Raw genomic sequence first — 72,089 nt, forward strand, 5'->3', positions numbered from 1 at the left:
TGGGACAAAACATGACACACTATTGTGACTCTGAGAAAGACAAACAACACCAACAAAAACCTGAAGTTTGCTTTTTTGAACCTGTGAGAGAAGATTCAAGATGCAAGGTGTTCAAGGTGCTGAGTAAATGCAGTATGTGGAACTGCTTGTGTTCTGTTATAGGTCTAACATCGTGCTATTAAAAAAAAGAAAAAGAAACAGGAAGAAAATATTGGGGGCATTACAGACCCCAAGCAAGAAAAAGAAGAAGAAGAAAAAAAACAATGTAGGAGTAATATCTAAAATCTACCAAAATAGAGATGGAAACAAATGGACAGAGCATGCCACTGGGACTTTTCCTCTTCTGTTTTCATGTAGTGAAAGCTCACCACTGATTTCATAGTCATAAAAAGCAAAAATGACCTTTATTCTTAGTTGGGTGTTGTTTTTTTTTTTTTCAGTAATGAAAGCTGGCGGTCTACTCTGATCATAGAGTTGAAAAGCATAACCATTACTTAGTATGAGAGAAAAAAAAAAAGAAAAAAAAAGAAAAAAAAAGAGAAAAAAAAGCAAAAACCCAAACTTTACAAACAAGCCTTCATGGCTTTGACCCAGCCTCTTTACTAACATCCTTACCCTATTTCTCTCCCCCTGTAGTGGATCTCTCCTGACTTTCTGATTTTCTGTTAGTTGTCCCTGGCTATTTCTTCAGACCACGCATTATTGCACATCTACCCGGAACTTAACACTACTTGTGCACACATTCAATTACTTAAAACGTTTTCAGTTTCTTTACTTTTGTGCAAAGTCCTTGTACTGTCTCTGTGTTGAGCAGATGTTGCAGTATGTACATTGGTTTTACTTCATTACTTGCAACTGTGGAAGACCGAACCATCTCTTCTCTGTCTGAAACAAAATAGGAGGTTTCATTTCAGTAAGGGATAACAGAGTTTACTTTGTGCTTCATACTCTGAGTGAAAGACTTAATCACAGAATCATTAAGGTTACAAAAGACCTTTAAGATCACCAAGTCTAACCCCACCATGTCCGCAAACCATGGTTCTTGAACACCTTCAGGGACAGTGACTCCACCATCTCCCCGGGCAGCCTGTGCCAATGCATTGCTTCACCCAACTCTCCTTTTCTTGAAATCAAAATAGTTTCTAGAAATAGCAAAACGCAGTTCTGCTCAGACAAAGAATTAAATCAAAGTCAGTGGCTTAGTTCTGTGTTCAGATTATCACTTATTTAGCCATTTGGAGGATCGGGCACATTTTTTTTAAATAACCAGTCAAAGCAACTATATTTCTTGGCATAAAACATCACAAGCTGGCTTCTCATAGAAATAGACCATCTGGGTGCCAAGTTTCCAATTAAACAACTGTGGAGCTTTGTAACTTAGCTGTGCTGTGCCTCTTTGAAGTTACTGGCAATGTCCATCATTTTGGAGTGACTTGCCATATCCATCACTGCAGCTCTGCAAGCAATAGTGATGCACGCATCTGCTGGCTATGCTGACGTAGTTGACCTCTACATCTTCTCATGTGCAAAGGCAAGGATTAGCAGTGTTAATCCCTGCATAACAAGAGTGTTCATTTGTCCAGCCTTTAAATAACTCTGGCAATAATTAAATCTCTTACCTTAAAAAGCACAGAATTGTATGGGGATAGGAGCCAAAATCAATAAAAGTAATGACCCAAACAAAAACCCAATTCAACCCTCTCAGAGCAATATTTAGAAAATATTTCATTTTTGGTTGAGGATAAGCAAAGCTGTACTCATTGCTGCCACTAAATGTATGTACTTTCAAGTCAGCTTTGCTTCTTTTTCCAAAGACAATTACAAGTTTATTTCTAAGGAGCCCAGGCACACATCACTGTGAGGATGTGCCGTTCTCCTCAGTACTCTGTTCCTTTCATCTGCAGTCGAAGTACCTTTATCTTCTAAAGAAAACTGTGGATTAGATTCTCTGTGTGCTGCTGAAAAATTGATCTCCAATTACAAAGAGGACGGAAACAACTGAAGAAAGGGACTACAGTGGGAATAAGTATGTCCGTGCTTTCAAGGTATGACATGTTGTCACTTCAACAGAGAAATACTGTCATTTGGTATTAACTTGGAGTACAGCCATATGATTAAGCCAAAACTAATTTGATTCTTGAGAGGGGAAGACTTTATCCCTCTCTGGGGATAAAAAGGAGGTTGTAGTAATATGGGAACCAGCCTCTTCTCCCAGGTAATAGCAGTAGGATGGGAGGTGATGGCAGGGAAGTTCAGCTTGGATATTTAGGAACAATTTCATCTCTTTAGAAAGAGCAGTGATGCAGTGGCACAGGCTGCCCAGGAAAGTGGTGGAGTCACTGCCCCTGGGGTAGTTCAAGAACTGCCGAGATGTGGCACTGGGGGATGTGGTCAGTGAGCATGATGGGGATGAATTCATGGTTGGACTTGGGGATCTTAAAGGTCTTTTGTAATGTATGACAAACATTTCTTGCAATGACTCATGTGACTATTCTGGGAGGAGCAGAGACACTTTCAGCATGAAGACCATGTCAGATTGACATCAGGTTTTACTCTAAACTTGAATTTGAAATTTGAGACAAACTATTGGGAAACGGGTACTTCCCCAATGCTGTTTTTAGGGAACTGTAACAAACACCACTGATGGTGGCTGTGCTTCCTAAGGGCCAGAAGCTTTTTTTCTATAAAAACTTTTCTCAAAACTCCACTTGTGTTGGGGAAACCCCAGTTTTGCTCCCTCAATGTCTACGGAGCAGATGTCCAGCGATGCTGGACAAGTTTCACAGAGAGAAATCCACAGCTGATGTTTTTTCTTCTACATCCATATTTTTACCACACCTTTTTAGTCTGTGAACTGCACCTCGCTGCTTGGGACACTCGTGGAGATCCACTGCTAGGAATTCACTCTCGTCCTCACACCCTTTTTTTTAATTATTATTATTTTTTTTTACAGTTATTCCTCCTACGGGAAGCACAACGCAGCTCTCAACGAGGCGCTGGGCGGGCGGGCGGGCGGACACGGCACACGTGAACGAACCTGCCCAGCGCTCCACGCGCCTCCCGAGGCTCAAAACGTCACTTCCGGCCGCGTGCCCGCCTGCGAGAGGCGGGCTTGCGCCTGCGCGATGCGCTGCAGCGCCCCCCCGCTCCCTCCCCTCGAGGCACTCCCTCCCCTCGCGGCGCGGTGCGGGGCTGTGCTTCTCGGCTCCCCCGGCTCGGGCGCGCCGCCCCCTTCCTCCCTTCCCTCCTCCTTCTCCTCCTCCCCGCGGCGGGCAGAGGCGGCGGGGAGCGGCCGAGGAGCGGAGGCATGTGAAGCGGGCAGCTCCCCATCTCCGGCCGCCACGGGGCTCCGCTCGCCATGAAGAAGTTCTCCCGCATGCCCAAGGCCGAGGGGAGCGGCGGCGGAGCGGGCGGCGGAGCCGGAGGAGCGGGCGGCGCGGCCGCCCTGGGCCGGGTGTTCGCAGTCGGGCGGCACCAGGTCACCGCCGAGGAGCTGCTGGCGGAGGGTAACGCTGGGGCCGGGGACGGGCTGGGCTGGGCTGAGGGGCATCTGGGTGCCCGGAAAGCTGCGGTGGGCCCCGCTGCGGGCCCTGCCGTCCCGCGGTACCGCTGCAGGGCGGTGGAAATGCTCCTCGCTTTGCACGGGAGCCCAACGCGCGCAGCTGAAGGGTTGCACGCAGCTTTGTTCGGTTCAGCGTCTTCTTGAAAGTTTTCTCGGGGCAGATTGTTCTGTAGCCTGCAGTTGAAACAGTTGAGAGTTGTGCAAATGTGCTTCCTTCTTTTGGGGACGGAAGTAGCAGGAGTTGAACGGCTTTCGTGTGGCCCCTTCAAGGCGGGTGACAAGAGCTGGTAGGAGTCAGGGCAGCGCCGATCTGTTGAAGGTCTTCAAAGCCTGACGTATTCAACCCGAATGGGCTTCAGAACAGAAGAAAAACACAGGTGGCTGTTGTAATTTCACGGGTAAGGTCGTGGTGAAGAAGCCACAGAGGAGCAGTGCTCCTGTTGGTGAGCTGTTGGGACAGAAGTGTGTGCTGGGGGCTGATGGGACGCTCGCTGTGAGATTTCTGTTCAGCCCTGCTATTCCTGACACATTGCAGCAGTTCATGAATGAAAAGTTTCCTTTTACCTGGGAGTGACTTCCTGACAGTCGTGTTTTCCTACGGTGAGGTTGCAATTAATAGTAATTGTTGGGGGGTGATGTATTGGTAATATTAAGGTCCAGTATTAATACTTACTATAAATCCTGATTAATAATCCCCTCTCCTTTGGCACAGGAACAACTGCATTTTTTTTCTCTAATCCCTCTGCATGTTTCTGGTTTTATTCTATGGAAACCCAGTTCTGCTGAGCTGCTTGAGCTTGTCAGGCAGGTCCAGTTATTCAGTGCTGGTGAAATACAATTTATGAGTTTAAGGGATTTATAGTAGAGCTTTAGGTCATGTAACAAGAAGCATTGTTAGTACATTAATGACTGTAACCAACTTAACAAGCCTTTTTCAATACAGATGCATAGCAACATTCTATGGAGAGGTTCTTTTACTAGCTGTTAGGATTAATAGCATGATATGTCTGTTGGATTCCAAGTGTTGACCCCCACACTGTCCTTATTTTGCTTCTGAATTGGAAAATTGAGACCTGATGTTTTTAAGTGATGAAGGCTTTCTGTAACTAGAACAAGTAGCACAAGTGATGCCAAAGGGCTAAAGTCGTAACTACGTTCACTGTTCTGATGTCATAGACTGTACTAATTTTAACCTTTGCTGTGTTTCCTTTGTTGGTACAGGTGTTGCTCACAAAACACTTCTGTAGTTTTTAACAGCATTGTTTTATTGCAGTGTTTTAAAGGCAAAGCCGTGTTGCATTATGCATAGTTCTCTTGCACGAGTCATTTATATAGTGCTGTCTAAAGCACTGCAAGTTTACATAGTGAAGTAGGAACAAAGGTTCAAGAGCTGTGTTCAGTAGTATCTTGTTTCTTTTGTGTTAAACTTATCTCTTTTCTGAATGCTTCTTACCTTCAGTAACCCTGGGCTCAGTGTGTTGTAAGATGGAGTTTGTTTTTGATGTTTGTTATTCAGAGATAGGGAAAAACAGTCAATTTGGATTAAGTTTTGATGGAGGAAGCGAGTTGCTCATTGTCTCAAAGTATGAGGCAGAAACAGGGAGAGATAGTGGAGCGATGCAGGCAGAGTGAAGGCCTGCTGCTTGGATCTTTTTGTTGCACAAGAGTGCACACAATGAGGCAGAACTTTGGGAAATTAAATCTGATGCAAATATGGAGAAGTCTGTCTTTTTGAAGGATTGGGTGATGTGCTGGCAACACTAAAGTTAGTTACGGGGTAGCTCCAGTACTGAAAAAGGCTTTCTAGCACAGCAGCTGCAGCAGACTGAATGTGGAAACTATGGAACATCATTTCAAATCAATCTCAAATGTCAAATGCAGAACAGTAAATATTGTGAACAGTGAAAAGGAAAGTAAAACCAAGCAACTTGCCATAATATTTCTGATTTATATAAGAAGGAGGTAGAAGGTTATGGCTTTGCAGTAGGGTGTGATACTACTTCATTTTTTGCCTTAACTTACGATTCAGAAATATATTTAAGGAAAACAGTGAAGCTTATCTTCCTGGAGACTGAAGGATAGGCACTGAAAGGTATTTTGAAATTAGAATTCAGTTCTATTATTCGGTTCTATTATTATCTGAGAGGTCTTGGAATTAACTGTGTGTTAAACTGAGGAAATAAAGCTTTTTCCAGATTAGAGACTGTCCGTGCCTTCAGATTTAGCAGGCAAAGATGGGCATAGTAAGCACTGTGTGCAAAGTTAGTGTGTTGCCGTCTTTTCACTGAGTACAGATAAAGCAGGGAGAGGCACTTTAGCATGTTGAAAAAATAAATTAGGAGGAAAGAGATGATGTGCAGTAGTCTCTAACAGGCTTAGTTTGAAAGCACAGAAAGATGCTCACTGTACTGCTTCCATTGCAATTCCTATTTAGAATTGATCAGTGCTGTCATGAGGTATAGGTGATCATCTTTAAAAAATAAAGCTGCTGTGTAGGTTTGTTTTTTTTTGTTTTCCTTTTTGGCTTGGTTTTGGATTTGTGTCTTTGGTTTTTCTTCTGTGGTACAGTTAATAATCTGTCATTCAGTACCTCACATTCCTTGAACTGGCATTTCAAGTACCACTGTTTCAACGTCTCCTTCAGGCTGGTAGTTCTGCTGTTGCCTGGGACAGTAAGTGTTGAATCTGGCCACTCTGTGATTTCTTAATTAAGCTGTATTTATGTAGTTCAACAGCGAAATGGATTAACTTCATGTCAGATGGTAGCCCCTTCTTTTAGGCTACAAAGTGTTTGTTTCTTTGGAGTTGCTGCACAAACGAGGCAGGAACCCATGCCTGTGCTTGTTTTTTAAGCAGAAGCTCCAAGCCAGTGAGCTGGGACCCTGCTGAAAGAATGGAAAGGATTGGTGCAGCTTAGACCATCTGGATTTTATACTTTTTCAAAGCAGTTAGAGGGTTGGAACTTGCATTTGGAAAATACTCTGTATTTTGTGAAAAAATAATAGCACTGCTGCTAAGTGGTTGTAAGCTTCCATAGTGGGCTCGTACTGGTGGGCCTGGAGCAATCTTCAGCGAAGAGCCTTAAGTTGTAAGAAATGGTGTTCTAGAAACAACAATCAGTCATTATGATCACAAAGTGGGAATGCTAATCTGGCTGTGGGTAAGCTGCTGTGAAGTGGATTTCTCAGGATCATCCAGTAGGTGCTGTTTGCCTGTGACCCTGGTTAGAGATGAAGAATGTGTTTGTGTACTTGAATAAGGTGCAAGAAGGGGGTGACTGTTACCGAAAACCATGGTTCTGGCAAAGGAGTCTGCTGATGGTTTTTGCAGGGAGCAAGAGTCTCTTGTCATGAGGTTTGAATGCTTTTTTTTCCCCCTCTGACCATCCTACCAGAAAGCTTGTGGAGGTGGAATATTTGTGACTTGCTTTAGAGAAACTAGTTAATACCTTGTGCAGCTGGTTTCCAGAAGTTTTCAGAGTGCTGCTCTTCTGCGAATGACTTCATATCTAGGAGCAAAGGACCTGGGGGCAAAAAAGCATCTGAGATCGTTATTGCTTTTGAGTTACTAAGTTTTTGTATTACACACAATGTTTGCTTCATTTTTTTTAAATACGATGGTTAAATCATTAGTTTCTATGAGCATAGAGGACAAACGAATAGTTGAAGCTTCCCTCTGTAAAATTGGAAGCTCATCCTTTCTTGTATAATCCTTTCTTATGCTCCAACTTCCTGGAGTCAGTGCTGGCAAACTCTTGAAGCAATGAGCATGCAAGCTGGATTGTTCTGCTTCAACTGAGCATGCACGTACTTGATGATCTGCATTATTTAGTTGGTCTTTCATTTTTATACTGTCCAAACTGAGTCCTAAAGCTGCCTTAGTGAGGAGTATGCTCCTGCTCCTTGAGGTCATGTGCTCTGCTCTTGTAGGTTGTCATGCTGTTGGAGATTTGCAATTGAGGAAGCTGCTGCAGATTCTTAAGTGTGCCTGTGTACATCGTTCACTGCTTTCTCTCATGTGTAAGTTTGACTTTGTTGTTTGATCTGCAGGGAGAAGTGCCCTTGTAATGGATCTGTTAACTTGAGTACTTGAAGATTGATTAAATGCGGTATGGGGTACCAACCCACTTAACTTAGAGGTCCTGATTCTGCACTGTGCAAGATGCAGCTTAATCTCCAATGTGATGAATGTAGCTGGTGCAGTGTCATTTCTGTCATGACTCTGTGGCATGGTGATCTCTTATGCAGCAAGATGAAACTTTTAATTACTGGGATTCTTCATTGGTTTTGTGTTTATGTAGCATTGCTGCTTTTTGCTGTAACTGCTATTTAGTTTTCAGTAGGAATCCAGGTCAGTTGCTTGGATAGATCAGAAGCTGGAAGGTTGTCTGGAAATATTACTTATGGACTTCGAGTTGTGATTGGTCATGTCTAATTTTCAGCATATAACATTACTGAATCTGTGCTTACGCATGATCTTAAAGGTTGTGCCTGTTTCTCATTCTGTCTCAGACACAGCTTTGCTTTGCTAATATTTGAGTAGCAGATACATCTTGTTTAAGTCCGGGAGGTACGCGGAGAGAAGAAAGCAGCATGAGGACTTCCTGACTTTGATTTTGACTGAATGCATAGGAAAGCTGTGTGCAGCTATAACACCAGTCACAAGTGATGTTCCCCAGGGGGGTGGTGCTGGGGCCTGTCCTCTTCAGTATCTTTATTGATGAGTTGAATGAAGGCATTGAGTGCATCCTAAATAAGTTTGCGGATGACACCATGTTGGCTGGAAGTGTTGATCTGCCTGGGGTAGCGAGGCCCTGCAGAGGAATCTGGACAGGCTGATTCACTGGGCTGAAGCCAATGCGATGAGGTTCAACAAGGCCGAGTGCTGGGTCCTGCACTTCGGTCACAGCGACCTTACAGGCATAGGGCAAAGTGACTGGAAGACTGTGTAGGGGAAACAGACCTGGGGGTATTGATTGGTGCTCAGCTGAACATGAGCCACCAGTGCCCAGGTGGCCAAGAAGGCCAATGGCATCCTGGCTTGTACCAGAAAAAGTGTTGCCAGTAGGAGCAGGTAAGTGATTATCCCACGGTATTCAGCACTGATGAGGCCACATCTCAAGTACTCTGTTCAATTTTGGGCCCCTCTCTACAAGAAAGACATGGAGGCGCTGGAGCATGTCCAGAGAAGGGCAATGAAGCTGCTGAGGGGTCTGGAGCACAAACAGGGAGCAGATGAGGGAGCTGGGTTTGTTTAGTCTGGAGAAGCGGAGACTCAGGGAGGCCTTCTTGCATTCTACAACTGCCTGAAAGGAGGTTGTGGTGGAGTGGGGGTTGACCTCTTCGCTCGCATAAGTACAGATAGGACAAGAGGGAATGGCCTCAAATTGCACTGGGGAGATTGAGACTGGCTGTTAGAAAGTACTTCTCCAAAAGAATGGTCAGGCCCTGGGACAAGCTGCCCAAAGAGATGGTGGAGTTGCCAGCCCTGGAGGTCTTCAAGAAACATTTAGATGTTGTACTGAAAGACATGGTTTAGTGGGAAATATTGGTGGTAAGTGGACAGTTGGACTTTTGTTTTCCAACCTTGGTGATTCTATGACAGTCCCAAAAGTAAGCATGGCTGCCTTATTTCAAATGTGTTTTCAGAATGGCAAGGGGTGAGATGCTGAAAAAAGTTTTGATCCATAAGTAAAGAAAATAGGGAGCTTATGCTTTAATGCTTGGGATTTATCTTCAGTGTTTTCAAGCCTAATGCAGGCAGATAAACTGCAAGTAGATTGTTGTTCTGCCTTTTTAGAGGCTGTAGCTATATTTCGTGTAATAAGGGAGCCCAAACTAGGAGTGAGTTTGGATATTAGCACATGGTCCTTGTCTTATGTGAATGTGCAAGTGAAAATACTGTTTCTTGTAATATAGTGAACGAAGTGCTGTTAACCTGATTTGCAGTGCTGTGTACGCAGGAAGCTTGCATGCTTAGTGCATTACCTACCTTGGTGCATTCAAGGAGAAGTACCATTCTCGCAGTACCAAACAGCTTTTGTACAACAGTAGGACTTCACTGTTGCTCACCCACTCTCTACAGCTGTTTCATGTAAATGGAGGTTAAGGACCATGTAATTTGACAATGTTGTGTATTGTACAGCCAGTGCTTGTTTAGCTCCTAGGCACTTGGCCTAGTACTCTTCTTATTGTCACCTTGGACTTTGCATCCCCTAAGAACACTCATTCCTGCACTTAACTGTACATGAACATGTAGTGCTGTGCCTCTTTGGACTGCAAATAGTCGTTCCTTTTTCAAGGAAATTATCAGTTTAACTTCTGGGGGCCCAGAAGTAGTTAAACACTGAGCAAGTGGTTTGGAATCTGATAGTTCTGAGCTAAGTTGTTGGGAGAGTGGCCAAGAGTGCGATTGTCATACAGCAAAGCAACTTGATTGGAGCGGTATCACGTTAATACGGTGCAGTCTGAAGCCATCTTTCTTTCGCCAGATGTTGGCAGGCAGATCAAACAGATGAGTGTGCCATCTACTTGCTTTTTTTCTTGTGTATGTGTTTTGTAAAACATGCTAATGTTACAGTGATCGAAATGGGGGTGTACGTGTGCAGGTTGTTTTTTTTTTTTTTTTTTTTTTTTTTCTCCTATCTCCTGGATAGCCTTGAGTGGTAAAGCAGCATGAAATGCTAAGGAATATGATAGTTTTATCTGTTAAAAGCCTTGGTAGTTCTTTGAAAGAGAAAATGTGGACTTATTTTGAGCGTGCGTTTTTCATCTGAAGGCTTTTTGTTTAGATGTCAGTATTTTACATGTCGATATAGAAAAGCAAAACTTTGTTAGCTGATGCAGGCAGGATTAACTTTTAGGTGGGTGTTCTGTAGAAACTAGTGACTCTGGAGAGGACATGCTTATTTGTTTGGGTTTTCAGAGTTGTAAGTCATTAACTAGTACATTACCCCTATGGAAGTACTTGTACAGCTTTCCTGTGTGTGGAAAAGTAAACACCAGAGACTGTGTCCCGATCCAGCTGCTTAATTAGTCTCCCTGTCCTGTGTCTGGGAGCAACATGAGCATGCTTTAACAAAGGCAGATGTTAACTGTGTGGACTTGGGTATCTTCCTAGCTGTAGGTGTGTGTTTATTTTAGCTGTAGATGTGTGAACACAGTGTCAGGTAAGCATCTCACTTTTAGATAAATAAATTGCAGTGTAGGTGAGAGGGAAAATATTTTGTGTAATCGTCTAGGTTGTATTTCTTGTCTGTGGTTTTACAGCATTGTTTTTAAGCCTTCATTCTTGAAACTGTTAGTTTCTTAACCTTGGGCCATATTGATTTTATTGTAGCTATTTTCTGCCTCCGTAATACTTGAGATAAGTAGGTTACCGTAAGTCAAAGGAGTTGCAGCTGTCAGCAGTGCTGTGTTAACTGACACTATGAATGCTCTGTGCCTGCCAAAGTGTGCAGTGGTGTGTCAGATTACAAGTGGCTCTAGTAAACATTTTATTTTGCATTTGGGGCTAATTAGCGACATAGACGCAGCCAGTCACCTCATTGATTGCTTAGGATGTTGTTGTTATCCTAAGAAATTGCTGGGTTTCCTGACATCTGTTTTGGAAAGTTTCTCCTCAAGTGTTTTTATAGGTTTAGCTTAGAAGTTGTTAATATCCCAGATGAGCAGCTGCTTCCTGAAATGTTTGAAGTATGCTTGCCTACTTCTAATACCTTAAGCTGAAAGCCTGAGTCTGGTTTCCAGATCACAGTGATACCAAGCAGCAACACTTCACTGCCACAGCTGATGTCATCCCCGGTTGTCTTTCTGCTGCAGTAGAGATGTCATTGTCCTGTATTTTCCTCTCCAGCATGGTGCAGGTTCTGTCTTTTTTTTCCCTCCTCGTTATTGTCTAGCTACTTACATGGAAGGAAAATGAATTCCTCTTTTCCCATTTTTCTGGTAGTCTTGAGAATGGATTTTGTTTGTTGGTAACGAAGATGGGAACCTTTCCCTTCCTCTCATCTGATTTATGCTTTCCCTGCTCATGGTTGTCCAGGTTGGTTAGGTTTGTATTAGTGGCAGTGGGACATCTTAGATGTACTTGAGAACCTAGCTCTCAAACAAGAAGCAAGTTGAAGGAGAAAGCTCAGAAAAGTACAAGTTACAAATGGGAATGAAAGGAAATAAATGAGATCCTAGGGATTTGTTTTAATGATGTGGGAAATATTTCTTGTGTTTTGAATAGCAAATGACATTTTGCATTTACTGCTGCTTTGTTCCAGAGCAGCATCAACACAGATGTTACAAAACACCAAGGCTACATTGAGGAATTGAAAGCTGGTTAACTTTGTGTTCTCCCTGTAAAGCCTTTTTTTGGGCTTAATTCATAATAATGTCGTATTTGCCTCACCACTCCTGTTGCAATTGATAAAAATACTGAATAGGTGATTATGTAGGATCATATGAGAGCAGACGGTTCTGTCTTTCTTTGTCTTGTTCTTGAGGTGTCACAGTTGGTACTGATCAGAAGAACATCGAGTCCCCTTAGGGGAAATCTTTATCCTGTAGGTGGAGGAACAAAGAAAGGTGAGGGGGGTTGGTCCACAGTCACACAAGTCTGAACAAGAAATAAGGGCTGAGTTAAGAACTTCCTGTCTCTAAGATGGTTTCTTCCTAATTGCTGCTATAATATACTGGTAATATACCTTTAGTGCCACAAACAAAACATGAGGGGAATTCTCATATGCTAGGACTTCAGGAGGTTTTATTCTAAATAATATACATATTAATCCTCCTTATAAACTTGCACATTACTTTATTAGGTTTGTTTCTGTACTGCTGGAAAGCTTTCTTGCACAAGTCTTGAAGAGATACATACTTATACAGGACTGGTGTGATGCTTGGATTAATTATTGTACTGACTACTTCTGCTCTCAGTTTTTTACTTGTTTAGACTGTGATTTCCATACATGCGTATCGTTTACTGAATTGTTATTCTTGCAGTATTTTGCTGCTTTCCGTGTAAAAGAAATCATTCTAAAAAATCAATATTAATATGACATGTTCTTACATCTTTGCAGTAGGATGAAAAACTGTATGGGCTGTTACTTAAAAAGTCTGTTGCTAAACCACGCTTTTAGGTTTTGATTAATTGCTAAGGGACTTGCATAATTAAAGCAGTACTTCTTTGGAAAGACAAGCTGTGGACAAACAACTTAGGAGCTGATAGATCTGCTAAATGTGCATAGTCTTGGCCTGAGCTGTTTAAAAATAAGAGCCAAGTACTTGTTTGGATTGCAGTGATGTAAACAGAGATAATGATTTCTCTTAGTGTTTTGGCTTTGGTTTTGATTTCTAGGATACAGAACAAATAGGTCATTAAAGAATATAAGGCACTTAGTTACCTTACAAATGTAGAAGGATCTGACTTGAGTGTGGTGTGTGGTTTGTGTAACAAAAAACAGGAAGCTTAAATGAAGTTTGTCATGAGATTTGTGCTAGACATTGGGTCAGTTCTGTGCATAAAATGTAGGAAAACAAACTTTCTTTTTTCAAAAAAGAGAATAATTAAAGTAGTGATTGCATCCTTCACATGTAGTCCTGTGGTCTACATTGAGCTTAGGAGGTTGGTCAGTAGTGAAACGTTCACCTTCAGTTTAGATCAGTTATTGCTTACGTAGAGTTTCTTGGCTTCATAAGAATTCATGAAACATCAGGGAGATCATTTGTTATTCTCTGAATGAGAGATCCAGAGGTCCCTTAAGACTCTGAAGACAGATTTTTATTTTTTTTATTGTTAAGGCAGTTGTATAAACAGTGTAACCATGCAAACGCTCGTCAAAACAAAATGCTGCATGCCGCATCTAATTTGGTCAAGTTCTTCAAATCTGCATTTGAATTCAAAGTATTACCTTGCCAGCTTTGTGCTTTCTTGAGATATGCCATTTAATTATCTTCATCAGGCAGACTGTTTTACTTCATTGTTTTGGCTTGCTGTGTTATTAAACTGACACTGGATTACATAGCTGCATCCGTAAGAGGAGATTCGTGTTGAAGGGTATATTTGGGTGTAGGCAGTAGATTGGTCATAGCATTCTCATTTTTAGGGACTAACCCAAAATCTGCATGCTTCCAGATTGCTCCATGAATAACTGTCTTGTTTGGAGTTACTGCTGTTGAATGCCTTTCTCTTGAAACACAATAGATAGATGAGGGACATTAAATGCCTTTGATAATTCTAACTCTGATAGTTAGACTTCTGTTGCCATGGCTGTTTAGATAGTTTAAAACGTTCCAGCTGCTCACACTACTTGGAAGTTTGAGCCCTTCTTTCTAAATTATCACGTGTCACAGCTGAAGGTCTGAAAGTGCTGTTGGATAACGAATCCCAAGCACAAGGTAAGAGAATTGAGGTAACGGTCTTAATAATAAAGATGTTTGTGTGCCTATGAGGGTGTTCTCAAGAATAAAGCATGTGCCAGATAGAGCTTTAAGGTGCCAAGGAAAACCATTACTTAAAAGACATCAGAGTCCCATTTACTGGTGTTAGCAAGGAGCAACTCAAATGTGTTGCTGTTTATTGGTCCCCTCTCCTTCGTGATCCAGGTATTTCTGTATCTGCTGCTGAGAGCTGAAATGCACACTGATATTTGTAGACACCTGTAGAAGAGAGAACAAGGAATCCTTATACTGATACCTTTAAGTATTCATATTTAAATATCTAAATATTAAACAATTTCATTGAGTTAGTCTAGTCAGATCATGCTTACGTATGAAAAATGATCAGTGAGCTCACTGGCTGTTACAGTGAGATGTAAAAATGGTGCAAGACTCAGTGTAGGCTCATCCAGCAACGAAGAGGTCTGAATTTCATTGTGCTGGCCTGGTGTGCTTATGATGCCATAAAAAACAAAAAAACAACACACTGTAAACAAGAGAATCTTCATGTGACACCTGTCCTGGTCTGAAGTGCTTTTAGTGCTGTGAGTTGCTTGCTTTCTACATGGCCTGGTGGCTCTTTGGTTTCTGATGCAGCAAAAGGTGGTACTTGTCCAAAATGCCACAAAATGACATTTTTCTGAAGCTGGCAACCTTATGCCCTGCCTTGTTTCTGTGTCATTTGTGTAAATTTGTGGTATTCAGTGGGTGAATTATTCAACTGCGCAGTAATGGATCCGTTGGCTGACTTAGTCTGCTTTGGATTCTTCTGTTTACATGTTTATATCAGAGTTAAAATAGTGATTTTAAGGAAAATGGAAGGCAAATTATAGAGCAAATGAGAGAGGAGCTTTCTGTATATTAACCATTCAGTATGAAAGTGGAGTTTGGTTCCAGAACAGTTGTGGTGGCTGTGCACTGTATGTTCAATGCATCTATATCCACTAATTCAACCATTTGGTATCTGTACTTTATTCATCTGCTCGTTTACTATATTGGAATTCAAAACAAATTGAAAAGAAAATCAGTGAAGAAAAGCACTGGTCAGGAGAGATGAAGAAAAAGCTTTTTTATTTGTAGGAGAGATGAGTGCTGTTGAAAGTAATGTTTCTCATGCTACCAGATGTTGGCTATAAGTTTTTTTTTTATCAATGTCTCTGAGATTTTCAGTAGCTTTGTTGTGAAAAGTTGAACAGGAAACACATCCTGCCTGAAAGCATCACCTCACTTGCATCTTGAGTAACAGGATACATCTACCCTCGTAAGGTTTGAGAGTCACGAGGTTCAGTGGCGCCGTGAAAGGGAATTGAATTAATTCTTCTGTCTTGGGTTACACAGTTGGCATAATCGTGTATAGAAATGTTTAGTCAACAGTCTTGACCTTGAACAAATGAAATACAGCTCGGGTTGTTTAATAGGGTTCTGCTGTGTGAGTTTGTATTTGTGCTTTAAGCTTACTGTTTGGAAAGGGAAGCGCTGATGTGAGGTTTTTTGTCTCTTGGAAAGAAATCTTCTTTTGCTCTTGCAAACAGTTGTCACTGGTAACAAGTGTTTCTTGGCTTCAGAAATGTTGGTGATATTGCTTGAACTTGTATGGTTTTTACTCCAGAGCTGTTTTACATCAGCTAGGGAGATTCTAAAAGTGAACAGCTAGTAAAGGAAGCAATTGTGAATAATGCACTGCACTGTGAATGAGAAATTCAGCAACAGTACTTGACAGAACGTGCTAGGTTTGTGTATACTTGCTTTAAAAATGCTAACCTGCTGTGTAAAGGGAAAACATGCTTATTTGAGTATCCTGGCATATACAAAAAGTCCATGCGTGAAGCAGGAAAGACTTTGGGGAGAGAACACAGAGTGATTGGATTACTGTACATCTCAGAAGTAAAAATGACCCGAAGGTCTGTGCATCACTTGAAAATAGCATTGTTCCCTGGCTGGAAGGAGGTTCTGTGAAGACTGAGCCAACTGTTGTACAGTCTTTATACACAAAACCACCTAAACTTACTCTATGTTGAGGATCTTTCCATTCCCCAGCAGTGCTGGGAGCGGGCTGGATTAGTTTCTTGATTAAAAACATGGATTGTTTCTGTGAGAGTAAAGCTCTTGATCTTTGCAGTAAGATGGAAGGAAAAGGAAGAACAAACCTCTTCAGTACTCTGACCTCTGTATCTAGCTCGTGTTAGCTTTTGTTTAAAAAATGATGCTTCAAGTGTCTGCATGATGGTGTAGCTCTAGAGCTTTAAGAGCTGACTTTTGCAATGAATGAAGCTCAATGGATTGTGACTTGTTGCCAGTTCTTACCCTAGTATTTCCTGCTTTCAGTTTCTGTTAGTATAGATAATGGACCCATTGAGTACTGTCAGTGTGATTTCAGAATCTGTAGCTGAAAATAAGTTCAAAGTGTTCTGATCTTCACATTCAATTAACTGCACTGTTGGTGGTCTACTAGTCATGTTCTCATCCTTAATAAGGGAACAAGTGTTAGTTGACTTAAATACTAGGATCTGTTAAATGCAGTCTAAATGTATTAGGTTTTCCTTTCAGTGAATAGAAGAGGAGGTGATAAGATAGTACTATAAAGCAACAGAATAGTTGTGACTAATTCTCAGACAGCTGGGTTCTCAGACAGTATTGAGATGTAAAGAGGCTTTCCTTTTAATTTCTTTTCTTTTAATGAAAGAGACGGGCTTTTACCCTAAGACATTGTTTTGTCTTGGGTGAACAAGATGTTGTGTGAAATACCAAGTACTTACCGTGTTTTTATTTTTTTAAATGTTTTTCTGAACTTAAGTTTAGTGAGCTATTTCATATAGTTTCAACTTCCTCAAGCTTGACAGCATATCACAGAAAATGCAAGTGCTTCTCTTCTGGGAGCTGTGTTCAATTAAAATAATTTACAAAATCATCTGCGTTAGAAGACTCTTTTTTCTTTTCTTTGTTTCTATGGAAAAGTAGCAGAGGCAGTCAGAAGTCAGCACAAAATCCATGCCCTCATTAAAGGAATTGGCGGTGGCTGGCAAGTCACCTGGATGCTCTGAGAAGCATTGCAGTGGAACAGCATGATCATCTTTAATGCAAACGCCGAGCTTTGTTCCTTTGCTGTAGGCTAGATCAAAGCTGGAAGTATCTCAGTCAGCTGTCAGATGAAATGTGCTAAAATCTAGAACTTCGGCGTTACGCTGAAATTTGGAAGTTGTCTGTAGTGATGTAGTTGACGAGCCAGCAGAGAGCTGCGGGACTGCAGCTAACTAGAGCAGGTTTGCTCCATATAGAGAAAAATATTCTTAAGTCTGTATCGCCTCATTAAACTGGAAGAGTTTTAATGCTGGGTTGGCAGAGAAAATATCTGGAGAAAGTCTTTTTGTGTATGGGAAATGTGTATGCTCTCACAAAGCAGTCACACTGCCAGCTGTAGCAAGAAAAATGACATCCACTGTGCTCTGTGGAGGCTGCCTATTAGCAGACCAATTAATAGCTGCTTGCTCACACACAAACACATGCTTGCCTCTGACTCATTTTGCTCAGAGGATTTTTCCTTGAGAGAAGGGTGCCTGATGGAAGAGGGAGAGGAGGTTTTGCAGAGGAGAGGGTTTTCAAATATTAACAAACAGTTGCAGTAGTCCGTCTTGAGACTAACGCAGTCTTCCAAACCAGGAGTGAGGGCAGCGTTAGCAGAGGTGGTGGCTGAACACTCCTGTCAGGGCTTTTTTGATGAAACTGCAATTTCTCTCGTGGGAAGAAATTGTCTGGCTTTAGGAATACTTCTTTGGATTTAAAAGAAGAAAGATTCCAGTCCGGGACTGCTGTTTTTATGTTCCTCTGCCTTCTACCCCTCTACCTTCTTACCTGCTTCCTGTTGTGCTGAGGGGGGTTGGTTTTATTATTTCTGAGCAGTTTGCTGCTGCTGTGTAGCACTTAGGTTTATTCGGAATTACTTTTTTTGCGTGACAGCAAGCCTTTGCTACTTGCTCTAAAGAGAGAGTGGAAATGGCGTAGTGAAATCTGAGCGTGAGAACTTCACTGAAGATAAGGATTTGTTGCTGCTTGATGACTGGGAGAAAAGCACCTCTTAGAGTCACTGGTTGTGTGGGTTTCATGTTATGACTGCAAGCTATCAGTTCTGCACTTTGTTTCAGATGGGTAAAAGGTGAAATTCTTTGTGCGTGTGGCACATGACTTTGTTACATATCTGTTTCTCTTTTTCCGGGAAGAACACCAGATTCTTTTATTCTGGTTTAGCACCTGTGTGTGTTATTTTAATGCTGGACTGCAGTTGGTGCTGAGAGAAATTACATCCTAGAATACCTGCTCATAGGTAGAGGTATCAGTGCCATTACTGTATTGGGGTGCTCATGGCAGATCTGCTGTGACTGGGGTATGGTAACGTCCTGCGGCTCAGTGTGTAATTCATGCCTGCTATTTTTATACTGCTGCTTTAAGAACAGATGGTGGTTTGGAGAAAGGAGTGCTTCTGGTCTGAACTACCCATGGCGTTCAGAGGGTGTTACAGTGGGAATTCGTGTGGGCAGGGCAGAAAGCAGCTATAATGGGTCCCTTTGAATGTGTTGTCTGCATGCACTGGAGAAATGCTGAACTCAGTGTGTGTGTGTGTGTGTAGAAGATTATTTTAAGGGTGTGGAGCTACTTTTGCTCTTGGTTCTAGGAATGCTGAGCTTTTGGGCTTGCAGATGACCTCTGTCAACTTCCCTTCCAGTTGGAGCTATGTCCCAGAGCCTTGTGCTGAGACTTGTGGAATGTATTTTACTAGGAATATATGCAATATATTATGTGTACTTGTGTATGTATATAAATATACATTTAAATTTATATGTAAAAATGCTGTCATCTAATGCTTTGAAACAGGCTGCCCAGAGAGGCTGTGCATGCCCCGTCCCTAGAGGTGTTGTTCAAGGCCAGGTTGGATGAGGCCCTGGGCAGCCTGGTCTAGTATTAAATGGGGAGGTTGGTGACCCTGCATGTGGCAGGGGATGGAGATTCGTGATCCTTGAGGTCCCCTCCAACCCTGGCCATTCTGTGATTCCTTATGCACCAGGAAGGGTGCTTTACAGCGCTCCCCAGCAAATGAGCGTGCAGCCCCTGAGGTCAGTGTGTGGCACCTTCCCAGCAGCTGGGCAGCTGCTGCTGGGCTCCGGGCAGAGGTGCTCAGTGAGTAAGGTGGACCAGGTCAAGGAAAGCTGGATGACCTCTGATCTTTTTTCCACAAGTACCACATGCAGTGTGAGGTATATCCCAGCTGTTGCAGGATTGCTTCTGTCAGTGGCAAACAGAAAGCTTGCGTGATAATATGTCCCATTATTCCCTCATGCAGAGATTACTGAGGAATTACAGTCAGTGGCTTCCTGGTCCTGTGGAGGTTGTGATCAAAAAGTGTGCTGTAGCAAAAATTCTTCATAAGGCCTGAAAGTTTTGTGGTAGATTTCTGTTAGCATGCAGCTTCTCAACATCACACAGTGTTTGGAAAACTGAATCTGAAAAAAAAACCAAAAAAAACATTCCGGAGTTCAAGCTCTAAACTGTTCTAAGTGTTTCAGCCACAAACAGCTGTTAATTTTATTATCTTAAAGAACTAAATAGTGTTCTCTACATGAACAGAAGTACTGTTTTGTTTGCTTTCAGTCTACTACTCCCGCAAGAATACCTGCACGACTATACTGACTATTCAAAGGGAGTAATCCTGCAGAACTTCCCTCACTGCAGGAATGAAGCAGTTCCTGATACTGACAGGATATTGATACTGTAGTTATCCCAACAGGATGCCAGTGAATGCACGTTGCCACAGAGCACAGGGAGAGCAGAAATTCAGCAGGATGGAGAAGAGGCCTTTGGGTGTCACGATCACAGAAGTACTCTCTGAACTCCTAGAATGTGCTGCGCTTGTCTTGAACACTGTGAGAAGATGTAATCAAAACTGAGCACCAAGGAAAGACTTGATATTGGATCATTTATGGCAAGATAGGGTTTCTTCAGTTTTTGGTAAAATAATACGTCTAGATGCTGCTTAATGCTTACTGAAAAAGGACCTTCCCACTGCTCTATATGTGCACGTACGCAGTGAGATGTGCACGTGGGCAATGAGAGCTGGCTTCTCATGATGTCATGGTTCTTTGTGGAGAAGCAATTATGTTTTCTTCGTGTTTTGTGTCCTTTTTTTTTTTTTTTTTTTTTTTTGGAGGCTGTCTTTGCTGCAGCTCAGGAGGTTATAGAGGTCAGGGTTGTTGTTAGTTTTAGTTGTAGTTTTTCCAGTGAAGGATGTTTTTTGCTAACACAGCAAGTGCTCAGTGCATTTAGTGAGTCCTTATTGCTGCTGTTTGTTATGGGCTTGCAGGGAAGTTTCTTGCTTAGAGCCTACCTGAAGGGCATTCATACTGCCCCCTGGGAGGGGGGCTGCACTTATCCCATATTTTGAGCAGGTTCGTAGCCCCTGAAATGTTTCTTTCTTGTACGTATGGCTTCCAAATTACAGTGCTGAGAAGGCTATGCAGTACTAGAAGGTGCGTAAGTGGGGAAAGAGGGCATCTCTAGCTGCTGGTCAGCCTGATTTCGGTAGGGACTGGTGACATCTAGGTGACTAGGGGCTCCTGAATTAGAGAGCGCACATGTAGACAAAGTGATTGGGTGAGATGGTGAAAATAGTGCTTAAGGTAGAAGTTGTTAATTCACAATACAAATGAGTGCACCTAAATCATTAAATTACTTTTGTGTTGTATGTTAGATTATCTGAAATTCAGAAAAAAACTGTGTGGGTATTTTTAAGCATATTGACCTGTGTCTGGTTTGCCATTTTGCTACGGAGAAAAGAGCTTACATGTGTTTGGGGATGGGTCACGGGAAAATCACTTGCACTTCAGCCTGTTGATCCAGCCTTGTAGATAGAAGGGCACGTAGCCATCTTGTAGGCCAGTGTCATGCAAGGCTGAGAGTGGATCTTGCTTCAGGATAGAAATGAACTATCCTTCAGTTCTTTCAGCTTCTTTGGGAGCAACTTCATGTCTGAACTAGACAGCTGGCTCTGGAGCTGTGTCTGGTTCTACCATTCATGGTTCAACATTCACAGGTGTTAGGTGTGATTACTGCCCATTACAATGTATATGCTCTCCTTCTGCTGGTGATCTTCTGTTCCAATTGCCTGAGATTTGAAGTATGTTGTCTGATAGTGAACCAGCTGCAGGTACAACGCTTGGTGGTCGGATATGTTTTAACAGAATAGTAAGAAAAAAATGTCTTTTTTCAGTCTTGTTGTCTGTATATCTAAAACGAACAAAGATTTGTTTGGAATGTTTTTCTTGTTATTCTTTTAGTTTGTCGTCTTGGAACTGTTAGCAGTCTGAAAGATTATAATTATATATTATAATAATATACAACATAATTGTGGAAGATTCTTCAACTTTACTATATCAAAGCAAGCAAAGGAAGATACTTTGATTTTGACAGTTTCCTACAGCTACAGTTTCCTCGTTGAAGTATCAAGAATGTGACAAGGTGAAACATAAGTAGAAAATTGAGACCAATGAAGCTTAAAATATGCATGGAAAAAAAAAGAGAAACTCTCAACCAAAAAATGTTAGCTGAGAATTGGTTTTTTTTTTGTTTTTTTTTTAGTTGGTTTCAAAGTTTGATAATTTTCTTAATAAGATCACCAGAAATAGATAATGCTATCTGAGATGATTTACTGATAAGTAAACCAAATGGCTTGCCACAGTAAAATACTGTAAAGGCTAAGAGTGGTGATGTGTGTATAATTGTATTACCAAACTTGGAGACAGTTTGAGCACATACTCAGTTTGCTAGGTTGTTGTATTTGGTCATTGCGTTATTTTGGTCAATATTTAAACAGAGATACTGGAAACTTTGCTGCTCTTGAAAAAATCAGAAGACTCAAAATTGTCTCCTTTTGATGCAAAGGCCAAGCTGTTGCTGGTTGCCTAGTTGGTGAAGAATTTGTGCTAGTCAACTAGTTCCTGCACACCTGCCTTGAGACCAGTCGTGACACGTGGTGGTACTTCTCATCTGTGAGGAGAATGGGAGGAATCCATGGGGGGCTTGGGACTTGACTGGTCTTACAGTGGGTAAACAACTGAATTTAGTTTTGTGATTTATTTTTTTGATATGTTGTGTTATGAGAAACTGAGTTCATTCTCTGTCTTCACTGACATTGAACAGTACCTTCTTTTTGCAGCTTCTAAAAATGCTGATGAAATGCCAGCTGCTGAGCTGACCTACACATGGAAATGTAGCTCTGCTCAGCCTCCGTTTGTGGGCCTTGGGGCAAAGCAACTGCTCATCATTTTGGTTGTTTCCATACAATTTTTGACAAGGGTGCCTATCTGGCTTCTCCAAATAACGTAGTTTAATGACAGTTTATTTGAAGTTTTTATAGCACTGCCGTTTGCTTTCAGTGACAAGTTTAACAAGAAACTACTGAAAAGATTGAAAGCTTAATGCTTCAGGGTTGGGTTTGGTAAAGGTTGCTACAATGTTGATGACAAATATCCTATAAATATTTATAAACCTATTCAAGCTTTGTTCAGGGTTGATCTGTTTATCAAAGAGCCCAGTGGCATTTTATAGTGGAGATAGCATTTACTTAATGGAAAACCTTTCAAGGTCACACCTTACTCCTTTGCAGAATGGGGAATAGTTCTGCTTTTGTGGCTGCTTCAGAGTTTAAGTATTAGTTAATATTGCCACCTAATGGCAAGAAGAACCCTTGTATGAGACTTTTTCACTACTCTTTTTACCCAGTTGTGACTGATCTGGTTGCATGAAAGCAGGTGCCGAAGAAATTTGAAATTCAGCATTTTGGCCTTGTCCTGCTGCTAGACACAGAATATTAAGACTACAAAACTGATTTTAAAAGACTGTAAAGCTGGTTAAAAAGACAAGAAGTGATTGTCTTCCAATAGTTAGAATGTTCTGCTTTATGTAGGAGTTGAATGTTGTGCTTTATATTTTTATATTGTTGCTCAAGTATTTGTGCTTTATGTAGGAGTCTTTTTTGAGAGGATGCTGCTAAAATCTTCCAGTATCCACAGTATGCATTGCCACATTATTTTATCCTCAAAGCTGATGGCATTCCCTGTGGAATTGCTTCAGCCCCATCAGGGTCTGGCTTTAAAACTGGAATAACTCAAGGGCACCTGTCAGTGTTCTGGGAGTACCCTGTATAAATCGGCTCTAGCTGAAGTGTAGCAAGTTTGTAGAATTTAGGTTGCTGTGTTGAAACTGGCACCAAATCTCTTTTGACGTTGTAATATCCCTGCTATGATGGATGATGCAATTAATTTTCAAGTGTTTTTTCTTAAAGAAAGCATCCTAACACAACTTCCTTCAACTGTAAATTCTAACGTGCACATCAGTTCAAGTGCATGAGGCCTGTATCAGATGAGGCACGTTATGCTTGATAAATGCTGGTTGCAGATTATATTGTGAAACTTGAAGTACTTCATGCATTCCAGTGGGCTACCTGATTATCAGAGTAAATCCTTTACTTCACGTATTTCTGTCCTGATTGTATAGCTTAGTTTTTGCATGAGTTGAGTTTGTATGGCAATAGTTGGCTTACCATCAAACAGCAGTTAAATAAGGAAAGCATGGACTGCCCTGGGACAGAGTTCTTTAAGCTGTGGGAAAGCTCTTTGTGAACCTCCAAGCGATGTGAATGCAGTCTGCTGGAAGTCTTGACCAGTAGTTCAGATGAACTGAAGGCAGATAGAAGAGTATGGGTTTTAAATTTTTTTCCCCTTGGCTTGCTGCCTGAACATTTAGGAGTGTTTTCTGAGTAGACTGTATCACTCAGCTTCAGTGAGTAATTACTGTTTGCATGTTTCTACCAGTAAAGAGGGAGAAGAAAAGTGATAATGAGAAGCTTGGAGGTGGGCTTAAGTGTATGCCTTGTGGTTCATTGGTTGAACCGAGAAGGTGGCTCCTGATTGTACTGGTTGGGGGAACACACTTAATTCTTATCTGCACATTTAACAAGTATTTAAATAATTTAATAATTAAAAAAGCCCTACTTTGCTTGTAGCAAAGTGATTTCAGGGTGAATCTTCTCATCTTCAATCTATGCTGAGATGGGTGACATAAACGTCATGAAAGATATTCAGTTACTTATTGTACATCTTACTATTTTATTTTTTATACTTTAAAATGTAGGTATAAGAAATGAATGCTAAACTTCAAGTTCTGGAGGATTTAGAAACTGTGAAGATAGGGAGGATATCTTTGCTTTATTGAGGTTTTTGGGTGACTGAAAACATCGTGGGTTTGTTACCTGAATGCATAGAGTTCATACTAGCTTCTGCATTTATTTGAATATGGAAGTGCTTTGCAGATATTTTTATTTAATGCTGCAGCATAATTCCAAGATCCTTATGCTTTTGTCAAGAATGCTTAATGCAGGAGAAATGGACTCAGATGTCAAACCTTAGTAATTTTGTCTGTGTTTTTAACTTCTCACTCCATGACTGGCACACACTTCCTTTTTCATTGTCTTAAAAAAAGAGAATAACTCAGATAGCTTCAGTGCCTTGTAATTGTCGTGTTTTTTTTTTTCCAGGTGGCTTCTCAACTGTGTTTCTGGTACGTACCCATGGTGGGATACGTTGTGCACTCAAACGAATGTATGTTAATAATGTCCCAGATCTCAACGTATGCAAGAGAGAAATTACTATTATGGTAAGAAATGAATTAATTGTAACGAGAGAATGTGTTTGTTTAAAGTATGCATGTATCAAATGTCCTCTAATGACAATCCCTTCTTGACCATCTCTTCACTTTTTTGTGCAGTAGTGCCTTACATAAGCTCATACTGAGCATAGAGTTAGTGTGTGATTAATTTCTAAAGCAATTATAAGGAAAATACGATTTTGCAGTCAATAATTTGATCAGTAATTTTGCTTCCCAAATAAAAAAAAAAAAAGGTCTTTTCCATTTCTTTAGTGATAACGAGTTCTAGAGCCCTCTGCTGGCCACAGTTCTGTTAACTGCCTGTTCTTACACAAGCAGTGTTACCTCCGCTAGGCAGAAGCACGTTCTTGCAGTTGCTATCCAATATGGAGGTAACAGATATGGGTGTAGCTCAGAACTTTGAACTCAATGACATAATCACAGGTTCTATTGTTTCTAAGCTGCTGACTAGGAAATTGAGAAAGCAGAAGGCTTTATTATATGTGCTTGGGTTTATGATGTCAGGGCACGAGAAAATCAGTTATATTGCCTTCTAGTAGATACCGTGAAGTTAATTTATCTCCGTTTCCATATGCTTCTAGTTTAAACATGTTATAATCATAGAAGCACCTGCTTAATCATCTATTATAAGCAGTTCTTTTATGTTAACTATAAATGGGTGGAAAGAGCACTGCAGACAACACCGGTATTGTCAGACGTGAAATATGAATTTGCTTAATTGCAACTTGCGAAATGGCTCTTAAAAGTTGGTGTGGATTTTGTTGTTGTCTTTTTTTCTTAGGGACATCTTTGATTGCTTGTTTTTAACTTGATAGTAGTTCAGGGTGTAAATGTTGTGACTTGCTTCCAGCTGTGTATGGTTGTGGGGTTTTTGTTATTATCGAGACAGTATTCTTCAGCATAGGTATTTCTTCATTTTTAGTATTGAGATTGGGAATTTCCCTTAAAATGGACATGAGTAGCATGATTCTTCCCTCTCTCTCCCCTACGTATCAAGACTATTGTATGTATTATTACTACATAATAATGTTTCTGAATGCAGTAATGAGGATGTTTGCACTGTTGAACAAATACCATAAATGTTCTTGATTGAATTGTAGATGTGTTGAGTTTGGTATGTGGCAGTCTTTGACTTTGCAGTCAGTGATGAACTTGCCTTCAGTTTTGAGTATTTTGTAAAGTTTAGTGCATATGGGACCAGGGCTCACTTTGAAGTCATAAGTGGTTTTAATGAAAACCACTTGTACTTATTTGTTAAAATCTTTCTATGCTAAAATGTAATGTGTATTTTCTTTTTCAGAAAGAGTTATCTGGGCACAAGAATATTGTAAGCTATTTGGATTGTGCTGTTAACAGTGTAAGTGACAACGTCTGGGAGGTCCTCATTCTCATGGAGTATTGTCGAGGTAAGAGATGGCTCGTCTGGTTCCAGAGGAAATGGAATGGAAATGTATGTTTTGATCACCTGGCATTTTTACCTGATAGAGTCCCTTTAATTCAGAAAGCCTGTGTATCTCAAAGATAGAATCCATTTGTTTTAGCTTGTGTTGGTAGTTAGGCATTGAGTTTCTGAAGCCTGTGAAAATGCAGATGTCAATTTCATGTAGCTTAGTTAAGTATAATTAGGAGTAGGGAAATTACTTCAAGTAGAAATTGAAATAGTTCTGCTCTACTGTTTGATTAAACATATAGCTAATGTTTTCCAACCTTTCATATCAAAATACTTTTGGCAACTGCTCTGCCTCTCCTATTTTTTGTTTTTGATCATTATAGCAAAGATTCTTTAATTTTAACCTGACGGGTGACTTGTTTTAAGTGAGCATAATATAATTAGTATTTGTGATTCTGGGCATGAAAATAACAGCTGTGTGTCCGGTTTCATAATGTAGCTATTTCAAACAATTTGTGAAACCATATTGTAACTGACTTCCCTAACTCCCCACCACACACACCTGCTAGAATAAACTTGTCTGTGAGTTGTCAGAGTGAATATTTCTGCCCTCTGTATGGGAATTCTTGAGACTGTATCAGCAGTTCTCTTTTCTTACTTACAATAGTAAATACTGGAAAAATACCTCTACTACTTTAGTTCATGGGAGCTGGTTCCTTGGTGTTCAACTTACATAACTAACTGGGTTGGATTGTTCTGAACTTGGTGTCATGGATAGCTATTGGCATGTGGAGCCTTTGTTCAGACTCACTTCTACACTTTGCTTCTAGATTTGAGTTTTACCAGTATTATTTTGAAGCCACAAGAGTGTAAACCGTCAGATGACTGGATGGTGTTCTCTTGTTGAAAGCTTCTGTGTTTAGGAGAGGCACTCTCCAAGACCCCATAGATCTGTGATCATTATGATAGGAAGAGACAAGTATGACCTTGTGAAATAACTTCAAGAAATAGGGGAATAATGCTTCCTGATCTTAAAAAGGAAACTGTGAAAGGGTTATGTAAGGTCTTTACGAGTGGATTATGCCCTTTTTTTTTTTCTTAGTCTCTCAGAAAGACAAATAAATGTCTAGATTATGAGTTACTTTGAACTCTGTTGGCTGACAGCATTTTGGCTGTGGTTCTAAATGCAGGAGGCACTTCTGGGGGAGCATGTTTGTGTGATGGATGATTCTTCCTGCCTGCCTCTTTGATAGAAGAGTTTCAGTTGGCGATGTTTTTGTTTGAGACAGTAACCTTTCTGCCTAGGATCATACCAGTGAAAGTTTGGAAACAGCTTAGATGACTTGGTTTTTGTTGGTTTTTTTTTTTTTTTTTTTAATTGGTGACATGAGAAAGTTAAATTGCATGTTGTGGGCTATTTGTGTGTGAGAAAAATTTATACTTCTATACATAATGAGAATTACTAGAAGGTAAAATAAAATTCTTTTCTGCTTCTTCAGCTGGGCAAGTTGTGAATCAGATGAATCAGCGCCTGCAGACGGGCTTTACAGAGTCAGAAGTAATGAGAATATTTTGTGATACCTGTGAAGCTGTTGCTCGGCTGCATCAGTGCAAAACTCCTATAGTTCACCGAGATTTAAAGGTATGAACCTGAAACCTAGAAACACCTGAGTAAAAGTCAGTGCTGCACTCAAAAATGATTGGAAGTGCAGGAGCTATTTCACTAAGGCTGACCTGTAGTTAGAGAAGCACTTGTAATGCTGTGTTTATTGATTGCTTTTCTGGTAACTTCCTCATTTGCGTGTGAGGGCAAGAATGCATAGTAACAGTTACATTGGAAATCAGTGCCATTATTTTGATCTAACATTGCTGTTTGTGTTAACTTCCTTTCAAGGTGGAGAATATATTGCTAAATGACAGTGGAAATTATGTTCTCTGTGATTTTGGCAGTGCTACAAACAAATTCCTTAATCCTCAAAAAGATGGTGTTAATGTGGTTGAAGAAGAAATTAAGAAGTAAGTTCACATTTAAGTGGCCTCAATAACCAATGGTTGTGCTGTGAGACAGCTGAGCATTATGATGTATTAGATGAAGACCTCTGAGTAGTGTATGCTTACCTTACTGATAAGGATTTTAGTGTAACTGTTCAAGGTGAAGAAATTCAAGTTGATGTGAATATAGTTCCCCTTTTTTTTTTTTTTTTTTTTACAGTCTATTAATGTTGCTTTTTCTATTTATTTACATGCTATTTTTGCAAAACAGACTCGCATAGAATAAAACTTGAAAAAGCGTGTGACTTTGAAATGAAATGGGTGATAAATGTATGCCTGGCTGCTGGCTATTTTAGGAGTTAAATTTTAACTTCTGTGTTAATATGGCTAGCTATAAAAGTCTGAGGGAGAAAAGAGGTGCTATAAATTAGCATTCAAATGAACTTACTTACAGTCTTAGTTATAGAATGCTGTCTGTGTCCTTCCTCCTAAGACTGGTCACAAAATTGTTTTAACTTTATTGCAAACACACTCCTGAGAACATGTTTAGTTTGGTTCACTTCAGGCCATCTGCTGCAGAGAAATAAACACAGATTACTTGTTCTCAAGCGACCAAGTGATACATGTATGTGTTCTTTTGTCTCTACAGAGTACTTTGCTGGTTTTGCAATGATTTTGTCAAACTTTTTTTTTTTTAAAGCATAGAATCATATAATATCCCATGTGATGGGAGTATTGTATGTGATGATCATACTCCGTACTGCATGTTTCAATGTAAGATGAAGACGACCCTTTTAGGGCTCAGAATCTTTGCGTTAACTGCTTACTGCAGTGTTACAACAGGGCAACTCTTTGTTACTGAAGCACAGTACAGGGGAGCTAATGTGAAGAGCACATTTTATCTGACTTTAAATTGTCATCCAGGACAGTAAATGTTATGTTACTATTCCAAGTCTTCTGTGGTTTTGTAAACACAGTAAATTACTTGCGTAAGACAATTTCTGGTGTGTATTAGGCACCTGTTTCTGTGAATGGTATGTGTGTGGCAGATACAAGAAAAGGCTCTTTTGATTCTGAGGCATGCTTTTCATCTGTTCTCCTGCAATTATGTGCATTTAGGTATACAACACTATCATACAGAGCTCCTGAAATGGTCAATCTTTATGGAGGGAAATCAATTACTACCAAGGCAGATATTTGGGTAAGCAAAAAATCAGATACTGTGAAATATGGGACATATTAATTAAGAGATAAAGAAGCTAGCTAGAAGTAATGTAGACCAACTGAAAAACTAATTATTTAATGTGGAAATATACAATGCAAGTATATAATTCAGAGTATAGTAATGGTATCTGTGGTAGTTAAGTCTCATGTAAATAAATAGAATACAATATGTGATGAGCCTGTTAAGGGAAAGATAAAATAGACTCTTTCCATTTTGTTGGCTCAGATTGCTGCCTGAACGTCACCAATGATTTCTCGTAGAAATTTGCTCACAGCACAACAAGGAAATGTGTTTTTGTTAGACAGTGTGCTTAAAGAGCCATTACAGTGAAGTAAATGAAGACTAAATTCAGCAAAGACACTAGTGGTATCCCTGAGCGATGCCAGAATGTGAATGTAGCCCTTAGGTTAGGCTCTAGATTTGGTAGCTTGTTGTCTAACACACAAGTCAGTGGGAAAGAAGGCCTGTTTAGAGCTGCATTGTATATCAGCTTGTCACATCAACCCTAGTTCATAATGCAGCTGCTACATAACACTGTAAGCATCAGCTGTAGCTAGGATGCAATTAGTTTCTTATTGGTGCTTCTTTATTGTGTAAAGAATCACATCCTTTTATGTGCTCTCATCCTTTTATGGGGCCTGTATTTGTTTTTACAGGCACTTGGCTGTTTGCTGTATAAGCTTTGTTTCTTTTCACTTCCCTTTGGAGAAAGTCAAGTTGCTATTTGCGATGGAAGTTTTACTATTCCGGACAATTCCCGATACACTCACAGTATACACTGTTTGATAAGTGAGTATTGGGCAGCACAGCAATTCTTGGGCCTTGTAAATAAAATGAAATGCAAACAATGCTGTTGTTGTAGATGAGTGACTTGGATAGATGGGGCATACTGGCTTGGATCTTGCATAACCTTAGAGAATTGTAATGCTATTCATGTTATTGTTGTTTATTTGAAGTTAGTACTTCTGTTATCTATTCTTTCTGCAGCTAATATTCAAAACATAAAAACAGCATGCATCCTTGTCAATCATATTTGACCCTGGAAACTATTTGCCTTTACAAAAAGCATTAAAAAAGAACGTAATCATTCTTTTTGGAGTAAGCTTTGTTGGTGAAGTTAGTTGAATGAATGTGTTCTTGTTGCTAGCACACTGCATCAGTAGGCATTCTGCTGTCAAACAGTGACAATTTGATCTTATCAATTTTCACAGGATATATGCTTGAACCAGATCAAGAACAGAGACCTGATATTTTTCAGGTATCTTACTTTGCCTTTAAACTTGCCAAAAAGGATTGTCCAGTGTCCAATATTAATGTAAGTAGCTTTTTTTTTTTTTTCACTGTGCTTTCAGGGGTTTTCATAGGTAGCATTGATAAAAGTCAATCAACTCAGCTGAGAAAAAAGTTTTCAATTTCTTAAGCCTTGTTCCAGTGTTTAGAATGTGAAGCAAAATACATTTCCTGTTGATTCTGTTTACTGTCTAAATAAAACACTTGCATTTTGGGGGCATAACTTCATAAATGGCATTTATATGACACCAGTCAATACCTGACTTGTGCTTCTAATCCATACATGTCTCTTACATCTAGTATAATTAATACCAAGTACTGTAGAACTTCACATGTAGAAAACTTTGTCTTAGTAGTGTGAAGTGTCAGGAGTGTTCTCTAGATAAAGTATTTTTTTCTTTTTAATCATCTCTGTCAATTATAGCAATATGCTGGAAAGGACTGCAACGAACTGAAAGTAAATTGAAATAGTAAGTTAGTTAGCTGACTTTTGTGCCTTTGCTTTGCATGAGAGGCTGAACTCTCTTTAAAGTTCTGAATCTTCCCTCAAAGATGACCTAATTCATTGACCAAGCTGCTATGTCAGAAAATTCCAGGACACATCAATAATGTTCAGCGTTATAAGGGGATTCACAAGATAGGCATTAAGGCATTAGAAAAAGTCAATGGCAAAATCAATTTTGAAACAAATGTCATCTAAAATAAACTGTGATTTCAGAGGTAGATGAGTGAATTTACCAAGATCCCTTTGAAATGTATTACTGTTGATCCTTGGTCCCATAGAAGAAGGTACTCATTAAAGAGTGAATGTTATTTTTGGGAAACTTGGCATAGGTTAGCATGCTAAGCATACTAAGGAAAAGAAGAAAAAAACTGGATCCCATTTTGTAGTGAAAAGCAAAATTTCAAGTGTTTTGAAGGCTTTTGTATTTTTGCTATTTCAAAATATGTTGTTAGGTGGTGTATCTCTTTTATATTAAAATGTACCACTGGTGTATTTTAAGTGGTAAAACATACCACTGAGTATTTACTAGGTTGCAGGCTGTACAAGTACTGTCAGCTTGTTCAAGTGACTTGGCTGTATCTGCTTATTGGATTCCTTTTCCTAAGGAAAAAGGAAGAAAAAAATGATAACCTTAGTTATAAATGTTTGTGACCAGGATTAGATTTGCTTTCTTTAGTGTTTGTAAAGATTATGCTTACATGAGGTCATCTTTTCCGTCTCTCTTTCCCCCATAATGGCCATTTTCCTTGATTAAATGCAGCTTAGGTGAAAAGCAATTAATTCAGAAATTATATTGAGAGGTTCTTTAAGCTTTGAAGTGGCAGATGAGAACTGCAAAAGGATAATTTGAAGAGAAGTAGTTACTTCTGCAAAGGGCAAGAACTGTGTTAAAACTGGCTGAGATATAGCATGAAAATTAGGGAGTGACTGTTTTGAGGAGAGCAGAGCCTGATCACATCTATTCCATCCCTTTAGCCAATGGAATGCTTAGAGGGGTGCCCTCATTGCTGATCCTGAAGGTTCTGTAAAATGGAGTAGTCTGACCTTTCCCCTGCTCAGTGCTGCTAGTAGACCAGGATAGGGTTTGGCTTTGGCTTTACAAGAACTGAATGGATGAAAACTTGAAGCCTTGTAATACAATGATGACAGCTGGTGCAAGCAAGGAAGGGGCTTCTGAATGCTTTACGTGCCAGTATTTTCCTTGAGCACTGAGAGTGGAAGAGGCAAACTTGACCTTGCTCGTGTTGAAGAGCAAGGGAGAAGGTAGAACACTGAAGACAAGCTTACTGTTGTTGAGCCCTGCATCTTAGTGCGTGCTTACTGTCTCTGAGGTGGGGTTATGTCCAGTTAGTGTTGTGGGGAATAAATTTCATGTAATTCAAACACAGTATGAGAGCTAAGAGAGGTAAACTGGCTTCTAATGACTTCTAGTGACAGTGTCTCTGGTTAGAGAAATAAGGGCTAGTGTTAGAAGATGAGTGTGCATTTATGACAGTGAATATACGCATGATTCGGTTGTGATTTGTGGTAAGAAATTAGTAAAGGAGCGTGGATGCTGTGTTGTTTTATGGATTTTGCATTGAACTGGAAGAGCTGAATAGACTAAAAGACTATTTCATTCTGTTTTTTAGCTTAGTTTTAATCCTTAAACTCAAAGGTAAAATGAATCTTCATTCTCTACAGTTCAGAAGAAATCGTATGTAGAAAGTGTGTTACCTCATTGTTGGTAGTGCATGAATTAACTGAAGTAGCTGACATAGTAGTGAGTCAGGCCAGCAGTGCTTTCATTTTGTACTTCTGTAATAAGTAACAGAAAATAGAAATAGTATTCAGTAAAAACACTTTCAATCTACAGCCCTGTGACCAGGTTCTGCATGAAGCCTTGCAGCGTGAAGGGTTTGAACTCAATTATTTCTTTTGGATTTGTAATGATTTTTTCAGGAGCTTGTGCTTTTAATTTCTGCACTTCTTTTTTCCCAAGAATTCTCCTGTCCCTTCAACTCTTCCTGAGCCTATGACAGCTAGTGAGGCAGCTGCTAGAAAAAGCCAAATAAAAGCAAGGTGAGTAGATGATGTGGCTTTTTTTTTTTTAGTATTATTAAACTGCACATTTGTCTGAAACTTTTTTTCATTAAAAAAATCACCCAAATAGTTCATTAGAGTAGATAAGCTACGTTTCTAAGTGCTTCAAGTCTGAGATCAATTTTTTTCAATTGTTTTGAGAGTCCACTGAAGAAAAACTGACATCCTAATATTCCTTAGTACTGAAAATTGTTCTAGTTCTGAATCTACCAATATGTGGCTTAATTACTAAAATTTTTAGCCATAATGATCAGCTCAGCTGCGACTTTATTAGCCTACTGCAAATAGAAACTAACATTTGGGCTCATCTAAGCCATGTTTGAGCTGTACAGATATATCTATGTTGTTTTAAGGTAGTGTTTGGTTTTGTTGGCCCTACTGTCACTTGATGACATATAGTTGAGGGAAGGCATAGAGTATTAATGGAATAATGTTTTCAACTTCACCTGCTAGGCACTGCTGGAAAACAGCCATTAATTTTCCTACTTAAGTTTTTCTGACTACGTAAGATGCAGAGGTTAAGGCAGAAAACGTTTAAATATAATTTGCTAAGAACTAGTATGAAGTGTTAGGTGCTGGAACTTAGCTGGTGAATTTGTGTTTTTAAGCAGCTAGACAGTTTTTAAAGATGCCAATACTGTGACTGGACACAGTGGGATTAAAGCTCCGAAGTCCCTTTTTGAATATCTTCCTTATCTGGGAGGGGCATGATACAGTGCTAACGTACCACTGAAAGACACAAATATTTAGGGAGGCTTGTGAGTGATAGAACTGCTAGATGTTAAATCTCTTATGAAAGCAGAAATGAATTAACTCATAAGATTAAGAAAAATCTTACTCTGTGTGCATGTGAGAAATAACTATATCTCTAGTTGCAGAATGGCTGCTTTGAGTTTTCCAGGTAATTTTTCATTCAAGGAAAACTTGCACAGAAATTTAATCTAGTGCTTTATTCTCATGGTGAACCAGGCTGTTGCACAGCTCCTTCTAGAAGGAGCTTCCTGAAAGTCTTCTGCAGCAGTCATATCTCTTTTGACTGTGGTAAAAAGAATCGTAGGAAACAAATCTTGAGGTATATGAATTGAGCTCAGAAGTAAACTGTGTATGTTTAAGATGCAAGTGAACTGTAAAGAGATGACAATTATTTTGAATACACAGCAGTTACTTTTAATGAAGTCTTGTCAATGGAAATACTGTTTCAGAATAACAGATCCTACTGGACCAACAGAAACCTCAATTGCACCACGACAAAGACCAAAGGCCAATTCAAGCACTGCTGCTTCAAGCGTTCTGACGATCCAGAGTTCAGCAACACCAGTCAAAGTCCAAGTTCCTGGTGTATTTGGTAATCGTGGGCAAAAAGGTAATGTACCAGTGTCTGAGGTTTGAATGAAGCAAATGAAACAACCATTCCGAGTTTCTTTTCCTCCTTAATCTTTTAAGGATAACCTTTGAAACTTAAAACTAAGTAGATGCTACTTTGTTTAAAAAAAAAAAAAAAGCCCCAAATCTTTCTCGCTTTTGGGTGACTCTAACTGTGCAAGTAGTAGCCATGCAAGACACTTTGATTTATGCTAGTAACTGCTCAATTAAAAGGCTGCAAAAACAACTGAATGGCACAACATGGCAATCTGAGGAATTACACGTGTAAAAGAATGTTTTTTAAGAATGCTTTCAGATATTTTATTTACGTGGCTTCCAAGTATGCAAAATCTAAAAGCACATAGTCTGCACTGCATTTTTTTTACTGAAGGATGAATTTGTCACCTTATTTTAATAAGGATATAGACAAAAATGTTATGTCCCAGTTTTGAGTCAGAATAGATGTGTTGTTTGAGACACTGAAGATAAAAGTGAATTGCTAGTAAAGCAGAACTCTTGAAACCAGCTTCCTCTGTATTGAGAGCAAAGGAAGCTTCTCCTGTCTTGTAAGTAGACACTATGGGTTGATAAGCCTGCAGTTATCTTCACAGAAGGTGAAATATACAGTAAACTTAGCTTGCAAGATGTCAGACTTGAAAGGGGACTATAAGCTGTTTGCCTTGAAATACTAAATGCTAACTGCCAGGGCAAGTGGACAGTTGAAGTTTAGAAATTGGCATGTGAGTAGTATTGTCTTAATATTACAGGAACCCCAAGACCTGGAAATGGCCAAGAAATGTTGCTGTCCCAAGGGACCAATCAGCACCATCCACAGCAGAACAGAGTTCTCCAGCAGCTGCAGCAGGGGGACTGGAGACTACAGCAGTTGCACCACTTACATCACCAGCAAAAACAACCTACAATTCAGGAGGCTTACATTCAGCAGGTACAAGTCACGTACTTAAAATACGTTTCTTAAAGAGCAGTATGTTGTGTAAGTATTTCGAATCATTTGCTAGTTAAACAATATGACCTAGTTTCTCTATGGTAGGAGAGAGGGAGAGGGATTGTAGTTCTTGCCCCTTCTTTTTAGCTTTGCACATTTGTCTCTTGCCTAGGCATTACAGTACTTACACGAGGAAGTTGTTTTCTTTGTGCTGTCCTGCTTTTGTTTCTTGACCCAGAATTTCTGCTTGCTTTTAGTCAGCTCTTCGTGACTCAAATAAAGGTTTTGTCTGTGTAAGCATGCTCCAGAGAAACATTTGGAATGATCTAGCTGACAATAGTATGCTTGTAGGAGCTGGTGTAGGTAGACCCTCTGAGTCTAAATATTTGTGTATGCTAAATGGGGGAATCATGATTTCAAGATTTCTGTTTTTTTCTTTTTGAATACAGTATCAACAAGCAATGCACCAGCAGGTGATCCAGCAGCAACTGTTGATGCAGTCTGTGTACCAGCAGCAACCTTCCCAATCTCAGTATCCTGCTATGGTATGTCAACAGTGGAATGTCACTGATAGTCTTCAAATATGTTCTATGATTGTAAGATGTGAAGTTGCAGCAACACAAGTTTGTGAGTAGTTACAATGAGCTATGGACTTGGTAAATATCTAAAGTTGTATTCACTAAAGAGGGAAAAAAAAATAGTTCATCCAAACTCTGTTGAGAAAGCTTATCTGTTATATCAGTATTAAGTGTGATATAATCTAAACTTTGATCAGTAAAGTACTAATTGGAAATATACTTAATGCTTAGTTTCCAATAATGACCACTGCAGCTAATGTAAGTTATTCTGCAAAGTGAGAAAACCACAGTGGCATCAAACTTCTACTTCAAGCCCAGGATGTCTAATTAGTTAAAACATTTAAGTACAAGTAGCCAGTAACTACTTTCACAGGCACTGTTGTGTATGTATGTAGCTGTATTCTGCAGCATTTGCTGAGGAAATCATGAGAATTTGAGTCTCAAGTAGTATTAAACCAACAAAATACAGTTGGCACCTGTAGACCATTTCAGTACTTCAGAAAGAAAGAAAAAGGGAGAACCCAGATTGATTGTCACAAGGAAGTAATGTTCTTGAATGATGCAATTCAACCACGGTTATACATAGTGTTTACAAACCTAACTAGCCCAGAGAAATCCTTCCGATGTATAGTTTCACACTGGAATGCATGATAGAAAATGAAATTTTCTGTTAGTTACTTTATTTTTAAGGTTTTAAAACTGCATTGAAGAGCATTTTGGCTGTTCTCGCTTAAAATAGAGAAGTCTTTCAACATTTAGTTATTAGTGGTTTCAGAAGAATATAAATATTCTTGTATGCCCTTTGTGATGCTGCTGCGGTGTAATGGAAATTTACATATATATCATAGTTACAGTTAAAACAAGAAAGTTATATAGCAGGAGGGGTTCAGAAGTTGGAGAGACTTTCTCGCTTTAGATTAAGCTACCAATCTTTTCTGGTATATGGCTGTTTTTAATGAATCTGTCTGTGAGGCCAGTGCTGTTACGTAGCATAAGAGCTTCAGGTTTACCCATCTGAATGTTAATAACGTGCTGACTTCTTATTTAGGTGCAGCAATATCAGCAGGCTCTTATACAGCAGCAGATGCTTGCCCAGCAACAGCAACGGTCACAACAGGTGCAATCTCCTGAATATGTCCCTTCTCTACAAGACTTCTCGCCAGCCTTAATCTCCTATTCTACATCACTTCCAGTACATGCTGGAACAGTGGCAGATTCTCCCTATACTGCAAACAGGCAAGTATTCTGACACAAATGTACCAAGGGTTTATATCTGCTTTCTGTTGATAACTGTAAGAGGCACGAGCAAATGCTTTCCTAGGAAGTTAATTGCTTCAATCGCCAAGTATTGCTAAAACTAATAAATAGTTAGTGGTAATGGATATTTTAAGCATGCATGAGGGAAGAGGGCAGGATGCAACCCATGGATAGATGAGTCTAATAAAGCTTTTTAAAGAACTTATGTTTTTTTCTTGTTCATGGACTTCTTCCAAGAAACAGACTGCTAACCACCTTGCTTTCAGTGGTCAGCAGCACATACTTAATGAAGTAATGAGTATGACACTCAACAGATGATAATTTTTACCACTTTTTGCTCTTTAATCCAGTTTGTAGGATATAGTTTTAAGATGGGGTTTAGAATTCCTATCAAATTAATCAGAATTGTAACTCTTCCATCCATTACCAATAGTCTGTCTTGTATTCTGTAGTGGAACATATCTTAATTTCAGTGATTGCAGAAGCCCAGGCATTCACCATTTCTTAAGTGTGGTGGAAAATGACTTCTTCATGTATTTTCACCGTAAATAGTATGCGGAATGAGAGCAAAGCAATATTTTTAAAAAAGACAAAAAAAATTGTCTTTCAGTTTCACTGATAGTTTTATCGATGTTTTGACCGAAGTTAGTGTTAGCTACATGAGCTCATAAATACTGCTATTGCTACATTTGAAAGAGAAGCTCTTTGTACTTCTTCCATCCCTGCAGTCTGTGGTGCAGCCTTTGTTGACAGGTGTTTTTTCAGATTTGCACATTTCAGGTGCTGCTGTCATTCATAGTTACTTCACAGTATGATGAAAGATGAAAAGCAAAGTATTTTTCCCCCTACTGGCTTTATTGAAACAGAATATCAATGTGACAGATTTGGCTTCATGGAACCGATTAGGTAGCATAATACATAGCAATGTTTTTCTGCATGTTTGTGTCCATATCTGAGACTTAACACCTGTTCTCTGATCTAGTCTGTTACTGGATGCTATTACAAATAATGTTTTAAAGAAATAATTACAGTCTGAAAAGTAAGTGATCATCTTGTTATGCAAGACTAAAGATCTGTATCCCACTGCTTAGCTATAAGTCAGTGACCAAAGAGTTAGCAACAATTGGCAGTGCTTAAGAATGATCCTTGTAAGGAGAGAGAAGTGATAGAGCTAAATTTGCCAAAACTTGCTTAAAAGGGAAAATTCATCTGATTGGAGGTTTTCTAGTATCTTAGCAAAGAGAAGATTAAACTTTGAATATACTTACTAGGTTTTTTTCCTTAAAAAAAAAACAAAAAAACTGCTGTGTAAGTATAGAAATGAACACTGAATTACAGGTTTTCATCTTGCGTCTTGACAAAGTTTTCTGTGCTTTGGCTATGATTAATCAACTACTGAAATGTACAAGGGTTACATGCAGAAATAATGCAATCAATCCACGTGTTCTTAGCGATTCCCTTTATTTTCAGATATGTTCTGGTTAAGCTATTAATACATATGTGTTACCTGTATGCAATATTTTGGCATAACAAAGCATATTATCAATTTTTATCCTGATAGACAATCCTGTAATGTTCCTTTCTATTTTCTTTCTGTGGACTGACTTTACAGGTCAGGCATTATTGATGCTGAGGCAATTACCAGTTACCCAAAGCAGAGCATCAATAACCCACCTGATATGTCAGGCTGGAACCCATTTGGAGAGGACAATTTTTCCAAGTTGACAGAGGAGGAGCTGCTGGACAGAGAATTTGACCTGCTAAGATCAAGTAAGGGACACTTGAAGGCTTATTTTGCTTCACAGTAAATAAGGTCTCAGCAGTACCATCACCTGTTTTACTGAAGGGCCATACAGTCTGTGTACAGAATTCTTTCTGAGCATTTGAGGGCAGAGTTGGGCCTGGCTCCTTTCATTTCCCTTTCTGAAAATGTGTGCAATAAGATGAGACTGTCTAAAACTGGTAGCTACTGGCTGAAGTAAATGGCTCTATCTTGGCTTTTAAATCCTGCTTGTGTCACCTTGATTGTTAAAAAGCTCTGACTAGCAGAGGTATTTGGCTGCTTGCTTCATTCCTCTTCAGCTTTTTTCTTGCACACCAGAACAGAAGATTTTGTGGGTCTGATACGTCCTTTGAAAATGCCTGAAAGAAAAATGATCTATTACATTATGTTAATGTTTTGTAATGTCCTTTTTGATGAGTGGCTACATGTAAGGGCTGCTTTATTGTTCTGATATGGCGTTAGTTGAATAAACTCTTTTCTCTTGAAGTCAGTTATCTCAATGGTTTTTACTTGAATTACTTTTTTAATTGCTTAACACGTTTGTTAGACGCTTTTCCTGAAAGCTAGCTCTGTCATTTGCAAGACTTACAAGATGTGTCAGTGTCAAAAAAGAAAAAAATATATATATATATTGTGTGTACTTGACTGACTCTCAGTAAGTTTACTGCAATTTAAAAACACAGTAAAGCTAAATTTTAAGTAATTGAGGGAAAGAAATGATGCTTTCAGATGTCTTTTTCTTCATGGGTTTCTGGATGGTTATAGCTGATCAAGAAATGCATGTGTCCTGTTCATCCTTGAGGAATGTAATTTGGTGTTACTTCTGTCAGTGTCTGATGCTAGCTGATGGTTTCCACTTCTATCCTGATGCTGATCTCATAAAACTTCTATTTTGGAAATGCAAATGTAGCTTATACTCATTCCACAATAAACTGACTCTTCTTTGCTAGCATTTGGGGAGAATAGGTATTGTACTGGCTGAAGAATGAACGTTCTTTGAAAATCTAAGTTTCAAAATTGGAATTTTTCCTGATAATGGAGTTGAATATCTCAGGCTTGCTCTTTCCAGTGGAAGCCTTTTGAAAACTTTTGTAACAACTCAGTCTTCAATCTGGAGCAGATGAGCTTGAATCAAAAAGTACAGTTATTCATTTCTAGAATCCTGATCTGGCTGTTGGATTGCTGACTGTAGTTGTGTCAGATTCCATGGATTTGGTTTGGCAAAGCCATGCCTTATAAACAGATTCGAGTAGAGAAGAATGTACTAACCAAGGGTATACTTGAAGTGGCTTTATGAATAAGCTGGAAGATACTTCACAAGAAATGCTCTTGCCTGGAGTATCTGAAAAGGCTGCTTTTTTAGCAAGCTGGGGAAATAAAAGGTGCTAGATAAGAAAGTAAAATAACCAAACTTCATGGTTCTGTTTGGCACAGTGTGATCTTTTTTTCCAAATTTTGATGGCACATTCTGTAACAATAAAATGTTACTTGATTTATGGCTTTAAAAGTGAGATTTTTTCCTTTTTTTCTTCTCTTGTAAGCTTCCTGTAAGGGCGCATAATGAAAAAGTTCCCTAATGGTCTTTGGCACCTATGTTATTTGTATTTTGTTCTGTGTACTTCATTTTTAAGACTTCTGACATTGTGTTAATATTGCACTAAGAAAACTTGTCACAAAAGCAAGCAAACACCAAGCAGAGGGTTACTGAGATGGTGATAACGTTGTATGGAAGCTCTGACCGTTGCTGCTTGCCAAACAGCCACAACTGGTCACTGCAGTGAGTACATAACAACTCGGCCCAATCTGTATGTGCTAAAATGCTGAATTAGATACTGACCACAGTACAGTGAATATTATCAACCTGAGCAGCAGTGCACTAGGTGGCAGGCTTGTTTATGCATCAGATGAGATGTGATTGCAGCTTTTCTTGGGCTTGATTTCAGTTAAGAGGTCCAGTCAATCTGTGTGTTTGTGTACACATGGATACATACACCAGAGGTTTCAAGGACCTTTCACTTGTTTGCTGTTACAGGAAGATCTTAATAGTTGCAGTGCGTTGCAATGTGACTGCCTCTTCTGCATCTAGAACGGAAATATTTAATTCTGCCTACTTGTACTTGCTCAAATTTACCTGGAGTAATGAGAAGCTGGGAGGTTTGATTACAATTAAAGATAATGGTGTCTTTCCCTCTGTAATGCTTTCTGCAGTTTCCTCAATATCTGCATATATTTCTGCAGTTTCCTTTGATATATCTCAAGGATCAATGCTTGGTTCTCTTTATATGTAGGCTCTCTCTTATGAGAGAAAGTTGCTGTTTTACTGCCAAGTGCTTTTTCTTCAATTCTTGAGTTTACCATGAATCATTTTGCCCTCTGGAAGAAGGAGAATTGAAGATTCGGGTTTGTTAAAGAAATTGTATTGTGACTGAACCCAGTGGCTGTCCTGTGCTGTAGAACTCCTGTATGGTGTTACACAAGTCTGTCTTTTTGCTGTGTTACATAGTGCTGAGTATGGCATTCAACATGCTCACCCTTTTTTTCCTGCTTCCGAAAGCTTCTTTGTGTTGTTGAGCTGATGCGTTACTCATGACTTGAAAATACTTTAAAATCTATTGCTTCTGACACTAATGCATGAATAATTAAATGTGCATGGCCCTTGTTAGAGTATCATGATATGACAAATTTTTGTCAAGCTAACTTGGCTATATGATTTCATATATATAGTAGCATAATGTCTTAGTGTGCTTACTGATGGGTATTGCTGTGATGATTACCTTTATCCATGGAAAAGAGCTAGCTCTTAGAACAGAATGCCTTGTTCAGACTTCAGGAAGATTTCCAAAGTACAAAGATGATCGTTGTTGTAAAAAGTTATGCACAGCTGTACCTCTTGTTCATGGGCTTAAATGATAGACTTGGCATGAAAGGTTATCTGTGCCATTTAGTACCTGATAGGTCTCTGTTGTATCTGCAGTCTCAGCTGCACTTGGATTCACTGCATTCACTGAGAAATGAGTCTTGAGTCACTGCTTTGAGGATGCTGCATGTGAAGTACAGTAATGCCAATGGGCAGTCCTTTGCTTCTGCTTGGTTGGAATTGGAGAAAGCATGGCTGGCTGTTGTCTCCAAAACAATGTTTGATAAAAGGAAATGAGTCTTATATGAGATACAAAATGAGCAAAGCACACTTGTGCTTCAGATGGACAAAATGACTTCTTTTTCAATAGCTTTAGCTTTGAATTGACACTTTTTAAACTTTGTTTCCCACAGAAACTTATTCAGCAATGTATACGTCTAGGTTCCATGGAGGTGATGAAACCCTAGTTATCTCTTCCTATTTGTTCTTGCATGCTTAGCATTTCAATCCATTTTGTTTTCCCTTGTGTTGCTCAAGTAGGAAGATACTATCATCTGCTGAGTATTGAGATTTCTGTAGTCCTATGAGGCAGCATTAGCAGTTCAAGTTATTGCATGCTTAGAAGTCCTTCTAGGTTTTGACTGCCTGCAGATTGGTTCAGCACTCATTCTCCTCTAAGGCAGAAACTAGGAATAATAGAAGCCTGCTTTTCTAAAGGTGCAAGCTGAAGATTGGTACACCCAGAAGCTATTCAAGCTAGTCTTCTATGCATCTTAACTTGTATTTTTATTCTACATGACTGCATCACAACTTTATCTCCCCACCAGAAGTTTCTCAGATGGGTTTAAATTTAAAGTAGAGATTGCCTGTGATGCAACAGCTCCTGCTTCTTATTTCTTTGAGCATGTAAGTGTAGATAAGAATAAAACAACTGAAACCATGGGTGCTTTTATGTGAAGAGAACACTTGTCTGTGGAAAACTGGCATGTAATTTCAGAACTCATGTACTTTGTACACAGAGTTAATATGCATCTGTCTGAAGTAGATAAGCTTGCTGGCCTAGCCCTGGTGATTATCTCAAGAAAGCCTCTTGTGTCCTGTATGGAAGGACTGAATAGCACACGTGCAAGGAACTTGATATTCTACTTAAGCACAGTTCAGCTGCATTTCAGAAGCTGCAAGTTGACAAGAAGGACCTGCTACAAATTGTTTGGAAGAACAGCTGTCTGCTGTGAAAGGGGGGGAGACCAAGATGCTGCACCTTGTGCTGAGACTATGGCACAGTAGCTAAGGATGGCAAACCTTGTCCCTGTGATGTTGGGAGGTGATAATGAGTCTTCCTGGATCCTCCTGAGATGCAGTGTGGTGGCTGGGCTAGGCAGTCTGGAGCTCAATGTGACCTTGCTGTAAGACAAGAGCTTAGGCAGAAAAACAGTTTTCCATTCCTAGTGCTTCTAATTTTTGCATTGTTAAAAACCTTAAGCTGAAACTTTTAATAAAATGAAAAATGAATACCCCAGAGTTGAAAACCATATAAAACAAATACTGCGTTTCTCTGTATAGTTACGCTCTATCTGTTTCAAATTATTACAGTTTATATCTTTAATAGAAAGTATTAGAAAGTAGTAGTATTAGAAAGTATTAGAAATATAGAAAGTTCTGCTGTGACTGTTAACTTTTTCTTTGTGGCAAAGGCTACTCAAAACTTGGATTAAATGAATGATTTTGCTTTTTAGATTAGCACAGTGGTTCTGGTTTAAAAACCTCAAGTGCTGATGACTAGTTGTAATTTCTGATATAGAGCACATAGGCTGCTTTTAAGACCTTTCTGTAAAGCATTCCGTTAAGAAATACATATTGATTTTGCTTAGACAAAAGGTATTAAAAAAGGATCTGTGCAGATCAGTATTCCAGAATGCTCAAGAAGTATGAACAGTATCTTTAAAACCTACAGGAAAATAATCAACACTATGTAGCTCACTCACTCCAAAGAGTAGATATCATTACATTGGAGTAAGACCTGCCATTTTTATTTTATTTTATTTTTTGTTCTGTTTCATTTTATTTTTTACAGACAGGCTGGTGGACAGGAGAACAACTTCAGATAAGAATGTGGAGCTACATTCTGCTCCACAGAAAAGTCCTCCCGAAGATCCATTTGGTTCTGTTCCTTTCATTTCTCTCCCAGGCAAGTGACGTCTGTAACATTGCTACCTCGTATGTGTGTACATACATATACACACACAAATATATATGTATATATATATGTTGAACATGTGTGTCCAGTTAAATGACCAAAGATTAAAGTCTTGGCTGCCTCATGATGGTTTTTCATGTCTACTACCTCCAAAATAAAAATATCTCTCCATCTAATTCCTGGTACTTGGACAGTGTGCAGACTGTAGTCTTGACAGTGCAAATATGTTGGACCAGTGCAGTGTGAATCACTAGCATACAACTAGAAATGCTGCTGCTGAAAGGAGATAAGTGACTAAGAACAGATTTCACATCCGCCCTCCAGTCTACTTCTAACTCATGCTGTTTCTTTAGTTCAGTCCTTCAGCCAAGTTAAAAATGTGTATTCCTGGTGTATTGAATTGTATAGTTTTTGGAGCAAATTGATTCAAAACAAATATTTTGTCATATCTAAATTTGAAAGGAGAAGGATTTGTGTTTTAGCTTTGACTATTTTTTATTTTACCTTAGAAGTAAAAATAACATTTGTGACCACTGACTATGAATGTGAATCTGTTACTTTGCTTGTTTTCCTGATCAGCACTTTATTTATAATTTTGACAACCTGAGGCAATGTGAAAATCTGTGAGAATTGATGGTAAAAATGTCAGTTGCTTATGGATCTTACACACATCCCTACAAGTATCTGTTTGGGGGGGAAAATGTGCTTTAATATGCCTTCTGTTAACCCTTCTGTTAACTGTTCTTATCTCAGTTCAAAAGCTTGAAGTGCCTTAAAATAAATTGCCTTAGAGTCAACCAAAATTAACATCTATGTTTACTTTTGCTTTCACCTTAAATTCCTAAAGATGGCTTGTAGGTATTAATACTCACAAGGGCTCTGGTGCTATACACAGTGAAGAAACAACAGGGTAGCACTTCTTACATTCTAGAAGACAGTTGATTGTAAAACCATGTATCTATATCTGTGTCCTCTGTTCTTGTGAGAAAGACTGGAATGAATTCCCTTAGATATGTTACTCTGTTCTTAGTCTGTCTTTTGATTCTGTTTGCTTGGTTAAAGGTAAGGCTGTTTTCTGTAGTTCTGTTCTTGTAGTTTAGTAGTTCAATACAACGTGAAGGCAATTCTTAAGTGTATAAGTATTTGCTATCCCAATAGTTGCCAGTTTGGAAACATTTACTCTGTAGTTTTCATGGAAGAGGTGTTATAGATGAGCCTAAGTTCCCATGCAAAGTAAACAGTAGTTACCTTTAATCTGAAGCAGTAACTGTCAGATGCTTATTCTTCTGCATTTTTATAACCATGTGTGTAAGGATCATTTTTATTTGTTTCCATATCTTGGCCTTTGAAATTTATTTTCTCATTTCTGCTTTTAAGATCGTTACATTATAGGTTAGACTTCACCGAACGGCTCTGCTATATTATGTCGGTTTACCATGGTTAATCTTTAAAACTGTACAAAGGTTTGGTTGTGGATCAAAACTGACACTTCATTGCATTAAAAAAAAAAAAAAAAAAAAAAGACAAAAAAGCCCCCAAAACTTGTTCAGTAGGTGTTTTCTACCTAGTTAAAATTGGAATTTAATCAAGCATGTGTATTTGCTTGATTTCAAGGAAGGTGTTTGAATTCAGTGTTAACAGTGAGTTACATTTAACTGATGAATCTGATCTGGTAAGTGCTTACACCTGAAAATATCTTCAAGAATCTAAATTGTTTTCCCCCACTGGATTGTTCTTGGAAATGTCCTCTTGTTCTTACCATTGCTGTGCAGTGTTATTTTTCTGGCTTGTTTCTTATGATTATAAAAGCTTTTAGACATGTATACCTTATTCAAGGAATAAGTGTGAAGGTGTCTGAATAGAAAGTGGAGCATGGTTAATGTTTCCAGCAATTCCAGTATTTGGGTATATTGTGGCAGCAGCCAAGCTCTACACAGTCATTTGCTCTGTCCCTGTCCCTGTGAGATGAGGGAGAGAATTGGGGGTAGGGGTGAAACAAAAACCAAAAAAAAAAAACAACCAACAAAATAGAACTTTCAAATTGAGGTGAAAACTATTTACTAAGACAGAAAAGAAAGAACAATAATAATTATATTAAGAATATAACATGTATTTACAAAACAATTAACGCGCGTCCAGTTGCTCACCACCTGCTGACTGATGCCTAGCCAGTCCCAAGTAGAGGCAGGCCCCCTTCAATCCCCCCCCCCCCCCCCTCCCCCAGCCGACTCCCCTCTGTTTTATAGGTTTTTTTTCACAGGATGTTATGGCATGAAATATCCCTTTGGCCTGTGTAGCTCAGAGCTGTCCTGGTTCTGTCCCCTCCCAGCAACTTGTGCCCCCCAGCCCCTCGCTGACCGAACAGTATGAGAAGATGAAAAATTGAAATGTCCTTGGCTCTATACAGCAGTGTTCAGCAGCAGCTAGAAACACTGGTGTGTCATCAACATTATTTTTCTCTCAGAGTCAAAACATAGCAACCTACCAGACACTGAAGGAAAAAAAAAAATCAACTCTGCTTCAGCTGAAACCAGGACGTGTGATGTTTTCCTCCATCCCTTGAGTAGCAGAGGTAAGTACTGGGAGGAATCTGAAAACCCATTTGATCAACACCTGTTTGACAGTCTGTTTGACAGCCTGTAAGAGGCTGGTGCCATCAGAAGAATTTTGTTTTCTTTGGCCCTGGAGTGGTTTATCGAGCACAGTGCCTGCTGGTTACAGATTTGGTCCACCTGTCTTAAAGAGGGGAAAGGATTCTAGCCCATGTGTTGACAGGGCTTGTTGAGAGGGCTTTAAACTAGATTTGAAGGGGAAAAGGGGTGAAATCAGACTTGCTAGATATGAGCCTAGGGGCAGCATGCCAGGATTGCTGTAAGGCAATTCCAAAATGTCAGAAACAAGTGAGGTCGAAAGCTGGCTTGGATGAACAGGGATCTTATTCCAGAGCTTTGGTGAAAAAGAAAACATATGGCTGCTGGAAGCAAGATCAAGTGACATGAGAAGGCTACAGGGATGTTCCTCATTTTTGTAGAGAGAATATTTGTGCAGCCAAAGTTCAGCTAGAGTTGAAGCTGTGGGAGACAATAAAAAGTTTTCCTAAATATGTTAACAGTAGAAGGAGGATCAGAGAGAATGTGGTTTGTTGCCTGATGAGAGCAATTATCTTACAAATATGGACATAAATGAAGCAGAGATGTTCAGTGCATTCTTTGCCTCTGTCTTCAACACTGATGATGGACTTTGGGGCCTCAGGTGCCCTGAGTTAGAGGACTGTGATTGCAATCATGGTCAACTCCCAGACAACCCTAAACTTGTGCAAGATTTGCTGCTACACTTGGGTGCACAGGAGTTTGTGGGACCTGATAGAATTCATCTCAGGGTGCTCAGAGAGTTGGTTGATGTTACCATGACACTTCTGTAAATTAATTTTTTACCCATCTTGGGAATCTGGAGAGATCTGAGTTGACTGGAAGCTAGCAAATGTTGTTCTAGTTTTCAAGAAGGGTAAGAAACATGACCCTGATAATTACAGACCTGTCAGTCTTGCTTCAGTGCCTGGTAAACTTATAGAGAAAATTATGCTAGAAGTTACTGAAAAAGACCTGAAAGGCAATGCTGTCATTGGTTACAGCCAGTACATATTAATGAGGTGAAGGTCCTGTTTAGCTGATTTAATCTCCTTTTATGACAAGGTCACCCATCTAGTTGACCATGGGAAGCCAGTTGATGTTATCTTTACTGAAAGCCAAAAAGCTTTTGATACTATTTCTCACAGTACAAAATGAACAAAATGTCTAGCGTATGACTAGACAAAAACATAATTGATGGGTGAGCAGTTGGCTGATAGGTCAGGCTCAAAGGGTTATAATAAATAGGGTTACATCAAGCTCCCCAGGGCTCTGTTTTAGAGCTGGTTCTCTCCAATGTTTTCATAAATTAGTTGGATGTAGAACTAGAAGGAGTTTTGAGCAAGGTCACTGATAGTACTAAATTGGGAGGAGCTGTTTTGTGTGATCTTGTGTGGAGACTCAATGATCCTTAAGGTTCCCTTCCGACTCAGGATACTCTATGATCCTGTATTGCCTGATTCAACTGTCCTAGCTGAAACTCGGATGTGGCATGAGACTGATTTCATCTTAATTTCCTTATTGTATCTGTCTGCATTGTAAACAAGGAGTATATTATCACTGCTCAGCCAGATCTGTTGACTTCTTGAACCGTGATGAAATGTTCATGTTATTAATACAGATTACTTAAAATTAAGAGCAGAATGAAAATTTGATGTTACTAAACAGTAAGACTTCCTATTGAAGTGTTCTATTGCATTAACGAGCTTTATGGACTGGAATTATGGTCTGTGTCTGCTTTTGTTGCTGTTGTGTGACTTGAGTCTTGGGTTCGTAACTGCTAATACCTGTGGGCTGCAGCATGATAGAGTCACCTGGAGAATTTTTCTTGATTTGGAGGTTTACAAGTTATTTGGAAGCACAGCGTGACTAAATAATTCTATTATCTGATAGAAGATACTTGCAAAGAAACCAAAGATCTTGTATTATCTTTTTTTGACTTAACACTTAACATAAGATGCTGAAAGTCTAGCAAAATAAGTGCAATCAGGTATGTATTCGCATGTTTGGGAAGGATATGAAGAGGCTGAAACTGGCAGTAGATGTTCCTGAATTGTGTGTTGAAAGAAACCCAAACCTGAGCATTTAATAGGGTTGTTGTACAGTCTTCCAGATCTGTTTAATCTGACAGTTTAAATCAGTTCATATCAGTTTTTGTGTTTGATTAAAATAGTGATTTTTATTGTATAAAATTTCCTTGGCTATGGCTCTCAGGCATTGGTACTATTTGCTGACTGCAGGTTCAGGGTATTTCCATGCGTCATCTTTAGACTTTTCTCAACAGGACTTGTAAAGTAACTTGAGATTATTCATGCTTCACAAGAACAAATGGCATATGCAGCTGTGCCAGTGGTGTGCTTTAATGCTTTCTAGCTTTTTTTTTTTTCTAATCAGATCTTAGAGCAATCATGGTTGCTTTTTTTCTTTACATACTTCAACATGCAGACTGCAAATATTGGAAAGAATTTCTAAGCAATAGATGCTAGGCAGAAGTGATTTGTTCTTTTTTCTTTTTCTTTTTCTTTCTTGAAAATAAAAGTGGTAAGCAGTGCAAATCCATTACAATATTCAGCAGCTGCTGCTCTGGCTGTTGTCAAAGAAATAGTGCAGATTTAGTTGCAGTGTGCTGGTAATCCTTGGGCCTGACATGTGGCAAATTGTTCTGAAATGATGGCGGCAGTATGTTACCAATTCCAAGAAAGCTGAAAGCCCTTATGCCCTACCCTTTGGTCACCCCCGCAATACCCTCCAATGATGAACTAGCAGAAGGCGTGCAATTACTGACGTTGTTAGGAGGAATTCATCCTCTTATAATCGGATGTCTAGAAAAAGAACATCAGAACAGAAAATTTCCTTGAAGATTGGGATCTTCTTATATGATTAAAGATGTTCCACCTGGCTCGCATTTGAGTGAAGAACAATCGTCTCCTACAAGATGCAAACCTGATTAGAAGTGTGCTAATCTGAACAGTACATTACAAACAGATGTTACTCCACATTTTTCAGCTTTTTAATAAATGTTTATCTGAACAGTCTATGCAGCAGTTTAGTTTGAGAAGATTGCATGAAATCAACATGATGGAATGCTTCAATTTTGAAATCTATTTGACCAGAGCATTAAATTGTCATTAACTGAGAAATTTTTCCCTTTTGGGGCATTAAGTTTCTATTTGTAATGCTTTTGGTATTCAGTTTATTAACTTCTTTAGAAGTGAAAGATGTGAATTGTAGCTTGAAAGGCTAAAAGACATTGCTGTCACAGGTTTAAAGCCAGCGGCTGCATGGAAGAGATTTTTGTTCCTTCTGTTTGGTTTTCACACAGGTCTGCTGTGATTTTTTCCATTACTCCATCATTGTGAGTAAACTGGAGATATTGCAATGAAAAAGCACATGCAGAACCAGTTTCTTCCATGAATTCAGTCTATGTCAGCCTGCAAAGTATGTGAAAGTAATATTAAACTCAAGCTTGGAGCAGATGGCTCTGATTGTTTGTAACACCTCGGCACAGTCTGAAGAATAAAGCAAGACATTTGCTGTTTCTGGAAAAAAACAAAAATAGGGAGGAGGGGCAATCAGGTCGGGGCAATCAGGTCACCACTCTTGAAATACTTGAAATGAATAGCACTTTCTCAAAAAGTACATAGGAGAATGAGGTGTGGCCTTGAGTGTCATTTGACGTGGTTGCTTGCTTTCTTGTTGGGATTGTGCATGTAGAGTTGTATATGCCCTGAAATTTTAATAATGTTGTTCTGGAGATTGCAGTTAGATTCCAGAAGAAAGTTCAGGATGCTGATATCTAGATTCCCTAACAACTATACTGCCTGTAGACTTCAGGTGATTGATTTCGAAAGTCACTTGTGGCACGTTTTCAACCGGAGTACCAGCTGGAGGTGTGCCTCTGATGTACTAGAGTGGATTGTATATTGATACCGGTGCATAAAAATATGGCTTGGGAGGCTGATCTCAGTGTCTGACTGTGCTTTGTCGGGTCCTGCTTGGTGTCTGTCCTGTCCTGCCTGAAGAGGTCTGCTGAGAGACATCTTCATTATGTGACTTCAGTTACTTGTGCAGTGTATGTGAACTGTTGATATGGTCCCCTTTTTCTTGCTGGTGTCCTTTGCACTGTGTTTTCCACTGAGTATAACTGTGGCAGCAATTAACAAATAATATTTAAATCCTTTTGTTAAGATATATTTTAGTTTGCTTCTTGTTCAGAAAGCCTTTCACATCTTCAGAACATGGAAATTGTATGGAAGTATAACACTGTCAATATCCATGTGAGTTTACATTCAAACACTAAAAGGGTTGTAGGTTATTTTTGTTGTGTGTGTTGCTACAATCTAACCTAGAAATATTTTGTTTTTTTCCCCCTCCTTTTAAATCTAATTACATTTATGTTAACATCAGTGTTTCAGTAAATACTGCGAACAGCAGGATTTGGAAGATATGGGGGTTTATAATGCAACGTGAAGACTATACCTTAGGGAAATCTAAAGCAAGCAGCCAAATCCAGTTTCTAATTTAGTGGTAAAGCAAATATGTAGTATTTAAAATCACAGTAGATAAGAAGCAATCTGACACCAGAAGCAAACAAGAAACAGCTCAAAGCCCTAATCACCTGATGTTTTCAGTCATTTTGGTCATCTTGGTTTTAAATCTATACATAAAATACATACAAATCCATTACCGCAGAACTCCTGTTGGAAGTTTGGATATAAATACAAACTAGCAAAATGGCTGATGAATATAGAAGCCAGACAGTTTAAAAAAAAAAAAAAAAAAGACATTTGTCTTCTAAAACTTAACATTCCAGTTGAAATCTGAGCACAGAAAGAGAGAATGGCTTGGCTCTCTGCTGAAAGTGGTATGCTTATTTCTTTGTGGAAGAAGATACAACCTGAAATGAAATTGCTTTTTGTTTTAGAAGAACAGGAGATCCAGATCTTGATTGTGGTTTTGGTTGGGGTTTTTTTTTTTTTTTTTGAGGAAGAAGGAAATGTATGCATTCATCATGGAGGTTGCTGGTCCTGCCTGCAGCAGGGGGAGTTGGAGATTCATGATGCTTGAGGTTCCTTCCAACCCGGGCCATTCTGTGATTATTGCTATGCTAGTGGCACTATACAAGTGCATGTACTGTCTACTGCTGCCATCTATTTGTGCTGACAAAGTTTTTGCAGCTCCCAGTATTCCCAAGCCAACCACTTCACAAAAGAGAAGAAAAAAACATTTATTTGAAACTTATTTCAACTTGATTTTTTTTTTTTTTGCTTAAATTACTGCACTAGAAGTTAGAAGGGACTGAATGTGGAGCTTCAGTATCACTACCGAAAGATGTGCTCAGAGCATATATTTGAAACACCAAACAAGTATTGCCTAAAACAAAAAAACAAACAAAAAAAAAACAACAACAAAAAAAACCACCCCACAACACTGTAAAAGCTCCCCATGTTGCTTTCGCAACACGAGCTCTGTTGGGAGAAGCTGTCACAGCTGACACAGAGGGCAGGTACTTGGGGTGCCTCTTCAGATGCACCAATGGCCATGGCCATCTAGTTCAATTTTCAGTGAAGAGTCCAAGTTAGGCATTTATTAATGATTTAGTGGAGAAGTAACTGAAATTCAGACACATTGTAAACACATTTGTCCTTTCGTCTTTGTTTACATACTGTTATTTTCACTGATTGCCTTGCTGTTTTCCCAGAGATACTGTTGTCTTGTCCATTTCTCTTTGGATGCCTTGAAACATAATACTGAGTGAGGAGAAACACCAACAAAATCCATTCTTGTGGATGTTGGTAGGCTCTAGGAAGGAGCAGATACCCTGAGGGTAGGACAGAGATGATCTCATGCAATCTTCCCTACAGTTGGGATGTGTACATGGTTATTCTCACCCAGCTGCTGTTATTCATAGGCCTTACAGAGAACTAATCATCATGGAGACATTAAGTAGGATTGTCTAGAGTAATGAATGCTTGAGAAAGGAAAAGCTGAGAACTGACAGCTTCATGCACTTGTTCCCCATGTGAAACTGTACTGAGTGTGTCAGTGTTGTCCCAGGTATCTGACTGCTTGGTATTAGGTGTTGGCCTTGGAGAACCTCTACAGAAGGCAGCTCATCTTTCCCTGGAGAGGAGTGGCTGGCTGGTGCATATATTAGTATTGGATTTGGAAAGGTTCTGTGCTTGAGGAGTTAAGCTAGAAGTTCTGACTACTAACTCTTTTCATTAGCATTTGAAAACTTAGATCTGGTTTTTAGTTATTTTCCCTCTGTATTTATGGAATATAAATTTGCTTTGATTGCTCTTATGTATGGCTATTGTCAGTAAGTGTTGATTTTAGCAGTGTATTAAAATTGCTTTTCTTTTTATTTTGGACTTGCAGATTCCCCTGGAAAACAATTGGAGAACTCAGCCAGCAGTCAAGGAAACAACTTAGGGACCCCAAACAAAGCTGGAAGACTGAGTCATGCTTTTAAAGATCCCCGGCCAGGAAGGAAGACTGCAGAGGGACAAGTGACAAAAGGTTGTGATGAGTCAGAGAGTGATTTTGAATCAGATCCTCCCTCTCCTAAGAGTAGCGAGGAGGAAGAAGAACAAGAGGATGAGGAGGTCTTGCAAGGTGAGAATGGAGACTTCAATGATGACAATGATACGGAACCAGAGAATTTAGGCCACCGCCCTCTGCTCATGGACTCTGAGGAAGAGTTGGAAGAAGAGGAGGAGGAGAAGCAAAGTTCTGATTCTGAATCCGATCGTACCAAACAAAAATTTGTGGAAGGGCTCCCAAGGAGTAGATTCAGAAATGTTATGGGCAGCAGTGAAGTTAAAGAACCCAGCTTAAAGCAAACACCTGAGGTGCCAACTACTGTTGTCAAAGTGAGCCCTGGCCAAGAATTTGATGTGTTTGGGGCAGTGCCCTTTTTTTCTCTTCAGCCTCAGCCAAGAGAGAAGGGCAAGCAGGATGTCTCTTCTCAGACTGCATTTCCCAGCCTGAGCCAAGAGCAGGATGACTTTGATGTTTTCACCAAAGCTCCGTTCAGCAAAAAGGTGTCTCAGCAAGATGACCAGGTGGTGGGAGCCAAAACACAGCTCTCACCCACCTCGCCACGGAGCGTTGATGTTTTTGGTTGCACCCCATTTCAGCCCTCTCTACTCCCCAAGATGAGTGGGAGTAAAGAGGACCTGTTTGGGCTGGTTCCTTTTGAAGAGATCACTGGGAGTCAGCAGCAGCAGAAGGTAAAGCAACAGCGCAACCTGCAGAAGCTTTCATCCCGTCAGAGGCGCATGAAGCAGGAGGTCCCAAAGAACAATGGGAAGCGTCACCATGGCACCCCAACAACCACAAAGAAGACTTTGAAACCCAACTATCGCACTCCCGAGAGAGCCCGCAGGCACAAGAAAGCGGGCCGCAGGGACTCGCAGAGCAGCAACGAGTTCCTGACCATCTCTGACTCCAAAGAGAACATCAGTGTTTCACTGACGGACAGCAAAGACCGAACCAACCCTTTGCAGACAGATGAGAGTCTGCTGGATCCCTTTGGAGCCAAACCCTTCCACCCACCGGAATTGATGCGGCATCCTCAGCATCAGGGGTTTGGTGACAGCCGTGGGGATCATGGTGCAGTGGTAGTGGCTAGCAGGCCTCGGCAGAGCTCCTTGCTGGGACCGGTGCATGCTGGTGATGGGCTGAAAACAGATGATTTTGGTGCAGTCCCTTTTACAGAACTGGTTGTACAGAGTGCACAGAGTCAGCAGCAACAGGCACTAGAGTTGGATCCCTTTGGAGCAGCTCCATTTCCTTCGAAACAGTAAATGCTTCCAGCGGGTCCCTCCTTCCACCTCTCTGAGTTGCTTAGTAGTGAGTTCAATGAGCAGAATCATTTCTCTCTGACAGGGAGCTGGGCTGTACAGTTTATTCAAGTTAAAGAAGGCACGGCTGGCTTGCATGATGGAATGCAAAAGATAGCAATTTTTAATTTTCTTTTGAGAGAAATTGAAAACTTTTGTTATGAAAGATGGCTCCCAGAACATAAAGAGAAATGGGACATGAATTGGTGTCTGTTGCTGACTTTTGGACCTGGAAAATGTCGTCCTGCACTTTTGCATCACCTTTTCAGCACTCGGCAGTGTGCTGAAATGGAGGGAAGGGAAACAGGCAGAGATAACATGAAAAAGTTTTCCAAACTTATAGGTAGGCTGAAGAAACTGTGGTTCTTCTTTGTCTCAGTTGCACTAGACCTAAGAACCTAAACATACTAATATCCAGACTTATATGCTGGGAATAGTCAAGTCTTCACTTCCTAGATGAAAACTACCTTTGTTAATCATAAAATAATGAAGCCAGGTCATCAAGGAGCTGCAGCCCAGAATTTCAAAGCATTGCTGTGGCTTTGTACCTGGTAGACATCTATGCAGCTGCAGAGCTGAAAGGCAGATTATTTTTTTTGTGTGTGTGCCTAAATCTTCAATTTTATTTTTTACAGTAAGTGCCATTAATGTAAAATAGCAAACTGGAAGTCTAGAGTTAAAATGCAGATACAGAGAATATAACAGTTTGTGAAATGGAATCTGAATGTAGAGGAGTAAACCAGCAGGGATGTAGCCAGTGTTTGCAGCACTTTGAAGACTACTCAGCACACTGGGGGAGAGGCTGGTGAGAAGGACATCTGGCATGGGTGGAGCATTTCATATGACTTGTACAGTTGACTGAAATGCACCATCAGTTTTATCTGATTACAAATTGGGGGTTGTGTCTGAAGATGCATTTTCTTTTCCTCTTGGATTTCTACCACAAAGAAAATGTGTGTTGTGTCCAAACTCATGTTGTTTTATAAAACGATAATTTTATGAAATGACTGTAACCTAACATTTTCAACTTCTGATGGACCTGTTTCTGTATGTAAGTGTGTTGTTTTTGTTTTTATGAAAGTTTTGCTAAATGCACTGAGCTTTGAAGAAACTTCTCTGGACCCGGCTTTGTTTCAGAAGCAGTAGCAGCAAGTAGTCTGCAGAATGCTGTTCTATGCTGCAGCAGTAAGCTGCATTTCACACCGCAACGCCTTACCAGCAGGATTGCTGTCCTGCCACACAGTACCTCTAAGACATCGGGTGCGCAGACATGGCTGAAAGCTTGGAGCTTGCAGTGCCAGTAGTGATGGGAAGGCAACGCGAACCGGCTCGTTGGAGAGATGTGGTTACCGTGTGTCGATGGTGACACCATGTGCTTTGTAACTCCACTGCTTCACGACTCGAGCCGAGCCATGTACACTGGCTGCAGAGTGTGAGTGTACATCAGAGTGGTCCACTTTGCTTTGTTTCTATGGCAATCCTAAGGAAGTGGAAGGAGGCAGCTCCTCTGCTTGTCTTAGCTTTACATCCTGCTCCACTGAATGTCGAAGAGCATTCCATGTTTATAAAAAGAGACGTAAGAATTCATGGCTGATTCCTCCTGCCCTCCTCTCCTCACAGGATGTGAAGTGAAATATTGAGGGTTGTGCATTTTTTCTTCAAATGCTACTGCTGTTTAATGAGTTGTTTTGAAATTGGTGAGGGTAGGAAGTAGATCCCTTGAAATATTTGTTGAAAATGGCATGTTAAAGACAAATTCTTTTTCTCCTTTCAGAGCTGGTTTTGATAAAATGCTGCCTCCCTGGACCTGGATTTTGAACTCATTCATATGTATCTGTACACTTGCAATTATCTTCCCTTTTTTTTTTTTTTTCTCCTCTGACAAGGTGAAAAAGAAACTACAGCTCTGCTTGTTTAAGAATGACTTTTTCAGGCTTAGAAGTTAAGCTTTTAGGAGTATGTGAGTAGAAGTGTTTCAACTCTATTTGCACAGGAGTTTCTTAGGCTTTATTACTACTGTTCTCACCAGATTATTATTTTTTTTTGTGCCAAAGGCTGTAAGAAGCGCACGCCGAGTCTGTAGCATTTTCTGATACTCAGGTTAACTGCGATTTTGTTTCTATGTGCGTGCTTATTAGCTGCCTTCCTGCAGTTTCCTTCTGAACTGTCACTATTCCGGCCTAAAGACAGCTGTTGGAACAGAATATTATGAAAAACGGGACAGATGGGTGGAAACAAAACAAGAATAAAGCAACAAGCAACTGACCCGCAGTCTTAAATACGGCCAGTCATCATTGGCACCATGCAGTTACTGCTTTCCCTGCTGGAAGAACAGCTTGAGGGTTGGCATGGCTGTTAGGTGCTTAGTGTGGGCTTCAATTAAGGTAAATTACAAGAAGAAAGAATCACATTTGATTTCTGTCTGATGACCTTGAAGTTTCAGGTTGAAGAGCGCAGCAGAATTACTTTGTGTGGTGGATTTTTTACTACTTTATTTTTTTGACAGAGGGCTCACACATGGTTTTATTACAGTACAGGAAAGCTGAAGTTGGATTGCGTACAATAACTGATAGGAGAGATGAAAGCAAACCTTAAACCCAAGTTACTCTGAAACTGGCATTGCGCCTCCGGCTGCCTCCGAGTTACAGCCAATGATACTTGCTTTCTTGTGGCCTTAATAAGCTTTGATCTTTGTACTTACATTTATGAAACAACTTTTTGCATACATGCAGTTTTTATGTGTTTCTTGAGTTAAAATGATTTTTTTCTCTCGTCTGAGATGAGTATGCTTCACTGCATCAACTTTATGTGGTCTATTAAGTTTGCAGCCTGGGTTTAAGCTTCAACTATGGTTCAGCAGAGACAAAGCATGGTACTGCTGGGGAAGATAGTATCCTTTTGCCTTTATTCAGCATGTAGATATCTCTACCTGTGTGCTTGTCGTTCCTGGAGTGTATTGTGACCTTACCTGAAATACTGGAAAGACCATGTGCACTTAGACTTGTACCATATGTCTGTGAAGGTGATGATCACAAGGTAAGGAATTCACACTTCCCTTTCACCAGGAAATAGCAACAGGTTTTTAACAGTTCTTTCAGTCTGCTGAATGACTGAACCATAGACCTGTCAGAATCGGCTGCTTTGGGCAGTTTTTGTCAAAGGTACTAAGAAGCCCTTCATAGTTATGGTCACTGAAAGGAAGATAAAAGGGTGAGTTTCTCTGCAGACTCTCAATAGCCGTGAGATGTGCGGAATTGCTTTTGCTGACTTGTGTCATGTGGGACCTGCGAAAACCAACTTTCAAGGAAATAATTTTTAATCATTCTGGTTGTCCCAGTTAATAAAACTAAGTACTGTGAAAATAAGTTGGTATATTTGCTACTGTGAGAATAAGAGTTTATCTGGAGTTTTTTATACTATATAGTGTATTTTTATATATGAGAAATATATATAAAATATACACATGCTCGCACACATCGCACTGTGTTTTTAGTAACATTGCAGCCACAATCATTTTGATGAAACTAGGAAGAGTGAATAAGGGAAATCTGCAAGAGAAAAAAGTGCAAGGGGTGGCTGCTGAGTTACTTTTCTACAGCGCTTCTTTTCAAAGAAAAATGGAGGAAGTGGTGTGTATAGCTGAGTTTGTGACTAAGGCATCACCTAATATTAAAGAGCATAAAATCTATTTTAAAATTGCTGGCATTCAGCTTTTAAGTGCACTTTCCTGAACTACACTTCCATTTCTTGTTAGACTTCAAGTTTCTAAGCTTTTTTGTGTACCACTAAACAGAGTTTTGTGAAACTGATGTATGTCATAAATATTGCAGTTGTTAAATAAATAAACATGATAACAGTGACTTCGCAGATGTCCTTAAACATGGCATTATTAAGTACTCTCATTTAGGCTGCAAGCTATTCTATAAGCAATGTTGCTTCTCCTAGTTGCTTTTTGTGGCTGTAAGTTCCTGTTGATGTTTTTTAATGATGGTTATATTAGCAGCCCACTATTGCCATCTCGGTTCAACTTGTTGATAATATATTAAGAATGTCCTTAGGTTCATTATTACTCCTTTAAGCCTTCCTGCTTTCAAAATGCTTTTGAAAGGACACAATCGGATTCATAGCTGCTAACTGAAGCTTTATCCCTTTTCAGGGGCCATAACTTTAATTTTCATTGCTAACTCCAGACTTAGTTCTGCACTTTATCTTAGAGACATGTTTTTCACTTGATTTGACTCACTCTGCCAACTACTAGCCAGAGCAGCTTTTTGGTAACCGCTTCTACTGGTTTATTTCATATCTAAGCTGAAGAAAACCAACACTGTAGAAAGACTAGGAGCAGCAAAAGAACATAGGTACGAAGTTGTAGCTCGTTCATGGTTATTCTGTCTTCTGCTTGTCACCCATTTCAAACATTGTGTGCAGCAATTCACGTGTCATCTGAGTACTCTGTTAAAAGTGTTACAAGTAAACATCCAATGAACCAAAATTTATTTACAGGCTCAGTATTTACAGAAAAGGCCATCATGCAGTTTAATAAATTTTGTCAGGATAATAAAAATGTACAACTTAATCTTATCCAGTGAAAACTGCTACAGTAGTAAGTTTGGGAAAAAAAAAATTAGCAAACTGTAAAATGAGTATGTTTTCAGTACACAGTCACAGATTCCTCAAATGTTATTATTCATGTAACACTGAAAACAAGCTTTAACAATTGCAGGATCCTTGTCACACTTTAGCAGCAGTCATTAGTGCACTTTAAATTTGCTTTACTGTCAAGTTTAAAAAAAAAAAATAATCAGTGTTTATACTGGAAGGCTCAGAAGACTGGGATTTGAACTTCAAATGCATTTAGTTCTTTCCAATAACTGTTTCTGGAGCTGGGAATAAAAAACACTTAAGCTCAGTGAGGATTTGGCGACAGCATTGCTCTCCAGCATACCAGCAGAAGAGGAAGGGTCCTGCCTCCTCCATGCCTGGTACAAGGTAAATACTTGTCAGTTAATGACTCTCTCTCTTCCCTTGGCACGTTCCCTGTGTAGAAGGCTGAGGGGAGCTGGGAATGTTTTGCCCAGGACAGAGGCAACTTCGGTGGGACCGAACAGCACCCTGCCAGCCTCTAGGCTGGCACCCACTGAGCTTCATGCTGAGCACCAGGTATCTAACAACCTGCATAGCTCATCTCTTTAGTGTTGACATTAAACCAAGAGATGGTTTAACTGCAGACTATAAAAACCCAAGGTCGTCTTTACTGCAGAAAGCAAATGGCAATAAATCACTTCAACTAATGAAGTGTTGGAAGTACAGCACGAGTCATTAAAAGGCCAAAGTTCAGTGGCTTGAAGTCATAGCAGTCTTACTACTCTGGGCTTGTTATTTACCCCTACTAAAAGAACATGTAACTTACAAAAAAAAATCCTTTGCACTTCTACTAATTCCAGGGTAACAGCAAGTGTAAGACTACTCCTGAAATATTTCAGAACACTATTCAGAAGCACCAGAGTGGTGCAGAGAGATTTGTTGAAGTAATGGCATCACCTATACTTGAGGACACAATTTAAGATTTGAAATCAAGATAGATAGGGTAGATAACATCCATCTCCCAGAAAAAGGGAAACAACTAGAAAAGTACAATACTCCACTGAATTTGACATTACACATTACTGTCCTGATGTTGAAGTGTACACACATCACTTAGACAATGATTCTGAAGGATGCAGCACCCTGTACCCATGCAGTTTAGAGCCAAGACCAGCCACTCAATCAGAGTTCTAAAAGCACACTACTCCTGGGAGTGTGTCCTTTTGTTCTGTACTGCAACAAAACCTGAAGACATGGCATATGGGCCTGGTAGCTTAGCAATGGTATGCAATTCTGTTGTTTGTATTTACGAAGCAGGAAAATAATGCAGTGCTCCAAATGCTTAGTTCTACAGCCCACCTTTTTGTTGTCCCACTCTAAGAAAGACCTGCTTTGTACTTGATTGCAGAGCAGGAAATGATGAGAAGCAAATGAATCTCAGATCTCAGAGAGAATGGCCTCAAGTTGTGCCAGGGGAGATTCAGGTTGGATGTTAGGAAATACTTCTTCTCTGAGACAATGGTCAGGTGCTGGAATGGGCTGCCCAGGGAGGTGGTGGAGTCACTGACCCTGGAGGTGTTCAGGAGATGTTCAGATGTTGTATTGAGATCCAGGCAATGCTGCTTTTTTCCCCAGCATTCCTGTTAATGTATCATCTCAGCGAGTAGGGTAACAGTCCAGAAGTTGGAAAGGAACTGCCTTAGTGCTTACTTTCATGGTTCTGCATATGTGTAAGGTTCAGACTCCTGTAGTCAGAAGTTTCATTGCAGTGCCTCTGAAAGGCAGTTGAGGAAAGAAAAATTGTCAGTTATTACGCATAGGAAACATTAACTCTTACCTAACTGCCCCAGATCCCATGCATATTAGACTAAAAAAAAACTGACAAAAACATTAGGAAAAAGCTACATATAAACAAATGTTGATAAGTGCTTGCAACTGTTGTCAGACAGAGCTGTTAGGGACCTAGCAGTGATTTGTCCAGCCTGCTCTAAAACCCTGCTCGAGGGCACTGCAGACTCACATAACACAGCAGCAGCAGCCTGCCTGCTATCAAAGTAGCTGTTTGCTTATTCACAAGGAAACATTACACTACTAAGCATTTTCTCTGGGGGAGCTAATTAAATTAATGGAACCAACTAATGGAACATTGTGACATGTTGAAAACAAGATTACTTAACTCTCTACTTGTTAAAATCTCATGTTCCCACAAGCACAAAGGCTATACCTTCACTCATAAGTCCACGCTATGCTCAGGACAGGGCTTGCTGTGTCGGTACTGCATGATGTACACTGCAGACTGGTGCCACCAGTACAACATCACTACTGCAAGGATGTGCCATATTTGGTGACTAGAGCCGAGGTAGTTGAGCTGTCCTGTGGGGAACAAAAGCGGGAAGCAGTTGTTAAATCTGCATTAACTCATGCAAGGCAAGCAGCAGGCAGTCTATTCCCAAGCTCAGTCACGCGTTCAGCTGGCTGGGAGACAGTTAAGTTCTTTAATGAAGAACAACAAAAGTCACCTGACTTCTTCTGACTGAAGTGCACATCAAGTTTGAATTCTTTTGGTGCCAATGCACGCTAAGTAGAACATAATCAACTGTACTCTCATCAAAAATTCAGGACTCGCAGCAAAGACTGTGACACTGCAGGAAGCTTAACTGCAGAAAAGCACAACAGAATTTCATACCTGGAAAGTATCTTTCTGGAACTTTGGAAATATAGAAGAGAAATGCTACAGCAGCAATGAAATACATGACAACCACACGTGGAGCAAACTCCTGCAAAAGAAAAGGAAGCTTTCTTACTCTGCTCTAAGGTAAAAAATATTTTAAAATAATAATTTCAAAATACATTTAAAAGAAAACAAAAGGTGTGACAAAATGGAATATTATTTTGCTGCTCACATTATCTATTGAATAGAACAGAATCCAATTGAGAAACAAATGCCAAAACTTGGAAAAAATCTGAATGGAAGGCCACAGGAATATTACAGATTAGACTGTAAGTAACCAAACTAGCTGCTGGAAAGCAACCCACTCACTTGACCAGTTTTTTTGTTTGTTTGTTTTCAATAATAGAATGTTTTATTGCTGGAAGCAGAGCATTTTCTCTGAAGCGTGGAAGCAAAATGAGTATCACATCTACCATTCTGCTCTATCAGGACAAACCAATTGACTAACTGGAAAAAGCAGGGGCAGCAACGATTGCTTGCCTATTTGACTTTTACAAAGTGAGTGTTTCAGTACCTTGTCTGAAGACTGCATTTATTATCAATGCTGCTCTTCCAAATTCAGCAGTAGCTCTGGACCAGGCTAAATCAGCATCCTAGAAGACAGTCCTCCTGAAGTGCCAATCTTAAGAACTTTCACAGGCAGTTCTTGCTATGAAAGCAAAGGTTTTTTTCAGCTCTATTAGAGCCCTGGCTAATGGCTGTGATTCCTGGGGGAATGTTTTAAACCTTGGGGCACGTTCACCTTCTTTAACAGTGCTGTACTTCCTGTTTTTCAGAGCTGAGTAACCTTTACCATAGTGGTAAAGCAAGAGAGGGAAATTAGTTTGGTAACTTAACAGTGATATTAAACAAATTATGCATGAGAGACAGAAGGCTGTGTAGGCAAATGCCATTTTGCCACCAACCCAGGGCACAGAAGAGGAAGAACTTCCCACCCATGTCTCCTGGTTCACCTCACCTCTGCAACCTGTGCATCCTGACTGACCGCTTCCCACTCGCCTGCTGACTCAGCTCTCTGCTCCTGCTCCTTGCCCTGAGGTGTGCAAGGGTGCATCCGACCTGCACACACTGCTCTGCCCCTCAGGCAAGCACAACGTCGTGGTCATGTTTGCATCCAGGTGGGTCTTCTCACAGTTCAACTTTAAATCACTGAAACAGATTTCATCTATTCAACCTGTTGATTGGCTTTCCATAAATCTGATCGTTCCAAAGGAATCCTGTGCTTTAAGAAATCGTCACTAGCTCTACTTCTCCCTCATTTCCAAAATGAGACTGAGGGAAGATGCTAAGTGCAAAGCAAAAGTAAATCTTATTTCCGTATTATTGTCTTTTACCTGTACAATAGCTGCACCAATGCCACCGTTGAGTGAAACCCAGTGGATAGTAGGAATAATGCCGTATCCAGACACTGAGCAAAAGATGATGGAGCGCAGCCTGCGCCACTGCTGTGTGAGGTAATTGGGATGAATCTGAACAAAAAATACTGCCAAGATCATTGCCAGCACAGTGATTAAGTACACCTGACGCCAGTACTGAGAAAAAAGAAACACAATTAAGTTTGTATGTTTGCTCATCTGAGGTAAACTCTGGGTAGAAAATCTATGTTACTAAACACAAAGATTTAAAATGTTCTCGTCACTTCTGTGACCACAAATGACAGTGCTTGAATCAGGGTGTTCTTAGTAATCCAGTGAAGGGGAAGATGCTCTTACTTCACACCTATTTCACACGCTTCACCAAAACATATATTAAATATAACTCTGTTTAAGAGGACTACTTTAACTACCAGATCAATACTTTCCTGTACAGGGAGCACAGAAGTTATAAAAGTTTAGAATTCCAAAGCGATTTAAGCTTGTTTCTGCCCCATATAAATGCTGGAAGGAACATCCCATTATGGGCCTCATGCCTTTGACAAAGACAGGATCTGTAAAGTTTACACTGACTTTATAATGATTTAAATATTGTCTTGAGGCTTGTGCAATTGACAGCTTAAAAGGAATCTCTTAATCTTTTACTTCTGCAAGCAAAGTTCTGCACCTGTCCCCTGCCAAATGTGCCACCTGGACACCATGTGACAAAGCCCTTTCCCAACACGTGGAAACCATGGTGATGGGACCACAGAAACAAGTGACTCAGACTTACTTTACTACAATAAAATGCATAAAACACGCCTGATACGTAGCAGCCTAGGATACCAATGGAAATTCCTGCGTAATCTAATGCCATCCATCGTCGGCTGGTCTTCTCTGAGCGATGACAACAGAAGAGATGATATCCTACTGAGCAAAGCATACAGACCTACACAAACATATCAAAACAAGGACACATTAATTTCTTGGTAACAGACGGGGATTAATGGGGATTAAGCTTCAACTCTGAAGCTTAAGAGTCCAAAAGTAACCTGTTACATATTCTACAGAACTACTTGGTGTAGACAATTATGATTTCTGCTCATAATCAGTGGAAACTAGCATAACCTCTTTTGCAGATGAAACACAAAACTTTGCAAGACTTGATAACCACAGGCTGCAGCTAAGGAAACGAGGGTACTGAGGGTACAAAAGTGTGCCAGTGCATACAGGAGCAGGGCCCCACCTGCCCAAGTATGACCAAGATGAATTCAGTACGGTCCAGCTACAACAAGCAGAAACCAAAGCTCAAATCCTTGAATACCAGCACTGTGCAGCTTTGCTGAGGGTACACAGAAGTGACTAACCTCTGACATGCAGTACACTGACTTGGCTTCTTGGCTGGCATCAATTTTTTTTTCCCCCTGAGAAACAGAATCATAGAATATCTAGAGTTGAAGGGGATCCATAAACATCATTACATCCAACTCCTGGGTCCACACAGAACCACCAAAAGTCCAAACCCTATGTCTGAAAGCATTGTTCAGGTGCTTCTTGAACTCTGACAGTTGTGCAAAATGCACAAGAACCCCAAGCTGTATAATAACATCAAAGAATCATCCAGGTTGGAAAAGACCTCTAAGGTCATCTAGTTCAGCCATTGGCCCTATCCCACCTTATCAGTTGCTCAGTATCACAGCTCCACATATCTTGAACACCACCAGGGATGCTGACTCTACCACGTCGCAGTGCCAATGCCTCACCACTGTTTCTGAGAAGAAAGGTTTCCCAGTATCCAACCTGAATCTCCCCTGGTGCAACTTGAGGCCATTACCTCCTGTGCTACTGCTGTTATGTAGAAGGGGCCGATCCCCTACCTCATTACAATAACCTCCTTTCATGCAGCTGCAGAGAGCAGTGAGGTCTCCCCTAAGCCTCCTCTTCCCACACTAAACTATCCCAGCACCTCATCTTGTTAATACTCGTGCAGCTGGCCTCACCCCATTAATCCACAGCTGGTTTTTGTGCTCGAGCTGGTGATCAAACCATCGCCATCCGCGGGCACAGCGCTGGACACAATGCCCAGCAGAAACCAGAACACAAAGCCTCGGCCTGCCCAGCCGGCGTTCTGCAGCCTCTCCTATGCCAGCCATGCTTCGTTCTTATAAGAAACGGTTCAAAATCAGCTCGGCCCCCGAGCCCATCCGCCGCACGGCGCACAGCACGGTGCCCCACCTGGAAGCAGAAGAGGCAGACGGCGCAGATGACGAAGTCCTCGCGGGCGGCGCGAGCGGCGGGCAGCACGACGGTCAGGTCGCGGATTCCCAGCGTGAAGAAGAGCAGGAAGCCCAGCAGGTGGCTCCAGATGTTGACGCTCTCGTTGGAGAGGATAAAGAGGCTGCGGGGAGACGCGGCGGGGCTGAGCGGGGCTCCGAGGCCCCGACCCGGCCCCGGGGACGGCCGTACCTGCGGAGGCAGAGGCGCGAGGGCAGGTAGGCGCGGTAGCCGTCGGTGATGTAGGGGTTGTCCCTCAGGAAGACGGGGATCTGCTCGTAGGTGTACAGACGGATGCCGCGCGGCAGCAGCACGGGCCAGTACTGGTAGCCGCCCAGCTCGATGTAGTGCGCGCTGCGCAGCAGCTTCTGCTGCATCCTGCCCGCCCCGCATCGGCACGCGGCCCTCCGACCCCGCCACGGCACCGCGCAAAGCCCGGCCGGGCCGGCTCGCGCACACCACGTTGCGGCGCTTTGCAACGGGTGGCTGGCGCGGGGAGATGACGTCAGAGCAAGGCGGAGCGCCCTGAGGTGCGCGGTGCTGCCGTCTGCTGGCCGGCGTCGGTCAGCGTCAGGCAGTCGCGCTTCGAAGGGAGAGAGGTATCTCCCTTCTAAGACGAGCCAGTCCTTTCAGAAGGATCGGAACGTGGCAGACCTGTACGCAAAACGGGCCCAAAAGAGGCAATACAAAGTTTTAAAGTGCTGAGAGCCCTCGGCTTGCTGGAATTGTGCTGGCTCCGTGCAACAAAGAACTCGGCTTAGTTCATCATGCGGCATCAGCTGGATATTTCTCCCCATGCCTGGCTCTGTTTCTGAGGTTGAAGACAAGAGTCCTGAATGGGGATCCTTGCTCATCATCCACCCTTCCCTTCTGTGGCCTATGAATGTCTCCCATCTCACAGAATCACAGAATGGCCGAGGTTGGAAGGGAACTCAAGGATCATGAATCTCCAACCCCCTGCCACAGGCAGGGCCACCAACCTCCCCATTTACTTCTAGACCAGGCTGCCCAGGGCCCCATCCAACCTGGCCTTGAACATCTCCAGGGACGGGGCATCCACAACAATCTGATTTAAACAAAACATAGAAGTGCCTCACCAGGATTCTATGGTGGGAATGGAATGTTTCCCATGGCAGAGAGATCCCCGCGGTAAGTAGAAGATGCAGGATGATGGGCGTTTGAAACCTGAGAGTGATGATAAGGACCAGGTGTTCCATCCTAGAAGTAGCAATACAACCACTGCAATACATAACCCCTCAAGCTGCACGTCACACTGTTTGGTCACAGAAATTAAGAAGCTCATTCCTCTTTAGCTTGTCTTTCTTTCCATATGGCTTCTTTTTTTTGGGCTTTTCTCTAGCTTGCTATTAGCTAAATTATTAATCCTACATTATTAAAAAAAAAAAGAAAAGAAAAAAAAAAAAGAAAAAAGAAAAACACCCAGAGAAAGTACATTCTGAAAGAAGATCCCTAAGCATAGTTTTGGCTGGAGGAGAGCAACCAAGATAGTACAGACAGCTATGTGCAGGATGGAGCACAGGATATCCCTTCATAGTCACATTGGGTACCGAGGAAGTATGGTGTAATACAACACCTTGCAGGGACACAGTGCTAGGAGCTGGGCTTGCCTGCACTCAGGAGGTAGCTCGGTGAGTCTCACATGTAATGGGGTCACAGAGGGACAAGAGAATCCAAACACAGTTTCCTGGAAACAAAATCTTGGGAAACCACAAAGGAGTTATTTCCAGCTTGGTTGGAAGGGAAGTAATTCATCCAGCACTAGATGTTTCTGTTCTGTGCTGGAAGAATTGTTCCACTTCCATCTGACCTACATCAGCTGTGCTAAAAATAGGAGAGCACCCTGTTTTGGTCAACATATGCACTTGGAAGCTGAAACGTCTAAACTAGTGGGACCCTGCTAATGAGAATGACCTCTAGACACCGGTAATCTTTACTAACCAGTATCCCCTTCCTTCTTCTCTTTTGAATGCCTAGAGAATGTAGGAGACTGTATTTATGCACACACATGCATTTAAAAGAATAAGGATGTAGCTGCCACATTACTTTGGGTGAGAGAACCTTGACGATGCTGAGAGGCAGCTGCTGTTGTAGGACTGAGCAGGGAAGGCAGGCAGCATCCTCCCCAGCTCCTGCTGATAAAGGAGATTCATTGTTCACTTGAGTTGTGAACTCAGTGTACTCACTTTAGTCAGGCCAAATGCAGCTTAGAAAGTTGCTACCAGGTTAAAAGTGTAATTTAGTTTTAATTGTCCATTGGATCATTAGCTCATGGAGAACATTATACCTGGGAAAGAAAACAAAAACAAAACAAAAAAAAAAACCACCACAAAACAAAACAAACAGTTTTCAAGCTTTGTGCAATTTAAATTAGACCCCGAGTGCTTCAAAGAATTCAATCAGAAGGAATCAGAGCTGACAGCACTTTCTTTTTCTTTCTTTCTTTCTTTCTTTCTTTCTTTCTTTCTTTCTTTCTTTCTTTCTTTCTTTCTTTCTTTCTTTCTTTTTTTTTTTTAAGTAGCTTTAATTGGCTCTGAAGTTTAAGCTTTGAAGCTTTGATAGAAGAAATGTTACAGCTTCAGTTAATAGGGAATATTGAGAAACAATTAGGGCAGCTTTAAATTAATTACTTAGACTATTTATTTTGAGCTTATTGAACAATTGTGTTATATGTGTAAGAGATTGAAATTAGCCATCTGGGCAAGATAGCTTTGACCTAAATTGACCTTTTTGGGTAAATAACTAGCTTGCCCTAATTCCTATGCTGTAGCCCTACTTCTACTGGCAGACAAGCTTAATTGGGAGTAACAATAAACGTCCATGAGAAGTTCTATGCTTCTCTGCTGAAACTCAGATCACCTGTGTGAGCTTCTAAAGAGAAACCTGAGGAAGTCACAAATGGCGGAAGCTGTTTCTCTGTTTCTGTTATTCTGCCTCTATTTTTGTTAATAGTTTCAAGCTAGAAGAGGAAGTTTAGATTGTAGGGAAGAAATTTTTTACAGTGAGGGTGATGAGGCACTGGCAAAGTTTGCCCAGAGAGGTGATGGAAGCCCCATCCCTGGAGACATTCAGGGTCAGCCAGAGGGGCTCTGATCACCCCACCTAGCTGCGAGTATCCCCATTTATTGCAGGGGAGTTGGGCTAGGTGTCCTTTAAGGGCCCCTTCCAACTCAAACGATCACGTGATTCGACGATTACAATTTTGTCAGAAGAGTTTGTGGATATCTTTGGTTGGACTTTGCTTCCAAGTCATTTCCTCCCTGCTTTTCTCTGAAAAGAGCAGTGCAGAACGAGGCAGATGTTCGGTGCAAGTAGCTCCGGAAAACTCAGGTACCGCTCTGCGAGGTGTTTCGTGGCTCGTCCTGCAGGTGTCACTCTGGCACTGTGCTATCAGTAGAACATCTGCATTCCATCCTGGTGGGACGGCGTTTGCTGTACTCGCCAGCTCAATTAGCTGCCTCTTCATTGACTTCCTAATTAGCAAATAACCGGTACAGCGACTTGGGTTCTCATCCTGCAGACCCCTATTAGTGTAAGATCTGTACTAGAACAGGATAGAAAGTGTGACTTGCTCTTGGATTCCGTTCTTAAACACTTAGCACGATATCCCCCAAGTGTGAGTTGTGGGGACCTGGCTCTTTGTAAATTTGTTGTGAGCAAACAAGTGGGAGGCGGCCTGAGGCTGCTTTTCCCACTGTTGGAATCTGCTCCCGTGGGAGAGCCCGTCTTGCTCTGAGCTCTTCGGAGCAGACAGTTCAGTGCCTGCGAATGAGATCTGTCATTAGGCTGACCTTAGCTGAGGAAATGCATTTGGGAGCGATGGCGGAAGGTATCGAGTATCTTCCTTTGCATAACACTCGTAGCCTGGAGACTTTGTCACCGCTGTGTCAGTGCATAGCCGCCTTCTTATCTGCCTGTGTATAAATACATTCATGTTTTCCCTGGGGGTGGCAGGAGGTACGTCTCGTCCCAAAGTATGAGCGTGCATTTCAGTGCAAAGCCTGTGAATAAAATATAGGCACTGGTTTATGATCATAGCCGTCATGCATTTATCCATGTGCATAAAGCACTTTCAGTTCTGAATGTATGTGCAAAGAAGGCTTGCAAATGGCTATGGGCAGAATGCATTTACCGACTGCTACACTGGGAGATAAAGTTATTTAAAGCCTCTTGTTATCTAAACCAGATATATCCTCCCATATCTTTTCTTGGGAGTAGCCAATTATCCGTCAAATTAACTATTTCCTGTTGGTATGTGGTGTAGCTACACATGGGAAAATAAGGTTTACAGCTTTGTGAAGTCTTTAAAAGAGTGGGGGAAAAAAATAAATACTCAGATAACCCTAATCCACACACTGCCTTCAGGAGAGAGCATTAGGAATGCAAGTACCTTTGTACGCATGATAACTACAGTGATCTCCCTGCTGAGATAGCTTGCTTTCCAGGTCTTCCTCTGTGGAGTTGCATCTTTCTCCTTTGCATTTCATCTGCAGGGTTTGAACAGTAAAGTTCTCTGTGGTCTCCTATACCACTCTCCTCATCACAGAACTGGAGCAGCTTCCAGCGCTGCCCGAAACAGAACGCCTGACATCTGTCGTGGGGGCTCGGGCTCTCTTTTCCTCTCCCCATGGAGAGATGCATGTGCAATGTGTGCAGTGAAGTGACTTGCTTTGGTAGGGCTCTTCCTTTTTTTTTTTCTTTTTTTTTTTCTTCTTTTTTTTTTTTTTTTTGGCATTTCTGTTTTCTGATTCAATCCCTTTGGCTTTCAGTTCCAGCTTCTGAATCTCAGCATCTGTCAGTGGTGCGATAAATTCTCTTTGGTGATAAGAGAACAGCTGCCAATAGCAAGAGCAAGAATGGCATTTGGGCTTTTTCCTGCCGTGTGAGAGCTTGCAGTCAGCAAAAATGCACTGTGCACACAATGGAAGAAGGCACCTCTTCTGCCCAGCCTACCGTTATTTCCCTCCAATGTAGCAGCATCTTTTCCATCCATGTTAAGCAGGCACATATGAACAATTGTGCAGCATAATGGAGTCCCAAGTCTAAAGGACTGGAATTAATTGACAAATGGCTTTTTCTTTTTTTTCTTTTTTTTCTTTTTTTTCCCCCTTCTTTCTGTGTAGGTTCTGAAGGCAAGGGGACAACAAAGGAATTCATTTATGTATTTATTTTAGGGAATGAGGAGATGTTTATGGAAAGGAAGAAGGTGTGGAAAGTTTCTGAATAATGTGGATTGTTTGTTATCTAGTGCAGTAACTTGTTCTTAATGAAACTGGTAGAGTGGTAGTGAGGAAAGAACTCCTTTCTGTGGAGTCCTAAATTTTAGAGGCATAGGTTTTTGGGTTTTGTATTGCTATTGGTTTTGGGTTTTTTTCCAGGTTATAAAGTCTTTCTAACTCCTACTTGCCCATAAAGTTTTGTTGCTGTCGGAATTTATGCCATGACAGAAGGCATTTACAGATTAAATATTTTGACTACGGAGGTTTTGTTTCAATCTGTCGTGAATTTCACAGAATCACAGAATTGTAGGGGTTGGAAGGGACCTCCAGAGATCATCGAGTCCAACCCCCAAATTTAGCCGAGTTATTTACAAGGATGAAACTCCAGAACTCAAGAACTTTGGTCAGTGTGGTAGTTTCATTCCTGGACAATTGTGCGGGTTTCTGACTCAAGTAAAGTAACAACGGAGTCATTGCCATGAAAGCCTCAGTCTCACCTCACCTGGCCAGAGCCTTCATACAATTTTTTCTAGAGGGAAACCACGTTACTAAGACACAGTTGCAAGGCAGAGTGGCTTTTCTGTCAGGTTGTTCTCCGTCTGTGTTTGACACAGTTGTGCTTTATAGAATTGTCTGAGCTGGAGGGGACTTCTGAAGGTCCTCTAGTCCAACTCTACCCTGGCTTCTCATGAGACCATGAAGGAGGAGACAGACTTGATTTTTGATGATGTTTTGAGCTGTGCAGGCACTCAAGATGCTTTCTTGGTGTCAGTGGGGGTAAGGTGCTTGTTCCAACACTTGTAAATCCGTTCTGTTGCCTAATGACTTCTGGAAGTAGTTGAGTGTTGTAGATGTGACAGGAGGCTTGTTCTCATTCAGTTCTGTTAAGGATTTGTATGTGTAAAGCTATTTGACCTTTATCAAAATCAGCTCCAAACTTTTCATGTGCTCTTAGTTTGATCTGTGAAGAGCCATTTTAATCCTCAGTAAGGCCTGGATACTTCACATTTGGGATCATCTCACTCTACTTCCTTTAGATGGAGCAATTTTTAGCTCCCAGCCAGGAATAGAAGTGACTTTGGTCTGTCTGCAAGGGCTTATTCATTTTGTTCAGTTTTTTGTGGTATGGAATATACCCGAATGCAGCTTCTCAGCTGAGACTGGGAGAGAGTTTTGAATCCGTATCAGTCAGTCTATCTGGGCAGGTAGACTGGTAGCCATGGTCAAACAGTTCCTCATCCTCAAACAGTTCAGTAATTGGTCGAAGGAAACATGGT

At 40.5% G+C, this 72,089-nt stretch overlaps 2 protein-coding genes across 2 annotated transcripts; one reads left to right on the top strand and one right to left on the bottom strand.

The window, feature by feature from the left end:
- Positions 1 to 3,358: 3,358 nt before the first annotated feature.
- Positions 3,359 to 54,598, top strand: BMP2K (BMP2 inducible kinase; the record flags this gene model as incomplete). Its single annotated transcript, XM_079534546.1, has 16 exons — positions 3,359 to 3,506; positions 24,566 to 24,684; positions 25,997 to 26,102; positions 27,586 to 27,728; positions 27,981 to 28,102; positions 29,198 to 29,279; positions 29,960 to 30,092; positions 30,515 to 30,618; positions 33,080 to 33,159; positions 34,383 to 34,543; positions 35,310 to 35,488; positions 35,938 to 36,033; positions 37,115 to 37,302; positions 38,936 to 39,093; positions 44,038 to 44,151; positions 53,169 to 54,598. The coding sequence occupies 16 exons, from the start codon at positions 3,359 to 3,361 to the stop codon at positions 54,596 to 54,598; spliced, it is 3,363 nt and encodes a 1,120-aa protein (XP_079390672.1).
- Positions 54,599 to 61,448: 6,850 nt separating this feature from the next.
- On the bottom strand, positions 61,449 to 65,952 carry PAQR3 (progestin and adipoQ receptor family member 3; the record flags this gene model as incomplete). Its single annotated transcript, XM_079535061.1, has 6 exons — positions 61,449 to 61,591; positions 61,905 to 61,995; positions 63,284 to 63,481; positions 64,095 to 64,250; positions 65,537 to 65,699; positions 65,768 to 65,952. 6 exons carry the CDS (start codon positions 65,950 to 65,952, stop codon positions 61,449 to 61,451), a joined length of 936 nt encoding a protein of 311 aa, XP_079391187.1.
- Positions 65,953 to 72,089: the final 6,137 nt, after the last annotated feature.

This window comes from Tetrao urogallus (assembly GCF_951394365.1).
Source record: "Tetrao urogallus genome assembly, chromosome: 4".
NCBI classification, from domain to species: Eukaryota; Metazoa; Chordata; class Aves; order Galliformes; family Phasianidae; genus Tetrao; species Tetrao urogallus.